Source organism: Nerophis lumbriciformis, linkage group LG27, assembly GCF_033978685.3.
Source record: "Nerophis lumbriciformis linkage group LG27, RoL_Nlum_v2.1, whole genome shotgun sequence".
NCBI lineage: Eukaryota > Metazoa > Chordata > Actinopteri > Syngnathiformes > Syngnathidae > Nerophis > Nerophis lumbriciformis.
The window spans coordinates 32,879,797-32,940,744 of NC_084574.2; the positions used below are offsets into that span (position 1 = coordinate 32,879,797).

Here is a 60,948-nt window from a genome sequence, read left to right on the forward strand (position 1 = left end):
CAAGGTTTCTCATAGTCATTCACATCGACGTCCCACTGGGGTGAGTTTTTCCTTGCCCGTATGTGGGCTTTGTACCGAGGATGTCGTTGTGGCTTGTGCAGCCCTTTGAGACACTTGTGATTTAGGGCTATATAAATAAAGATTGATTGATTGATTTAAGCAGGTGTTTTTTGTTTACATTGTTATTGCCTTATAGTCACTTTTCCACCCCTTTATATATTAGGTATAGTTGTAAGTATAAAAAAAAAGGTCAAAGACAAAGCTATTCGGTTTCTTGTGAGTATATACACTTCACTGCCGATGTGGGGGGGCGCCACCTAAAATCTTGCCTAGGGCGCCAGATTGGTTAGGGCCGGGCCTGCTGGCAAGTATGTCTGTATTTCCTTTTGTTTTCTTTCCTTGATGTTGAAAGTGCCTTGACTTTTGTGTGAATCATAAATGTATGTTTGTTGTTCAATTAACAAAAATAATAAAATAAAAAAATAAAAAATAAAAAACAGTTGCACTCAGGCGGAAAGCAGGGCACACCCTGGACATTTCACGTGACAAATGCGCACGACCGATATTCCTGGCCAGGGCCGGCCCGTGGCATAGGCCGTATAGGCAAATGCTAAGGGCGCCGTCCATCAGGGGGCGCCACGCCAGTGCCACAAATGTTGGAGAAAAAAAAAAAAAAAAAAAAGTTGGTACTATTATTTCTAAATACAAAAAATAATCCCACGTTAATTAAAATGCAAAGTAAAGCCTATTTAATAGAACTATTATTTGTTACAACATTACGACCCCCTCCCGCGCACGGTGCGCCCCCTCCCTTCCCGTATCATGACTCTTTTTGGACGTCACCACATCAAAAAATCAACACAAGATGTCAAAACGGCCAAAACTGTCAGGTGCCCAAGGAAGAAAAAAGAGAAAAGAAGAGGAGTAGAAACGAGAAAAGACAGGGGTAGCAGGTAGGTAACGTTAGCCTACATTAAATTATTTGTCTGTTACAGAATGTGATAGTAACTTGGCTTTTTAGCATTAAGCTAATGTTACATGATTCGGCAATTGCTAATCAATAAATAGCTAGTTCTGTTTTAACGTCGGGTTAATATTGTGGAGGGGGCTAAATTGTTATGGAAAATAATAATGTAACGTTAGGTAATTACAGTACTCCCACCTTACATTCCTCAGGGACATTTGTATTAGATCTTTTAAGCAGGTGTTTTTTGTTTACATTGTTATTGCCTTAGAGTCACTTTTCCACCCCTTTATATATTAGGTATAGTTGTAAGTATAAAAAAAAAGGTCAAAGACAAAGCTATTCGGTTTCTTGTGAGTATATACACTTCACTGCCGATGTGGGGGGGCGCCACCTAAAATCTTGCCTAGGGCGCCAGATTGGTTAGGGCCGGGCCTGCTGGCAAGTATGTCTGTATTTCCTTTTGTTTTCTTTCCTTGATGTTGAAAGTGCCTTGGCTTTTATGTGAATCATAAATGTATGTTTGTTGTTCAATTAACAAAAATAATAAAATAAAAAAATAAAAAACAGTTGCACTCAGGCGGAAAGCAGGGCACACCCTGGACATTTCACGTGACAAATGCGCACGACCGATATTCCTGGCCAGGGCCGGCCCGTGGCATAGGCCGTATAGGCAAATGCTAAGGGCGCCGTCCATCAGGGGGCGCCACGCCAGTGCCACAAATGTTGGAGAAAAAAAAAAAAGAAAAAAAAGTTGGTACTATTATTTCTAAATACAAAAAATTATCTCACGTTAATTAAAATGCAAAGTAAAGCCTATTTAATAGAAATATTATTTGTTACAACATTACGACCCCCTCCCGCGCACGGTGCGCCCCCTCCCTTCCCGTATCATGACTCTTTTTGGACGTCACCACATCAAAAAATCAACACAAGATGTCAAAACGGCCAAAACTGTCAGGTGCCCAAGGAAGAAAAAAGAGAAAAGAAGAGGAGTAGAAACGAGAAAAGACAGGGGTAGCAGGTAGGTAACGTTAGCCTACATTAAATTATTTGTCTGTTACAGAATGTGATAGTAACCTGGCTTTTTAGCATTAAGCTAATGTTACATGATTCGGCAATTGCTAATCAATAAATAGCTAGTTCTGTTTTAACGTCGGGTTAATATTGTGGAGGGGGCTAAATTGTTATGGAAAATAATAATGTAACGTTAGGTAATTACAGTACTCACCTTACATTCCTCAGGGACATTTGTATTAGATCTTTTAAGCAGGTGTTTTTTGTTTACATTGTTATTGCCTTCTGGTTAGCTAATGTTTGCCCTGCAGGTAATAGTCACCTGTCCACCCCTTTATATATTAGGTATAGTTGTAAGTAAAAAAAAGGTCAAAGACAAAGCTATTCGGTTTCTTGTGAGTATATACACTTCACTGACGATGTGGGGGGGGCGCCACCTAAAATCTTGCCTAGGGCGCCAGATTGGTTAGGGCCGGGCCTGTTCCTGGCGGTGTCGCCGAGGTCACGTGACAAATAGGCGTTTAAGTTTCGTTTCTGTTCAAGCGCCTTTAAAGATTCCTCCGCGGGCTCGGCGCTCACATTGCGGCGTCAACATGGAAGAAGCGGACTTCTCCCTGCTTAGTCTCGGGAGCGACCTGACCTGCTGCATCTGCCTGAGCACCTTCGACTGTCCGGTCACCATCCCCTGCGGACACAACTTCTGCCAGGCGTGTCTCCTCAAAACCTGGACGGACACGTACGACTGTCCGCAGTGTCGGACGAACTACCCCGTCAAGCCGCAGCTGAAGAAGAACACCGTCCTCAGCGCCGTGGTGGAGACTTTTAAAGAGCGCTCGAGGAATAGCGACGTGCTAAAAGAAGACAGCTGCGAAGCGGAAGTAAACAACAAGGCGGAAGTAAACAAAAAGGCGGAAGAAAGCAACAAGGCGGCCGAACACGATGGAGTCTGTTGTGATACCTGCATGGAGGCAAAGGCGAGCAAAACCTGCCTCACCTGCATGGCGTCTTTCTGCGCGGAGCACCTGCGGCCGCACCTGGACAACCCGGTGTTCCGCGTCCACCAGCTGGCGGAGCCGGTGGGTGATCTGACGGAGCGCATCTGCAAGGCGCACAACAAGCCCATGGAGCTCTACTGCCCTCAACATAGCCGCCTCGTCTGCGTCCTCTGCCTCAACCAAATGCACAAACAATGCACACTCGTCTCTCCCGACCAGCAGCTCATCAAGAAAAAGGTAATGTTGTGCGAAATTCTGTATCCCTGAAATATTTGGTATTCCTCTCCAGAGGTGGGTAGAGTAGCCAGAAATTGTACTCAAGTAAGAGTACTGTTACTTTAGAGATTTATTACTCAAGTAAAAGTAATGCGTAGTCACCCAATTATTTACTTGAGTAAAAGTAAAAAGTATGTTGTGAAAAAACTACTCAAGTACTGAGTAACTGATGAGTAACATACACACACATATCATATATATATATATATATATACATATATACACATACATTGATATATACAGTATATCATTTATATTTATTTATTTTGCCGTTTTTGTTTACATGTTAAAGGTGTTTTAATGAATATACATGCATGTTTAACACATATAGATTCCTTTCTTTCATGTTGACAAGAATATAAGTTGGTGTATTACCTGATTCTGATGACTTGCATTGATTGTAATCAGACAGCAGTGCTTAACGTCCACGTTTTCAAATGCAGGAGAAAAAAAGTTCCTCCTTTCTGTCTAATACCACATGAAAGTGGTTGGTTTTTGGTATCTTATTTGTCCAGCTTCCATATTCGTTTTCACACACTTTACAAGAAATACATTGGCGGCAAATTCCGAGGCTTGCTAGCTTGTTTGCGCTGGCTTTCGGAGACTCTTATTTTGAAAGCGCAGGCGCGATGGAGCGGCACTTTTATTGTGAAGACAGGAACTGTGCAGTCAGTCTTTAGGCTTGTGACGGGATGTACGTTTGAAATAAAAAAGTGTCTTTTTTCCTTCACACTTTTGATTGATTGATTGAAACTTGTATTAGTAGATTGCACAGTACAGTACATATTCCGTACAATTGACCACTAAATGGTAACACCCCAATAAGTTTTTCAACTTGTTTAAGTCAGGTCATGTGACCGCCTGGCTCTGTTTGATTGGTCCAACGTCACCAGTGACTGCATCTGATTGGTGGAACGGAGTCAAACGTCACTAGTGACTGCATTTTATTGGTGAAACGGAGTGAAACGTCACCAGTAACGCAGGCACTATGAAGGTCTGTCTGACAGACCAAAACAAACAAAGCGTGCATTAACAGATCGATAAAAATTAGTAGCGAGTAGCGAGCTGAATGTAGATAAAAGTAGCGGAGTAAAAGTAGCGTTTCTTCTCTATAAATATACTCAAGTAAAAGTAAAAGTAAGTTGCATTAAAACTACTCTTAGAAGTACAATTTATCCCAAAAGTTACTCAAGTAGATGTAACGGCGTAAATGTAGCGTGTTACTACCCACCTCTGTTCCTCTCCCGCGCATACTTGCCAATCTTGAAACCTCCGAATTCGGGAGGTTGGGGGGGGGGGCGGGGTTAAGGAGGAGGAGTATATTTATAGCTAGAATTCACTGAAATTAAAGTATTTCCATCCATCCATCTTCTTTCGCTTGTCCGAGGTCGGGTCGCGGGGGCAGCAGCCTAAGCAGGGAAGCCCAGACTTTCCTCTCCCCAGCCACTTCGTCCAGCTCTTCCCGGGGGATCCCGATGTGTTCCCAGGCCAGCCGGGATACATAGTCTTCCCAACGTGTCCTGGGTCTTCCCCGTGGCCCTAAACACCTCCCTAAGGAGGCGTTCGGGTGGCATCCTGACCTTCACCCCCGGTTCAAAGCTCAACTGCAGGGCGGAGGTGGATGTTATGTGAAGGGCTCGATACATCTCTAAGGTCACCGCCGCCCCCCCACCTCGCCCTCGCATCAACCACCTTCACCATGACCGGCGTTACACACCCGCTACCAGCGGTACGGTCACCCCCTCACACGTGCGGCAAACCCCCCCCGAGGGGGGGAGCGTCACGGCGGTAGGCCGACCGAGGCCGCCAGCATGAATATGCCGCTTTTACATGGATCTAGTGGGCCTGGATAACGAAAAAGGCAACGATACGGCCGCTTCCCCATCAACGACACTTGCCCAACACCATCCGGTTCTTACCAAGCCTTGTACATACCTGCCAACTACTCCGGTTTTCCCGTAATTAGTACGGTTTTCATCAACCTATTTCGGGTTACGGTTGCAGTGATAAAAAATACGGTTTTTCATTAATTAAAAAAAAATTTTTTTTTTAAATGCGCGAGGCTATTTATAGCACCGCTGCCAAGCACGAGGCCATTGTTTCCAAACGAGCGAGATGTAGCGGCTAGCTACGGGGTGTTAGCCAATGGCTTTGGCTGGGGGGCGGGACTTCCGGGGAAGTTAGGGAAGTGACGTTGTTGACAGGAAGTGTTAGTTCGAGTTTTGCCGGGAAAGAGGGGAGACGCACATTGGAGCTGTTGTGTGGTTACATTGCATTTTATTATAATAAATACGAGACAAACGAATAAGTCTATGAGCCTACGTTCCTGGGAACATTACAGAACGATCATGGAATCAGCCGGAGAAAAATCGCAAACGAGTCTTAAACCGAAAAGAAAACTGCAGTCATTCCGTGAAGAATATTCAAAAGCCTATCCGGGAATAATTATTCGTTCCAAAAAGGGTGAAAACTACGCGAATTGCACCTTGTGCAGACAAGATTTTTCGATCGGACACGGAGGAAATAGCGATGTAAAAGACCACGTTGGGACAAAAAAACACAAGTCTAATGCCGTTGCTAGCGATACAAGTGGAAAACTTTCAACGTTTTTCGGATTTTAGCCACAAAAAGGTAATGACACCAATGTTATCTTTTGGAATTGTTTAGTACTGTTATACTGTTAAAAGTGTTTATACTATTTATGCTTTCAAGTCCAAGTTGAAGAAATATTGTTAAATGTTGACAGCATAACTACCAAAATACAGAAGTATGTCCTTAATATTTTTGCAGTGCTATTTCTGTTGAAAAGTTAAAATGATTACATTAGAGATGTGATGTGCCACTTTTCAAGTGTCTGATGGCTTAAATTAATTTTCATTAATTTTTCAAATTTTGAATTCTTTTGAAAGGCTTACAAAAAAACTACATTTGAATTGTAATTCCATGCTATTGACAGGACTATTAATTTTAATGAAGTTAGCTTACCATGTTTACAGTATGATAATTGTGATAGAAATGTGAATTTTAGGCACAGAATATTTTTTACAATTGAACAAGGCAGTAGATTATACAAGCTTGGACAGAAAGTTAATAATGACACCAATTTTTTTTTTTTTTATGGAATTGTTTAGTACTGTTTTACCATTTGTTTACTGTAAAAAGTGTTTATACTGTTTATACTTTCAATTAACAAATTGAAGTCTTGTGAAAGGTTGACAGGATAACTGGCATTAACTGTCAAAATAATTTCAAACTATTGAAGTTAGCTTACAGAATAAACATGTCAATCAACCCATATGATTTTTGCTGTAATATTTTTGTTTTGAAAAGTCACTGTGACTGATAGAAAAGTGATGGTTTTAGCAACATTTTAACCTGTCTGAATGCTAATAATCATTTTGCGTCGGGGGGCGAAGCCTGAACCCCCCACCAGGACTTTGTCCTGGACCCTGGGTACTAGGTTTTTCTGATTTCAAAAGTTGGCAGGTATGCTTGTATGCCAAGCCCCGCGGGGCTCTAGCTGTTTTGGCCTCGGTGTGCGGCCCATCAGGATGCGCCGCCGTCAAGCCACGAGGACCCGCCGTCGGCGCGGAGACCGCCGTGCCACACGCGCCAAGCAGAGCAGGGGAAGCAGGCCGAAACCCGCCACCCCCACACCACAAGGCTCCGAGACCACTGTATTGACCCCGACGCATGGCCCTCCGGGACGCGCCGCCGTCAAGCCGCAATGGCCTGCCGTCGGCGCGGAACCCGTCGTGCCACACGCGCCAAGCAGAGCGGGGGGAAACAGGCCGAAACCTACCCCCCCCGCCCCACGAGGCCCTGAGACTTCTGTGTTAGCCTCGGTGCGCAGCCCGCCGGGACGCGCCGCCGTCAAGCCACAAGGACCTGCCGTCGGCGCGGAGCCCGCCGTGCCACACGCGCCAAGCAGAGCGGGGGGAGGCCGGCCGAAACCCGCCACCCCCGCACCACAAGGCTCCGAGACCACTGTGTTAACCCCGACGCATGGCCCACCGGGACGCGCCGCCGTCAAACCGCAATGGCCTGCCGTCGGCGCGGAGCCCGTCGTTCCACACGCGCCAAGCAGAGCGGGGGGAAGCAGGCCGAGACCTGCCACCCCCACACCACGAGGCCCTGAGACTTCTGTGTTAACCCCGACGTGCGGCCCGTCGGGACGCGCCGCCGTCAAGCCGCAAGGGCCTGCCGTCGGAGCGGAGCCCGCCGTGCCACACGCGCCAAATAATGGGGAACGGGCCGAGACCCGCACCCCCACCACAAGGCCCTGAGACTTCCATCATTTATTCAATTAATTCTTCTTGTATGTTATGGACACTATTGAGAATAGGCATGTTGTGTCCTTGTGGTGAGCCAAAAGGCATATTGTACTTTATAAGACACTGTCGAGAAAAGGCAGGTCGCGGGGGCAGCAGCCTAAGCAGGGAAGCCCAGACTTTCCTCTCCCCAGCCACTTCGTCCAGCTCTTCCCGGGGGATCCCGATGTGTTCCCAGTCCAGCCGGGATACATAGTCTTCCCAACGTGTCCTGGGTCTTCCCCGTGGCCCTAAACACCTCCCTAGGGAGGCGTTCGGGTGGCATCCTAACCAGATGCCCGAACCACCTCATCTGGCTCCTCTCGATGTGGAGGAGCAGCGGCTTTACTTTGAGCTCCCCCCGGATGACAGAGCTTCTCACCCTATCTCTAAGGGAGAGCCCCGCCACCCGGCGGAGGAAACTCATTTCGGCCGCTTGTACCCGTGATCTTGTCCTTTCGGTCATAACCCAAAGCTCATGACCATAGGTAAGTTTAGAGCTTATATTATTATGTATCCCCCTTTTTTGTGATTAATAAAATAAGTGTTGTACAATGCCAAGTCTACATATAATCCACATGATGTTAGTACATACTTGGGATGTACGTGGGACACATTTTCTGGCATAAAATAAGGTTTTTAATTTATTTATTTATTTTTTTTAACATGGAGTAGGCTCCAGCACCCCCCGCGACTCCAAAAGGGACAAGCAGTAGAAAATGGATGGATGGATGGAAATGAGTCTACTCCGTAGTGTTTGTTGTTGCTGGGGGACGGCGTGGCGCGGTTGGGAGAGTGGCCGTGCCAGCAACCTGAGGGTTCCTGGTTCAATCCCCACCTTCTACCAACCTCGTCACGTCCGTTGTGTCCTTGAGCAAGACACTTCACTCTTGCTCCTGATGGGTGGTGGTTAGGGCCTTGCATGGCAGCTCCCGCCATCAGTGTGTGAATGTGTGTGTGAATGGGTGAATGTGGAAATAGTGTCAAAGCGCTTTGGGTACCTTGAAGGTAGAAAAGCGTATATTGGTGTTATTTTATCATCTATTAGAAGATGAAATAAATAAACCAAATTACAGGATGTTATTAATGTAATTTGCAGAAAATAGGTAGGCTGATCATCCGCTCTGCAGCGTGACACCAAACCACGGCCCGCGGGCCAAATACGGCCCGCCAGCGTCCAAAATCCGGCCCGCGGGAAGTCTAAAGTTTTTTTTTATTTGTTCGACCGCTTCTATGTTAGCTACCTCGCTTTGTTTATAATGTCTATTTTCAGCTGGATCTACTCTCTATTTTATGCTGCCTTTTTTTTTTTTTGCTGCAGATGTTACATATATTGTAATATTGTCCAACTCATTTTAGCTTAGGGGCCGCACGTAGGGAAATATGCGCACCCGCGGGCCGGACTATTAAAACAAAAAAATAAAAACAACTTCAGATTGTTTTCTTTGTCTTACTTTGGCCAAAAATAGAACAAACACATTCTGAAAATATTACATTAAAAGTATAGAAAAAAATACCCGACAGCGGTAAGGTTTAGATCAGTATATCTACAGAATAAAACACATGATGTCATACTTGCCAACCCTCCGGAATTTTTCGGGAGACACCCGAAATTCAGCGCCTCTCCCGAAAACCTCCCGGGACAAATATTCTCCCGAAAATCTCCCGATTTTCAGCCGGAGCTGGAGGCCACGCCCCCTCCAGCTCCATGCGGACCTGAGTGAGGACAGCCTTTTTTCACGACAGGAGGACAACAGGGTGACAAGAACTAAATCATCCAGACTAGAGATAAATTGTATTATTATGTTTATCTTACCTAAAAATAAATATATTTATTAATTAAAAAAAAAAAAAAACTAAATACATTTTTACTATATTTTGCTAAAAACATCAACATTTATTGTATTTTTATTTGTATTTTTTCTGACTCCTTATAACGTCCAGCCATAGAATTATACATTAAAATAAACATATTTGAAATAATTAATTTTAAATTTTCATAATAATGCATTTAAAATGACCATATTTAATTATTAAAATAATTGCTTGTTTATCAACAACTTTAGCATTTTATTCATTACATTTTGAAGCTCTCAGAAGCCAAGTTATGTTATATTCCTTAAGATTTATTTATGCAAGTTTGAAGTATCAATTATCTAAACACAGTTTTGCTTGCATATTTTCAGGATGTAGATATATATATATATATATATATATGAAATACTTGACTTGGTGAATTCTCGCTGTCAATATACTCCTCCTCTCTTAACCACGCCCCCAACTACGCCCGGCCCCACCCCGACCACGCCCCCCACCTCCCAAAATCGGAGGTCTCAAGGTTGGCAAGTATGATATATATATAGCTAGAATTCACTGAAAGTCAAGTATTTCTTATATATATATCTTAACCACGCCCCCCACCCTCCACTCCCACCACCCACCTCCCGAAATCGGAGGTCTCAAGGTTGGCAAGTATGCATGATGTTAGTACATCAATTGAGGAATTAGGGGGGGGGAGACACATTTTATGGCAGCACAGCAATATGCTGAAGTATTATGTCTAAAATATAATTTATTACAGTTTATCGTTGCATCGCTAGTTACAATGTTACGTGGTGACACCATCGGACATCGCTGATTCTCTGAACAACTTTGTGTGAGCTCTTTGCATGGTTTAAATAGTGCGTAGGAATACACATTATTTTCTGCATATCATTTTTCTATAAATAATATTTGTGGTGACAGTTGAGGACCCATTTGTGTGCAGCAACCATTGATAAATGAGGCCCCAGGTACGCATAAGATGTGCTAAGAAGCAGAGTTACAATGCCATCTCCTGTGCAGAATTGGAACAAGTTACATTAACATTCAGTTACAATATAATGTGGGATTGGGAGTTAGGGCCAAGAGAGATACGTCTATTTGGGTCTGCCACAAATTAATGAATATATGGGAAATACTCATATTTATTTTGATGGAACATACTTAACAGGCTTTTTGTTTCTTTTACAGTCTGACATGAAAAAAATGTTGGCTTTGTTGGATAGGAAGATTGGACAAAATGAATCTGTCCTGGCTCAAGTCACAGATAGGCAGCACACCCTGAAGGTAAGCACACGCATGAAATAAAAGCATGTCCAATCAGGGGAAATTGAGCATTGGGGTTTTTTTTGTATGCACTCGCTGTACTATTGTTTGAGTAGAAGTATGGAGGTTAATTTTTATCTTAATTATGAAAGCTTTTTTTGACACTGAATGTTTTGCATTTGAATTTTGTGAACTGAATTAATTACAGGCCTACTGAAATGCGATTTTCTTATTCAAACGGGGATAGCAGGTCCATTCTATGTGTCATACTTGATCATTTCGTGATATTGCCATATTTTTGCTGAAAGGATTTAGTAGAGAACATCGACGATAAAGTTCGCAACTTTTGGTCGCTGATAAAAAAGCCTTGCCTCTACCGGAAGTAACAGACGAGTATCGTGACGTCACAGGTTGTGGAGCTCCTCACATCTGCACATTGTTTACAATCATGGCCACCAGCAGCGAGAGCGATTCGGACCGAGAAAGCGACAATTTCCCCATTAATTTGAGCGAGGATGAAAGATTCGTGGATGAGGAAAGTGAGAGTGAAGGACTAGAGGGCAGTGGGAGCGATTCAGATAGGGAAGATGCTGTGAGAGGCGGGTGGGACCTGATATTCAGCTGGGAATGACTAAAACAGTAAATAAACACAAGACATATATATACTCTATTAGCCACAACACAACCAGGCTTATATTTAATATGCCACAAATTAATCCCGCATAACAAACACCTCCCCTGTCCATATAACCCGCCAATACAACTCAAACACCTGCACAACACACTCAATCCCACAGCCCAAAGTACCGTTCACCTCCCCGAAGTTCATACAGCACATATATTTCCCCAAAGTACCCAAAGTTACGTACGTGACATGCACATAGCGGCACGCACGTTCGGGCAAGCGATCAAATGTTTGGAAGCCGCGGCTGCATGCATACTCACGGTACCGTGTCTGCGTATCCAACTCAAAGTCCTCCTGTGTCTCTGTTGTCCCAGTTCTCCACAAGCCAATGGTAAAGCTTGACTGTCATCTTCCGGGAATGTAAACAATGAAACACCGGCTGTGTTTGTGTTGCTGCAGTCGGCCGCAATACACCGCTTCCCACCTACAGCTTTCTTCTTTGCTGTCTCCATTGTTCATTGAACAAATTGCAAAAGATTCACCAACACAGATGTCCAGAATACTGTGGAATTTTGCTATGAAAACAGACGACTTAATAGCTGGCCACCATGCTGTCCCAAAATGTCCTCCACAATCCGTGACGTCACGCGCTGACGTCATCATACCGAGACGTTTTCAGCAGGATATTCCGCGCAAAATTTAAAATTGCACATTAGTAAGCTAACCCGGCCGTATTGGCATGTGTTGCAATGTTAAGATTTCATCATTGATGTATAAACTATCAGACTGCGTGGTCGGTAGTAGTGGGTTTCAGTAGGTCTTTAATTATGCTGGCAATTTCATTAAAAAAAATCAGTGTTTTCAAATTCAGTGTAAAAAAAATTCTGTGCTGAAAAATTCAGTGTCAAAAAAGTTGCTGCTTCAAAAAGCAAGTCTCACTTCCGCTAAATTAAGACTGAAGCAATCGATCCCGTCTCAGAACTGGCCAATGATGTGTCAAGTTTGAAGTCACGCGACACGGATCTTGCAAAACGGCATTAAAAAAGCAACTAACTGTGCTCCCTGGGCATAATACAACATAATTAACATTTCAATGCAGCCTGCTGGATGTTTTCAAACTATAGAAATGATCCCAATGGTTAAAATCTGCACTTTTCAGCTAAACTGACTGTGATACACAATGTGACCAGCAGGTGGTGCTGGAAAATGTTCAGGTAAACATAGGAAGAAGACATGTTTGGATTCATAGAGGAAGGAATACATGTTCACAAGACAAAGTTTGGTCATTAATAGATGGACAACACACTCCGGTGACCATAGGAACAGTAATATTATACTGAATAAGTGGATGTTTTAAAAAAAATAATTTTTCCCCTTGTTTGTTGCATTGTTTTTATGTTATATGTTGATCAAGGAGGTGGTCTGGGAAGTAGAGGAGCAACGTTAATGTATTTTAAATATTCAGTGTTTTATTGTTTCTAGTTAATATTTTACATCCCACATTCTGTATGTTCATGTACATTCAAGTGTATTTTTCAGGAAAAAAACTAAACAGACTATCTCAAAAACCCAAACTTTAATTATGTTACTGAATTATATATGACAGTCAGAATGTACATAAAATATAGAATGTGGAATTTACAATATTAACTATAAAACACTGGATATTGAGATTATGCGTTGCGCTCCTGCAGACCACTGCCTTGATCGACATCTTTTATAATCGAGCAAGAGCAACAAAGATGCAAGAAACACGGCGAAATGTAAACGCAAAGAGTAAAAAACAGCCACATATTCAATACAATATCACTGTTCTGCAAAACCTTGCTGTAGAATTCTGCCTCCGTCTGACCACTCGCTGTGGCTTTTTTGCTCTGTAAACAAGCCCCGCCCATCCTGCCCCACTTTATTTGTTCTCAGAGCTTCGTATGTGACTCAAAAGTGCAGATTCTAACCATTGGAATCATTTCTATGGTTTGAAAATATCCAATGTTAATGTTGTTGTATTATGCCCAGGTAGCCCAGTTAACTGTCTTTTTATATGCTGTTTTGCAAGACCCGTGTCACATGACTTCAAACTTGATACCTCATTGGCTGATTCTGAGACAGGATCAATTGCTTCAGTCTTAATTTAGTGGAAGTGAGTCTTGCATTTTGAAGAAGCACATTTTTCGACACTGAACGACTTGTCCAAGGTGTACCCCGCATTCCGCCCAAGTGCAGCTGGTGTAGGCTCCAGCACCCACTGTGACCCCGAGGGTAACAAGCGGTAGAAAATGGTTGGATTTTTATACACACTTTTTTTTACACTGATTTTTTTTACACACTGAATTTTTACACACTGAATTTTTATACATTGAATATTTTTAAACATTTTTATACATGAAATGTAATTGTCAGCATAATTTCATGTATAACAGTTCAGTTTGCTAAATTCAGTTTCATAAATTCAGCTTTCGTAATTAAGACACAAACTAACCTCAATATAGAAGCAAAAAAAATGTCAACTGTTCTTTTGCAGGGGCTGTGGCGTGTCAATATGACTTCATCATATAATTTGCATAATCGGTGATTATGCATATATTTTCTTTAAGGTTAAAGAACAAGTTATACATATACTGTATTTAAAAACAAATCATGCTTGTTATTGGTATTAAATATATTTTTATCTTATACAGTTTTGCTGTTTAGTTTAGTATAGTTGTTGCCGCTTATTTTATCAGTACAATGTAACACAGGCTGCACTTTGTACACTCCTGGTTTATTGACATTTTATTCTGCCCTCCCTAAATGTTGGAATTTAGTTTGCCAAAGATGTAAACAGTCTTTTAAACGAGATATTTTTATTTTGTTTATTGATAGTCTCCACATTGAAGTCACTGTAAGTAAACACACAAGGGAAAGGACATTAATATACATATGAAGGGCTCATGCATGTAGGAATCATGTTAAATCAACAATACAGGTTGGTATAAACTGGAAAAAAGCAATACAATATAATAATAATAATATAATACAATAATAACAATTAAAAAAAAAAGCAATACACACTGAACCAACTGATTGACAGGCTAACAAAAATGAGCAGAGCAATCTTTTACAAACATTTCTCAAATGAGATTTTAACGGAACAAAATTGACATAAAATAGCAAGTACATTCCTACTTACAGCCATACGTATATTCACCAAACTCTGTAGAAACAAATCCTGGTACTGACTGCCAATGTTCGTAATAACGGCGTTCACTTTTACTAATAACAAGTATTGTAATTACTTTTAGGTTCGTTATGACGCCGCTAGCGATAGCTTGACGTAACGTGGCACGCTACTTTTGATGTGGTTTTATGTAGGGGTGTAACGGTACGTGTATTTGTATTGAACAGTTTCGGTACGGGGGTTTCGGTTCGGAGGTGTACCGAACGAGTTTCCACACTAACATATTAAGTAGCTGCCTCTGTTTCTGTCAGTACTCTACACAGCACCCAGCATTGTCCCACCCACACAACCATCTGATTGGTTACAAACAGAGCGGTAACAGCCAATCAGCAGTGCGTATTCAGAGCGCATGGAGTCAGTGCTTAGCGTTTAGCAGGTAAGCATCAAGCTGCAGAGTCTCCCCAAATTATAATGAACACCTCCCAGTCAACTACTAGTAACATCACTATGAGCCCGTTGACATTCTAGAAATATAAAAGGCAACTCGGCTCGCTCGCAGTCCTGGCTTGAGGTGAAGGCTAATTCGCTTTTAGCGTAACGTTAGCTCATTTTGCGGTGTGTGTGTGTTACGGACAGCAAAGCCCTGTCTGTCTGTTATTTCACTTTACCTTTTTCTGTGTTGATTGAGCTGTGTTGAAGCAGCAAAAAAGGACATTATGTTAAATGAAGAGTTTCTGTCTCTGATAGTTGATATAATAATTACGCATTACAAACATAGCAGCTAAAATCATCGGCCTACCCACACCCAACATTTCAGACTTAAACCACAGGTCCATCACCCGACTGGCAAAAACAATAGTCCAGGATATCACTCACCCACTACACAAATACATCATCCCACTACCATCAGGGCGCAGGTACAGAACTATCAAATTCCGGAGGGCCCGCCTCAGGAAAAGCCTTATCCCTGCAGCTATAGCCGCCCTTAACAGCAGGCCCGGCCGACCCGTCTGACAAGCCTGTAAATGTGTGTTAGTCTTGTATGATGTCTTTTTGTTATTTTTTTTGTGTGTGATGTGTAATGTCTAGTGTTTAAATGTACGGCAGTGACAATGAATTTCCCCAAGGGGACCAATAAATCTAAATCTAATCTAATGTAACTGCATCATAAAGCCTACATGAACTCCATGGTGTTCAGGGATGTATAGTCTCTCCTACTGCTATTGTACCATTTTTTCAGCTATGGTTACATTAATCATTAGTTATGTAGCAGCCTAGTTTTGAATGGCAGGGTCCCTGCTATCACATGTTGATAACAATATAACATTTACATAATAAATCAACTACAGGCTTCCCAAATGCTGTAATAAATTAAGCATGATGAGTTGACTTGAAACTGTTTAATGTTGCACTTTTTATATGTAGAAGAAAAGTTTTGTCATTTTATTTAATCCGAGCAACAACCTGAGGCAGTTTAATGTTGATTAACGTGGGTAGAATTATTATAGTGTTCCCAATGTTAAAAGGATAAAGCCATTGTTTACAAATTTGTTAAATAAATAACCAAAAAATGTATATTTTGTTGTTTTCTTACTGTACCGAAAATGAACCAAATCGTGACCTCTAAACCGAGGTACGTACCGAACCGAAATTTTTGTGTACCGTTACACCCCTAGTTTTATGTCATTAACAAGACAGCATCATAAGTGCAGCAAGTTCAATGCAGGAAATGTCTTTTTACTAGTCAAAGCAACAAGCGTCAACGCACTAAAATTTACTTAGGAAGATTAGATTAGGAAGAGGAACCATTCCACTATGACACAGCAGACAACATCCGCACACGTACACAATGGGAATAATGAACAGCAAATCGATGATTGAAGTGACAAACTTGCCATCCAAACAATACACCGTTTGTTGACAAGAAGAAATGACAGCTATCGAAGCACATTCAATGTCGTTATAAACCAGAGGTAACACAATCCGGTGAAAAGATTCAAACTGCCGCTGCTAACTGCTTAAGATAACAAACACAGCTCCATTGAAACCCTCAAAGATGTCATACGTCACTCTGCAACAGAGCCTTTTCAAAGCACACACACGCACTGTGCTCTTATGAGACGTCTCTCAAATGAATATGGCAGATATTTGAAGGGTATTTCTTTTAAGTAATCTATTAATGACTTTCCTTAGTAATTAATTACATTTATAAAAAAATTATTCCGTTAGTATTTAAATTTCTTATTTGGTTAAGTAACGAGTAACTATAATGAATTACTTTTTTAAAAAGGAATTTTCAGAACACTGCTGACCGCTAACTTTGTACTGCTCCTGCAGCTGGTGATGTGCGGATTGATACTGAAATTTTGATACCGTCGATACCAGATCTTTATGCTCTAATATTGATTTCCAAATCAAAATATCGATGCATTTCATACTTTATTTACTTGATGTAATGTACATCATTAACAGGCAGACAGTGTAAAGTAACTAAATCATTGAGTCCAAATAAAATGTGATTGCTGGGAACTACTTTTTCTTCCGCCTCAGCAAATACGTAATGTGTAAGCGTCATGTTTTGCTCAGTCATTCAGTCTGTCATTTGACTAATTAGAAAAATGACTGGCAATTATGAGTCACTCAGTGTTATAAAACAGCACGTGTCCTTTTATTAGAAACTATTTGGAAACTCAACATACAGAGTTCAATATAAATAGTGCGGAATAATGCAATCATTAGTTTAACCATTGATTTTTTATATTGTTTCAGGATGATTCCTCAAGAGCAGAAACACTTAAATTACACTACTTTTTACATTTTATCACACACGAGGTATTTGCACAAAGATTGACGATACCAGCTGGAATTTTACTCGGTGTTGGATGGAATAAAATCAGTGGTATGTCACATTGTGTGCGTGCTGACTAACTATGGAAGCATGTTGCTCAAACTTCAAACTCTTACTTTTTAAAACAAATAACAGTCGATGTTTTGTGGAACATGATTGCAGGAGATGGAAGCACATAAATCAAGGTGAAGGGTTACTTCCTGTATCGCGCAATCGTTTAAAAAATATATGTATATTTTCAATGTCTACTCTTTCTATTTGTGTCTTACCGTATTTTTCGGATTATAAGGCGCACTAAAAATATTTTTTCTTCTTCTCAAAACACAGTGCGCCTTATAACCTGGTACGCGTAATGTAAGGAATAATTCTGGTTTTGCTTACCGACCTTGAAGCTATTTTATTTGGTACATGGTGTAATGATAAGTGAGACCAGTGGATGGCAGTCAGACATAAGAGATCCTATGACTCAAGTAAACAACACCAACATTTAATATGTTCCATTGAGAATATAGAACATTACACACGGTGCTCAAAAATCTATCAAAATGTTTTAGAATGACTTTGGTAAGCTATGAAGCCGCACCGCTTGATGGATTGCACTGTGCTTCAACATAGGAGTATTATTATGGTGTGTGTATACGGTAAGACATTATCTGGCGTTTTGTTACCTTACCTTCTGGTACCTGCTGATCTGTATTTGGGATCTGCATAAGCCCTGAAAAATTGCGCGCGTCTGCCTTTGTAGTCCGTGCTGACACCGTAGTAAGATAAGCTTCTTCTTTTTCGCTATCTTCTTGTTATGGCAAGCCCGGCCCTAACCAATCTGGCGCCCTAGGCAAGATTTTAGGTGGCGCCCCCCCCACATCGGCAGTGAAGTGTATATACTCACAAGAAACCGAATAGCTTTGTCTTTGACCTTTTTTTATTACTTACAACTATACCTAATATATAAAGGGGTGGAAAAGTGACTATTACCTGCAGGGCAAACATTAGCTAACCAGAAGGCAATAACAATGTAAACAAAAAACACCTGCTTAAAAGATCTAATACAAATGTCCCTGAGGAATGTAAGGTGGGAGTACTGTAATTACCTAACGTTACATTATTATTTTCCATAACAATTTAGCCCCCTCCACAATATTAACCCGACGTTAAAAAAGAACTAGCTATTTATTGATTAGCAATTGCCGAATCATGTAACATTAGCTTAATGCTAAAAAGCCAGGTTACTATCACATTCTGTAACAGACAAATAATTTCATGTAGGCTAACGTTACCTACCTGCTACCTCTGTCTTTTCTCGTTTCTCCTCCTCTTCTTTTCTCTTTTTTCTTCCCTGGGCACCTGACAGTTTTGGCCGTTTTGACATCTTGTGTTGATTTTTTGATGTGGTGACGTCCAAAAAGAGTCATGATACGGGAAGGGAGGGGGCGCACCGTGTGGGGGGGGGGTGGGATGTTGTAACAAATAATATTTCTATTAAATAGGCTTTACTTTGCATTTTAATTAACGTGGGATTATTTTTTGTATTTAGAAATAATAGTACCAACTTTTTTTCTCTTTTTTTTTTCTTCTCTCCAACATTTGTGGCACTGGCGTGGCGCCCCTGATGGACGGCGCCCTTAGCATTTGCCTATACGGCCTATGCCACGGGCCGGCCCTGTGTTATGGGACATTCATCCTCCGCTGTTGCCATTTCTCATATAAAGTAGTGTAAAGTTCTTACTTATATCTGCCATGAAAGCGCTAAAACATACCGGTGTAGTGAGTCTATATTATTCACCCAAGGAACTTTAGTTATTAGAGAGTTAGAGAGCCACGTATATAAGACCGTCCACAAAACGGCGCATCCTGAAGCGAATGTCAGAAAGCGACTTGAAGATGATCTGTAAAACATAATCTATGCAACATTTTGAACAAAGAACCACCATCACATGTTATGTAGACTACAAGAAAGAGTTTTAACATTTCGAAAAAAAAAAAATGATATGACTCCTTTAATGCGCCCTATAATCTGGTGTGCCTTATATGTGAAAAAAGATAAAAAAATAGACCATTCATTGGCAGTGCACTTTATAATTCGGTGCGCCCTATGGTCCGGAAAATACAGTACTCAATGTTAGATGTATTTAGTACAAAATGTTCCTTTCTTAAGTCCTCATCCTATTTGTTACAATGAATAATTATTTGTTAATTTGGCCATTGATTGATTGATCAGATAGATAGAAAATGCAAGACTTCTATTTACACCTTGTGTTCAGTTGCATTGACTACCTGTTCATGGATCTTCTATTCTAGGACAATGCCGACTTCATTAAGTTGAACATGGCGCTTGAGTATCAACAGATCAAAGACATGCTGGCCAATGATGAACGAGAGGCTTTTGGCCTACTGGACCAAGAGCTGGTGTCTGCTCAGAAAAAGCTCAGCAATCTGACGAAGTTGTTTAAAGACAATGTCAAGAACTTAAGCAAATCCAAAGAGGAGATCAAGAGTCTGCTACAGCAGCCACAAACAGTGGTCGTTCTGCAGGTGAGACAATGATGATTCCTATTCTAATTTCTTTGATGGTATCGATGATCAAACTTTTTCCACAACAGGTTGCGTACAGAAAAAATTTAAATTTGCTATCATTCTGAAACCAATCCAATGTAGGTCAATATATGCAAAGCTATCTGAACAAAATAAGGACATCTTAGCTTCAAGTAAAAAGTAAAAAATGTCGTGTGTTAATGCAGTGTCTCTCAAAGAGTGGGTCGGGACCCCCTGGGGGTTACGGTGATTTGCGTCTATATTCCAGTATTCATGTTAGAACGATGCACAAGCCTGCATCAGCTACAGTGGCAGCAGTGCTTAATCTAACCAACAGACTCCCTGTTTTACCCAGTAGAAGTAGTAAGTACACAGAAACATGTGTACTGATCTAACAGGCAGAGAGATAGAGAAGTTTGTGATGGGAATGAAGACAAAAAAAAGAGTCATCAGAAACAAGGAGAACAGGTGACAATAACTACAATAAAAAGACCCGAAAGTACAAAGTATAAAGTCTTTGGATTCACCATAACGACAGTTGAAAATGTGGAAAGACCGGTGTGTGTTTTATGCTATTCTACTCCCCATTGCAACATCCCATCTCTGTGAGATGGTTTCTTCTCCTATTGCTGCAATGTAAACAAGGGATTTAACTAGAAATTGTATGTATAATCTATATAGTCTCAGTGTCCGCCCTGAAACTTGAAGGTCCTGAGTTCAAACCCCGGCCGAGTCATACCAAAGACTATTAAAAATGGGACCCATTGCTTACCTGCTTGGCACTCAGCATCAAGGGTTGGAATTGGGGGTTAAAGCACCAAATGATTCCTGAGCGCGGCCACTGCTGCTGCTCACTGCTCCCCTCACCTCCCAGGGGGTGAACATGGGGATGGGTCAAATGCAGAGGGTAATTTGACCACACCTAGTTTGTGTGTGTGACTATCGTTGGGACTTTATTTTAACTTTAATAGAAGGGTTAAATACACTTCAGAGATGTATTATATTTTTACAAAAATTTTAGGTTTTTGGGTGAAAGTTTAGATCAAATTTGAATACACTATATCAAAATTAAAATAATAATAACCGAGGCAAGAGCACAGATGTTCTGGTACTTAAAACTGTACTTTTTTCTTTCCGTCTTTTTAAAGGTGCTGTTTGCAACTACCCGTCTAAATTAATAAAGTATTTTTGATTCTGATTCTTGCTCACTGTTAGATTTATTGCTGTGAAAAATGTAACAAAAACAAATATTTGTTTCAAAACTGTCTATACTTTTCAAAATGACTAAGTTTATGTAATAACATTGATTGGTGTTTACAATGGTCACTCACCCCGTCTTGTCATCACGTACGTGCGGAAGCACGTCCACACATACAAAAGCCGTCTAAGAGAAGCAACAAACAATTTGCAGTCATGTTGTTGTTATGATAGAATATACATGTAATGACAGGTAACACTAGCTATCCAAATTGCTATTATTAGCTAACAATGTGTTACGTACGTACGTCCATAATTGCGTCTCTGCGTCCTAAGACGGCGGGATATACTGCTTAAATACATTGGAAAGTCAGCGCCCTCTAGGTAGCTGTGTAAATGTTGTAAACAGCTTTAAGATTTTGTTTATCTTCTTCCTTTGCTTTTGACAGTGTTAATATCATTTATTTCTGCTAAAAAAAATACAGTGATTAGTAGTATTTAATAAAATGTTGTGACATATTGGAAGCAAATTACAGCAGCACATTAAAGGCCTACTGAAATGATTTTTTTTTATTTAAACGGGGATAGCAGATCCATTCTATGTGTCATACTTGATCATTTCGCAATATTGCCATATTTTTGCTGAAAGGATTTAGTAGAGAACAACGACGATAAAGTTCGCAACTTTTGGTTGCTGATTAAAAAAAAGTCTTGTCTGTAACGGAAGTAGCGTGACGTCACAAGTTGAAAGTCTCCTCACATTTCCCCATTGTTTACACTAGCAGCGAGAGCGATTCGGACCGAGAAAGCGACGATTACCCCATTAATTTGAGCCAGGATGAAAGATTTGTGGATGAGGAACGTGAGAGTGAAGTATTAGAGTGCAGTGCAGGACGTATCTTTTTTCGCTCTGACCGTAACTTAGGTACAAGGGCTCATTGGATTCCACACTCTCTCCTTTTTCTATTGTGGATCACGGATTTGTATTTTAAACCACCTCGGATACTATATCCTCTTGAAAATGAGAGTCGAGAACGCGAAATGGACATTCACAGTGACTTATCTCCACGACAATACATCGGTGAAGCACTTTAGCTTCGGAGCTAACGTGATAGCATCGTGCTTAAATGTAGATAGAAACAAAATAAATAAGCCCCTGACTGGAAGGATAGACAGAATTAAGATCAACAATACTACCAAACTCTGGACCTGTAACCACACGGTTAATGCTGTGCCGCTTGGCACAGCATTAACCGTCGTTAGCAATGCTGTTGCTAACGACGCCATTGAAGGTAACTTAGCTACGGGACCTCGACAGAGCTATGCTAAAAACATTAGCTCTCTACCTAGCCAGCTCTCATCTGCTCATCAACACCGGTGCTCACCTGCGTTCCAGCGATCGACGGCACGACGAAGGACTTCACCCGATCATCGATGCGGTCGGCGTAGTCACGATAGCGCGTCTGCTAGCCAACTCAAAGTCCACCTGGTTGTGTTGCTGCAGCCGCCGCTAATACACGATCCCACCTACAGGTTTGTTCTTTGCAGTCTCCATTGTTAATTGAACAAATTGCAAAAGATTCACCAACACAGATGTCCAGAATACTGTGGAATTTTGCGATGTAAACAGAGCTGTTTGTATTGGGATACAATGGTGACCGAATACTTCCGCTTCAACCCTTGACATCACGCGCATACGTCATCATACCGAGACGTTTTCAACCGGAAGTTTCCCGGGAAATTTAAAATTGCACTTTATAAGATAAGATAAGATAAGATTTCATCATTGATATATAAACTATCAGACAGTGTGGTCGGTAGTAGTGGGTTTCAGTAGGCCTTTAAGAATATTTAATATGATGAAAGGAAAACATACACAAAAAGTTTAGAACATGGTGAATGAAATAATAATAATGATACTAATTCAAACCCCGTTTCCATATGAGTTGGGAAATTGTGTTAGATATAAATATAAACAGAATACAATGATTTGCAAATCATTTTCAACCCATATTCAGTTGAATATGCTACAAAGACAACATATTTGATGTTCAAACTGATAAACATTTTTTTTTTTGCAAATAATCATTAACTTTAGAATTTGATGCCTGCAACATGTGACAAAGAAGTTGGGAAAGGTGGCAATAAATACTGATAAAGTTGAGGAATGCTCATAAAACACTTATTTGGAACATCCCACAGGTGTGCAGGCTAATTGGGAACAGGTGGGTGCCATGATTGGGTATTAAAACAGCTTCCCAAAAAATGCTCTGTCTTTCACAAGAAAGAATGGGGCGAGGTACACCCCTTTGTCAACAACTGCGTGAGCAAATAGCCAAACAGTTTAGGAACAACGTTTCTCAAAGTGCAATTGCAAGAATTTTAGGGATTTCAACATCTGCGGTCCGTAATATCATCAAAAGGTTCAGAGAATCTGGAGAACCGTGGCCTTCGATCCCTCAGACGGCACTGTATCAAAAACCGACATCAATCTCTAAAGGATATCACCACATGGGCTCAGGAACACTTCAGAAAACCACTGTCACTAAATACAGTTCGCCACTACATCTGTAAGTGCAAGTTAAAGCTCTACTTTGCAAAGCGAAAGCCATTTATCAACAACCTCCAGAAACGCCGCCGGCTTCTCTGGGCCCGAGATCATCTAAAATGGACTTATGCAAAGTGGAAAGGTGTTCTGTGGTCTGACGAGTCCACATTTCAAATAGTTTTTGTAAATATTCGACATTGTGTCATCCGGACCAAAGGAGAAGCGAACCATCCAGACTGTTATCGACACAAAGTTCAAAAGCCAGCATCTGTGATGGTATGGGGGTGTATTAGTGCCCAAGGCATGGGTAATTTACACATCTGTGAAGGCACCATTAATGCTGAAAGGTACATACAGGTTTTGTATAAACATATGCTGCCATCTAAGCGCCGTTTTTTTCATGGACGCCCCTGCTTATTTCAGCAAGACAATGCCAAGCCACTTTCAGTACGTGTTACAACGGCGTGGCTTTGTAAAAAAAGAGTGCGGGTACTTTCCTGGCCCGCCTGCAGTCCAGACCTGTCTCCCATCGAAAATGTGTGGCGCATTATGAAGTGTAAAATACGACAGCAGAGACCCCGGACCGTTGAACGACTGAAGCTCTACATAAAACAAGAATGGGAAAGAATTCCACTTTCAAAGCTTCAACAATTACTTTCCTCAGTTCCCAATCGTTTATTAAGTGTTGTGAAAAGAAAAGTTGATGTAACACAGTGGTGAACATGCCCTTTCCCAACTACGTTGGCACGTGTTACAGCCATGAAATTCTAAGTTAATTATTATTTGCAAAAAAAAAAAAAGTTTATGAGTTTGAACATCAAATATCTTGTCTTTGTAGTGCATTCAACTGAATATGGGTTGAAAATGATTTGCAAATCATTGTATTCAGTTTATATTTACATCCAACACAATTTCCCAACTCATATGGAAACGGGGTTTGTAGATTAGCGTTTCACAGAGAAGTGGGAGCCCATCATTCATTCACTCCACATTCACACCTGGTGTGCAAAACACTTTGAGTCACTTGAGAAAAGCGCTATATAAATATAATTCACTTCAAAACAACAAAATAAATTATAAAAAAACATAAGAATTTAACATAATCAGTAAAAAGCCTGATTTTCAACGGTCTCTGCAGTCCTGAGGCTCTCTGGCAAGCAGTTCCACAGTGGCTCATAGTGGCTAAATGCCGCCTCATCGTGGGTCTTTGTTCTGGTATTTGGTAAAGATAAAAGGCCAGTGCCAGAGGACCTCAGGATCCGCGAAGGTTGATACGGTAATGGTTGATACGGTAAAAGTAGGCGCAAAACCATTTAGACATTTGAAAATGAATAATATAACTTTAAAATCGACCCTGAAGTGGACGGGGAGCAAATGCAGTGACTTTAAAACTGGTGTAATGTGCTCGCGCCCTCCGGTCCTCTTTAGCAATTATCTCAAAACACTCTTGAGTCGAAGTACCACAAATGTGCTTGTTATTGGTGTGAAATACACACGCTTAAAGGGTTAATTTTTGAGGTGAAACATTTTTACGTGTTTCAAAAAATCTTGCCAAGTCAACATTTCTGGTTCTTCTGTTAGGATAAGCCAGGGGTCGGCAACCTTTACCAGTCAAAGAGCCATTTTGACCAGTTTCGCAAATTATAGATAACAATGAGAGCCGCATAATTTTTTTGAAACTTTAAATGAAATAACACTGCGTACAAATGTTTTTTTGCTTTGTGCTATGTATAAACCAGGGGTCTCCGACACGCTGCCCACACCTTTATATGGAATTTGTAAGCTGGTGCGGCACGCGGGTTTTGAATGAATGGCGCTTGTCAGCGTGATGCGTGCCGTGATGGTACAGCATATAGCACCCACTACAACCAGCGTGCCTGATCAGCCACACGTTGTACGGTGTTTCCGCTTGCTCACGTAGGTGACAGCAAGGCCTACTTGGTCAATAACCACACAGGTTACACTGACGGTGGCGGTATAAAAAAAACTATAATACTCTTACTAATAATGCGCCACACTGTGAACCCACACCAAACAAGAATGACAAACACATTTCGGGAGAACATCTGCACCGTAACACAACATAAACACAACAGGACAAATACCCAGAACCCCATGCAGCCCTAACTCTTCCGTGACACATTATACACCCCCGCTACAAAACCCCGCCCACCTCAACCGACGCACAGAGAGGGGAGGGGTTTGGGGTTGATGTGTGAGGGAGCAGGGTTGGGGTGGGGGCGGAGTTTGATGGTAGCAGGGGTGTATAATGTAGCCCAGAAGAGTCAGGGCTGCATGGGATTCTGGGTATTTGTCCTGTTTTGTTTATGTTGTGTTAAGGTGCAGATGTTCTCCCGAAATGTGTTTGTCATTCTTGTTTGGTTTTGGTTCAAAGTGTGGCGCATTATTAGTAAGAGTGTTAAAGTTGTTTTATATGGTCACCGTCAGTGTAACCTGTGTGGCTGTTGACAAAGTATGCCTTGCTGTCACGTATGTGTGCAAGCAGAAGATGTATATTGTATAACAAGTGTTGGGCTGGCACGCTGTTAATGCAGATTGTAGAGAGCGCCAAATGTTGTACCATCATGGCACGCCCTTATTGTAGCTGTAAGGGTGAAAATCGGTTAATATTAATCCCGGGAATTTGAGAGGCACTGAAATCCGGAAGTCTCACGGGAAAATTGGGAGGTTCAGCAAGTAAGCTGCTGAGCCGCATCAGAGTGATCAAAGAGCCGCATGCGGCTCCGGAGCCGCGGGTTGCCGACCCCTGGGATAAGCTGTACATTTAATGATAGCCAACATTGGTAGCTAAACTTTGCCAAATCCCCTAATGCGTGTGCGTGGGGCGTAGTTTACCTGCTCAACGTCTGAAAAGGGCAAGATGCCGTATTTCCTTGAATTAGCGCCCGGGCGGTAATTAATTTAAAACCTCTTCTCACTCCGGCGCTTACCAAAGGCATGCGGTAAATTTAGGCATGCGCTTATAAATTTGAGTGTGATGTAAGGATACCATCATGACCTCGCTTAATGCCGCAATAAAATTTAAAGCACAATGAATCATCCCGGGAGTTCTTTTTGTTTGGGTCTGAAAAGGCAATTAAAATAACATTATTACTGCCTGTTAGCAGGTTTTCTTAGCTCATGATTTGTTTCTGAAATGTTACTCGTACAACTGCATCAAAATGACTCATATTTGACACACGCAGCTATATTAATAAAACATTTTTTCAAAATAAAGCGCTTTGAAAGACGCAACTCCAACAACAAAAAGTCAGCTCTCCACCACTACAAACTAACACAATATTAATAATAATACCCGGCGGTAATTCTAGTCATACGCTAATTATTTTGCGAAACGAGTTTGACCCAGCGGTAAATCGAGGCATGCGCATACTATATACCCGGCGGCAATTGAAGGAAATACGGTATACAGTCGTGGTCAAAAGTTTACATTCACTTGTAAAGAACATAATGTCATGGGTGTCTTGAGTTTCCAATCATTTCTACAACTCAGAACTTTCCTCCAGAAGGTCTTATCTTTGTCCATGTTATGTCAGATGAAACAAAAATTGAGCTCTTTGGCCACAATACCCAGCAATATGTTTGGAGGAGAAAAGGTGAGGCTTCCAATCCCAGGACCACCATCTACCGTCAAACATGGTGGTGGTAGTATTATGCTTTGGGCCTGTTTTGCTGCTTAACAGAGAGTAAATGGGACAATGAAAAAGGAGGATTACCTCCAAATTCGTCAGGACAACGTAAAATCATCAGCCCGGAGGTTGGGTCTTGGCGCAGTTGGGTGTTCCAACAGGACAATGACCCCAAACACACGTCAAAAGTGGTAAAGGAATGGCTAAATCAGGCTAGAATTAAGGTTTTAGAAGGGCCTTCCCAAAGTCCTGACTTAAACGTGTGGACAATGCTGAAGAAACAAGTCCATGTCAGAAAACCAACACATTTAGCTGAACTGTACCAATTTTGTCAAGAGGAGTGGTCACAAATTCAAGCAGAAGCTTGTGGATGGCTACCAAAAGCGCCTTATTGCAGTGAAACTTGCCAAGGGACATGTAAGCAAATATCATACCTGCCAACTTTTGAAATCAGAAAAACCTAGTAGCCAGGGTCCAGGGGCCGCAGGCCCCGGTAGGTCCAGGACAAAGTCCTGGTGGGGGGTTCAGGCTTCGCCCCCCGACGCAAAATGATTATTAGCATTCAGACAGGTGAAAATGTTGCTAAAACCATCACTTTTCTATCAGTCACAGTGACTTTTCAAAACAAAAATATTACAGCAAAAATCATATGGGTTGATTGACATGTTTATTCTGTAAGCTAACTTCAATAGTTTGAAATTATTTTGACAGTTAATGCCAGTTATCCTGTCAACCTTTCACAAGACTTCAATTTGTTAATTGAAAGTATAAACAGTATAAACACTTTTTACAGTAAACAAATGGTAAAACAGTACTAAACAATTCCATTAAAAAAAAATTGGTGTCATTATTAACTTTCTGTCCAAGCTTGTATAATCTACTGCCTTGTTCAATTGTAAAAAATATTCTGTGCCTAAAATTCACATTTCTATCACAATTATCATACTGTAAACATGGTAAGCTAACTTCATTAAAATTAATAGTCCTGTCAATAGCATGGAATTACAATTCAAATGTAGTTTTTTTGTAAGCCTTTCAAAAGAATTCAAAATATGAAAAATTAATGAAAATTAATTTAAGCCATCAGACACTTGAAAAGTGGCACATCACATCTCTAATGTAATCATTTGAACTTTTCAACAGAAATAGCACTGCAAAAATATTAAGGACATACTTCTGTATTTTGGTAGTTATGCTGTCAACATTTAACAAGATTTCTTCAACTTGGACTTGAAAGCATAAATAGTATAAACATTTTTAACAGTATAACAGTACTAAACAATTCCAATAGATAACATTGGTGTCATTACCTTTTTGTGGCTAAAATCCGAAAAACGTTGAAAGTTTTCCACTTGTATCGCTAGCAACGGCATTAGACTTGTGTTTTTTTGTCCCAACGTGGTCTTTTACATCGCTATTTCCTCTGTGTCCGATCGAAAAATCTTGTCTGCACAAGGTGCAATTCGCGTAGTTTTCACCCTTTTTGGAACGGATAATTATTCCCGGATAGGCTTTTGAATATTCTTCACGGAATGACTGCAGTTTTCTTTTCGGTTTAAGACTCGTTTGCGATTTTTCTCCGGCTGATTCCATGATCGTTCGCTCGTTTGGAAACAATGGCAGCAGGTGCCTCGTGCTTGGCAGCGGTGCTATAAATAGCCTCGCGCATTTAAAAAAAATTTTTTTTTTAATTAATGAAAAACCGTATTTTTTATCACTGCAACCGTAACCCGGAATAGGTTGATGAAAACCGTACTAATTATGGGAAAACCGGAGTAGTTGGCAGGTATGAAATATTAACATTGCTGTATGTATACTTTTGACCCAGCAGATTTGGTCACATTTTCATAAATTCATAAACGAACCAAACTTCATGAATGTTTTTTGTGACCAACAAGTATGTGCTCCAATCACTCTATCACAAAAAAATAAGAGTTGTAGAAATGATTGGAAACTCAAGACAGCCATGACATTATGTTCTTTGCAAGTGTATGTCAACTTTTGACCACGACTGTAATGCTTGCATCGCTTTGGAAAGTTAGCGCCCTCTAGGAAGCCGCGTAAAGGCTGCAAATGTCCCCTGTAAGTCGACTGTAACCAATTTATTACAGCATACTATTTCACCTATTCAATCGTGTCTCTGTCCTCACAGGCTTCAGTTGACCTGCCCAAAGCTGCAACTTTTGATGTTTACGCCCCACAATGCCACTTGGATTCCCCAAAGCTGAAAGCAGCCCAAGAGTTTGCTGTTCGACTGAAAGAAGAAATGAGTCAGATCTTTCATCAGCCACTTGAAAACAGACCAGCACTGATTAAAAAAGGAGGTACCAGTGTCACACTATAATCAACACATAGTATAGGACATAAAGCATCCATAGATTTTCATACATTTGTATATCTTATATGTTCACATTTTGAGTTCTTGCCAAAAAAAAAACATGTTTGATAACTTTGTTCACTCATTAGAACCCAGACCTTTTTGTCATTTTTAAGTCAAAAAGATATCGCACATACCCAGTGAAACACATCAAAGACCTTTGGGATATTATTCTAAAATACTACTGATTGGCAACACTAAATGGTCCCTAGTGTGTGAATGTGAGTGTGAATGTTGTCTGTCTATCTGTGTTGGCCCTGTGATGAGGTGGCGACTTGTCCAGGGTGTACCCCGCCTTCCGCCCGATTGTAGCTGAGATAGGCTCCAGCACCCCCCGCGACCCCGAAAGGGATTAGCCAAGGGTGCTCATTACGTCGATCGCGATCTACCGGTCGATCTCGGAGGGTGTGTCAGTCGATCACCAGCCAGGCATTAAAAAAATAGTCCTAAAAATGAGCGATCATAAATCTTCACTATGACGTCACTTTCGTCACTTGATTGACATTCACGGCACCCGAGGGTCTTCTGAGAAGACGCTGGCTGCTGCCAGCTCATTAAAATTACCGACTGGAAGACGAGAAACACTTTATTTCAACAGACTCTGGCGCCGTACCTGTCGTCAAAACTCCAAAGACCGACTGCACAGTTGCACAATAAAAGCTCTGCTTCATCCTGCCTGCGCTACCAAAATAAGAGTCTCAGAAAGCTGGCGTGCACAAGCTAGCAAGCTACGGAGTTTGCCGACAATGTATTTCTTGTAAAGTGTATACAAAGGTGTACGGAAGCTGGACAAATAAGATGGCAAAAACCAACCACTTTCATGTGGTATTGGACAGAAAGGAGGACTTTTTTTCTCCTCCATTCGAAAATGCGGACGTTATCAGCACCACTGTCTGATTCCAATCAATGCAAGTCATCACAATCAGGTAATACACCAACTTATATTCTTGTCTTCATGAAAGAAAGGAATCTATATGTGTTAAACATGCTTGTATTATCTTTAACCACCTTTAAGTTGTTAACAATATTAACTATATGTGTTAAACATGCTTGTTTTATCTTTAACCACCTTTAAGTTGTTAACAAGATTAACTATTTGTGTTAAACATGCTTGTATTATTTTTAACCACCTTTAACTATATGTGTTAAACATGCTTGCATTATCATTAAACACCTTTAACTTGTTAACAAAAACATATATTTCATAAATAAGTAAATATAAATTATATACAGGTAAAAGCCAGTAAATTAGAATATTTTGAAAAACTTGATTTATTTCAGTAATTGCATTCAAAAGGTGTAACTTGTACATTATATTTATTCATTGCACACAGACTGATGCATTCAAATGTTTATTTCATTTAATTTTGATGATTTGAAGTGGCAACAAATGAAAATCCAAAATTCCGTGTGTCACAAAATTAGAATATTGTGTAAGGCTAATACAAAAAAGGGATTTTTAGAAATGTTGGCCAACTGAAAAGTATGAAAATGAAAAATATGAGCATGTACAATACTCAATACTTGGTTGGAGCTCCTTTTGCCTCAATTATTGCGTTAATGCGGCGTGGCATGGAGTCGATGAGTTTCTGGCACTGCTCAGGTGTTATGAGAGCCCAGGTTGCTCTGATAGTGGCCTTCAACTCTTCTGCATTTTTGGGTCTGGCATTCTGCATCTTCCTTTTCACAATACCCCACAGATTTTCTATGGGGCTAAGGTCAGGGGAGTTGGCGGGCCAATTTAGAACAGAAATACCTTGGTCCGTAAACCAGGCACGGGTAGATTTTGCGCTGTGTGCAGGCGCCAAGTCCTGTTGGAACTTGAAATCTCCATCTCCATAGAGCAGGTCAGCAGCAGGAAGCATGAAGTGCTCTAAAACTTGCTGGTAGACGGCTGCGTTGACCCTGGATCTCAGGAAACAGAGTGGACCGACACCAGCTGGACTGCTGCTGAGTGGTCCAAAGTCATGTTTTCTGACGAAAGCAAATTTTGCATTTCCTTTGGAAATCGAGGTCCCAGAGTCTGGAGGAAGACAGGAGAGGCACAGGATCCACGTTGCCTGAAGTCTAGTGTAAAGTTTCCACCATCAGTGATGGTTTGGGGTGCCATGTCATCTGCTGGTGTCGGTCCACTCTGTTTCCTGAGATCCAGGGTCAACGCAGCCGTCTACCAGCAAGTTTTAGAGCACTTCATGCTTCCTGCTGCTGACCTGCTCTATGGAGATGGAGATTTCAAGTTCCAACAGGACTTGGCGCCTGCACACAGCGCAAAATCTACCCGTGCCTGGTTTACGGACCATGGTATTTCTGTTCTAAATTGGCCCGCCAACTCCCCTGACCTTAGCCCCATAGAAAATCTGTGGGGTATTGTGAAAAGGAAGATGCAGAATGCCAGACCCAAAAACGCAGAAGAGTTGAAGGCCACTATCAGAGCAACCTGGGCTCTCATAACACCTGAGCAGTGCCAGAAACTCATCGACTCCATGCCACGCCGCATTAACGCAGTAATTGAGGCAAAAGGAGCTCCAACCAAGTATTGAGTATTGTACATGCTCATATTTTTCATTTTCATACTTTTCAGTTGGCCAACATTTCTAAAAATCCCTTTTTTGTATTAGCCTTACACAATATTCTAATTTTGTGACACACGTAATTTTGGATTTTCATTTGTTGCCACTTCAAATCATCAAAATTAAATGAAATAAACATTTGAATGCATCAGTCTGTGTGCAATGAATAAATATAATGTACAAGTTACACCTTTTGAATGCAATTACTGAAATAAATCAAGTTTTTCAAAATATTCTAATTTACTGGCTTTTACCTGTATATGAATGAGGTAGATCCCCACGACTTGATCAATTGAAAAGAGTAGCTCGCCTGCAGAAAAAGTGTGAGCACCCCTGGGATAAGCGGTAGAAAATGGATGGATGCATGGGTGGACTACTAATTCATTCCAAAGGTGTATGATGTTACATACTGTATGTTTAACGAGCCCTATTATGCAAAACCACCCGATGGTACCTGCTTATGTATATTTGGGATCTGGATACATCCCGAAAATGTGAAGTCAAACCGTGGAGGCACTGCGGAGATATTTGTTAAACAGTCTTGCCTTTCTTTATACTTCCTCCCAACGGTTTGTTTGGAATTTGCCCCAAGTGCGACGTCAGCGGATTATCCATAAATGGTAGAAATGTACTCAAACATCCTTTTGCGAGTCAGCCATTTTCAATTTATGTAGGATTGGTTGAACCTCAACATTTCCACGATGAAACCAAATGAAGAAAATGCTCTGTTGTTGGTTGCTTTAAGTCACTAAACAAACTGTCAGCCTCATCTGAAGTAAAACGTGCCTTACTTATAACTTAAAAGGGAACTGCACTTTTTTTGAATGTTGCCTATTGTTCACAATAATTATATATATTTTTATTGCATTCTAAATATTAAATACAATGCTTTAAAAAGTCGCTTACAATGGAGCCTATGGTAGCCGTTTAATTCTGCCTATAGAGCCCATAAAAAACATCCAAACACCATTAGGGTTTTAAATATACATGATGTAAGTATATATGTAATGTAGTAACGGGCAGTTTTATAATAACAGTTAAAGGTGCCATATGTAGTAATGTGGCCAAAATTCTGTAGTCCCCTCCCACTCTCCATGACTGAGGTTGCCAGATACGCAGCCTAATCCGAATCCTAGTGCAAGGAACTTCAAATGTAGGTTTCTCTTGTTTATGCTTCTTGCAAGATGCTTTACTAAGTAATTATGCCATATTTTACTAATGTCCATTAGCCAAATGTATTTGTAAAGTTACGCAGCAGTATATATAATTTCGTCGGGAGTCAAGACAGATTGTTGGCATTACCCTGCTAAAATGTCTAGTTTGACCGCACGGACCACCATCCAAATAATTATATATAATAATATATATTATATATGGCATAAACCTACTTTGATGCAAGCCAAGGCCAACAGTAAAATTACCGCCACATTTCATTCAGCATAGATAGAACATGTTGACAAGAGAAAGTAAGCAGATATTAACAGTAAATGAACAAGTAGATTAATAATTCATTTTCTACCACTTGTCCTTAATAATTTAGATCCAATAATAGAATGGAAAATGACACAATATGTTACTGCATATGTCAGCAGCTAAATTAGGCAAAATGTGTTTGCTTACTTACTACTGAAAGACAAGTTGTCTTGTATGTTCACTATTTTATTTAAGGACAAACTTCCAATAAGAAACATATGTTTAATGTACCCTAAGAATCTTTTGTTATAATAAAGCCAATAATGCCATTTTTTGTGGTCCCTTTTATTTAGAAAAGTATCGAAATACATTTTGGTACCAGTACCAAAATATTGGTATCGGGACAACCCTAGTGCCTACTGTGTTTGGCAGTGGACCAGTTAGTATTATAATCCGTTATTACGTTAGCAATTTAACATAGTTTACTGTATAGCCTCTATTGCAGTGGTTCTTAACCTTGTTGGAGGTACCGAACCCCACCAGTTTCATATGCGCATTCACCGAACCCTTCTTTAGTGAAAAAAAAAGAAGATATATATATATATATTAGAGATGCGCGGTCTGCGGACACAACCGCAGAGTCCGCGGATTATCTGCGGATCGGGCGGTTGAAATAAAAAAAAATTAGATTTTATCCGCGGGTCGGGTCGGGCGGTTGAAATTAAAAAAAATTGGATTTTAAATAGATTCAGGCGGGTGGCAGTTAAACCAATTGGGAAATATATATACATAGTTAAATGTTGTTACCCACATACGAAAAACGAGCAGGCACCTGCAGCATATGCCACAACAGAAGAAAAAAAGAAAAAAGAGATGGACACTTTTACGGAGCGGAGAAGGGACGCCTCGCCGGGGTCCGGGACCGAGGCCCCTTCCCCCGAGAGGGCCCCACCGGGAGCCGTAGCTGAGGCGATCCGCGAGAAAGGCCCGACGCACGTCCAGGGTCACCACCGCGCCCACCGCACCGACACCCCGCCTCGTCCGCTTTCGCCGCGGCCGGCGTCACACGCAGCAGGTAAGCAGCTTACCTGCCCGCCACCCCCGTGGCCGGGGGCTCGTGACAGGGGTCATTCCGCCCGCGCAGCTTACCTGCCCGCCACCCCTGTTGCCGGGGGCGCGTAACAGGGGTCACTCCGCGCGCAGTGCGCTCACGAAAGGGGTGGGGCTCACCCTGGTTGATATAGACAGCAGGACGGTGGCCATGGAAGTCGGAACCCGCTAAGGAGTGTGTAACAACCCACCTGCCGAATCAACTAGCCCTGAAAATGGATGGCGCTGGAGCGTCGGGCCCATACCCGGCCGTCGCCGGCAGCGAGACGCGCTTGGAGGTGCGCTCAGCGCGGCTCCCATATGATTGCGCACTGGTGTGCGTCTGGGCCGTGACAGCGTGGCACGCGAATGTCTGTGCTGCATTGGATCAGTCGCCTTTCTTTAACAGGCAAAAGCTTTATAACCTCACTAATGCCTTGCATCGTCTATATTAGATATATAACAACAGGCGGGTGCGGGCGGGTGCGGTTCTGATTAAATGTTAGATCGGGTGGATGGCGGATGGTTGACGACTTTCTGATGCGGTTGCGGATGAAATAATTGCCTATCCGCGCATCTCTAATATATATATATATATTTTTTTCAAATTCAAGACAAAGGTGCACAAAATGAACCATGCGCAAACATCACCTTGTTCAAAGAACAAAACCAACACAGTGCATGAACTCAAAACAAATTACACACCTGCAAATCAGTGTGACTTCTGCTGTTGCCGTATCCATAATATGCCGATAGGGAGAAGTTTTTATTTACACGATGAGTTATAACTGTGGACCAGCTCTATACTCTCGGCAGGGTCCTTGAGGGTGCATGGGAGTTTGCCCAACCAGTCTACATGTGTTTTGTGGACTTGGAGAAGGCATTCGACCGTGTCCCTCGGGAAGTCCTGTGGGGAGTGCTCAGAGAGTACGGGGTGTCGGACTGTCTGATTGTGGCAGTCCGCTCCCTGTATGCTCAGTGCCAGAGCTTGGTCCGGCATTGCCGGCAGTAAGTCGGACACGTTTCCAGTGAGGGTTGGACTCCGCCAAGGCTGCCCTTTGTCACCGATTCTGTTCATAACTTTTATGGACAGAATTTCTAGGCGCAGTCAAGGCGTTGAGGGGATCTGGTTTGGTGGCTGCAGGATTAGGTCTCTGCTTTTTGCAGATGATGTGGTCCTGATGGCTTCATCTGGCCAGGATCTTCAGCTCTCACTTGATCGGTTCGCAGCCGAGTGTGACGCAACTGGGATGAGAATCAGCACCTCCAAGTCCGAGTCCATGGTTCTCGCCCGGAAAAGGGTGGAGTGCCATCTCCGGGTTGGGGAGGAGATCTTGCCCCAAGTGGAGGAGTTCAAGTACCTCGGAGTCTTGTTCACGAGTGAGGGAAGAGTGGATCGTGAGATCGACAGGCGGATCGGTGCGGCGTCTTCAGTAATGCGGACGCTGTATCGATCCGTTGTGGTGAAGAAGGAGCTGAGCCGGAAGGCAAAGCTCTCAATTTACCGGTCGATCTACGTTCCCATCCTCACCTGTGGTCATGAGCTTTGGGTTATGACCGAAAGGACAAGATCACGGGTACAAGCGGCCAAAATGAGTTTCCTCTGCCGGGTGGCGGGGCTCTCCCTTAGAGATAGGGTGAGAAGCTCTGCCATCCGGGGGGAGCTCAAAGTAAAGCCGCTGCTCCTCCACATCGAGAGGAGCCAGATGAGGTGGTTCGGGCATCTGGTCAGGATGCCACCCGAACGCCTCCCTAGGGAGGTGTTTAGGGCACGTCCGACCGGTAGGAGGCCGCGGGGAAGACCCAGGACACGTTGGGAAGACTATGTCTCCCGGCTGGCCTGGGAACGCCTCGGGGTCCCACAGGAAGAGCTGGACGAAGTGGCTGGGGAGAGGGAAGTCTGGGCTTCCCTGCTTAGGCTGCTGCCCCCGCGACCCGACCTCGGATAAGCGGAAGAAGATGGATGGATGGATGGATGGATGGATGTGTCTCGCCTTCCGCGGCGGAGGGTCCGCCGAACCCCTGAGGCCGACTCACCGAACCCCTAGGGTTCGATCGAACCCAGGTTAAGAACCACTGCTCTATTGTTTACAAGGGTTTGAAGCAGTGCAGTAAAAGTCTTAACATGATATACATGGCCGTACCAAACCCCGAGAGGGACAGGTGGTATAGAATGGATGGACCATGTGTGTGGGAATGACCTCATCCATGTGGTGATCAGTTGGTATTGTGATATTAATGTGTCCATTTGTTTCTTTATTTCCACGTTCATGATGTCAATTGTGTTTGCCGTCGTCCTTATGCGCTCTCTGATGAGGGCCTTCTTGGCTTTATTGATGATGTTTTTTTGCATTTTTAGTTGCTTCTGATGTTTAAACTTGCTGGTGTTATATTTTCTTAAAATAATTTTAAGAAAATGTTGACTCCGTTTGCACAAAGTGAACGTAGCCTTATTAGCATTGTTACATCACATTGTTTTGTATGTTAAATTGTAATATTTGACAACGTTTTAAGTATTAGAATTGTCGAGAGGCTTTAAAATGAGCTTTCATTAAAAAAAATGTTGTTTGACGCCTGTCATAAACAATGATGAACAATATTATTTGTGATTTCTCTACACCATATGACCTCAGAAGAAGACACCAAGGACAATAAAGAGAAGAACACACCTAAAAGATGGCCGCCAAACAACCCCCCTTTGCTGGCAACTAAGCCCCTTCAAGTCAACGCTGACAAGAAGACACACCAAAGTAAGAAACAATTCGATTTTCTGTCAATGGACTTAAAGTCACACTTGTTATCTAATGCTGTCATTTTTTTTTTCCTTTTAGAAAAAAAGCTGACCTCAGTGCCGAAAAATGGCAAGAATGAATTAAAAAAAAAGTTTCGTTCAATGGAGAATCTCTTGGAGGTTGATGGGAAAGCAAAACTGAGCGCCCATGCTTCTGGACCGCCCCTAAAAACAGGTAGACCTTTACCTACAAACCCCGTTTCCATATGAGTTGGGAAATTGTGTTAGATGTAAATATAAACAGAATACAATGATTTGCAAATCCTTTTCAACCCATATTCAGTTGAATATGCTACAAAGACAACATATTTGATGTTCAAACTGATAAACATTTTTTTTTTTGAAAATAATCATTAACTTGATGCCAGCAACACGTGACAAAGAAGTTGGGAAAGGTGGCAATAAATACTGATAAAGTTGAGGAATGCTCATCAAACACTTATTTGGAACATCCCACAGGTGAACAGGCTAATTGGGAACAGGTGGGTGCCATGATTGGGTATAAAAGTAGATTCCATGAAAGGCTCAGTCATTCACAAACAAGGATGGACCGAGGGTCACCACTTTGTCAACAAATGCGTGAGCAAAATGTTGAACAGTTTAAGAAAAACCTTTCTCAAAGCAGCTATTGCAAGGAATTTAGGGATTTCACCATCTACGGTCCGTAATATCATCAAAGGGTTCAGAGAATCTGGAGAAATCACTGCACGTAAGCAGCTAAGCCCGTGACCTTCGATCCCTCAGGCTGTACTGCATCAACAAGCGACATCAGTGTGTAAAGGATATCACCACATGGGCTCAGGAACACTTCAGAAACCTACTGTCAGTAACTACAGTTGGTCGCTACATTTGTAAGTGCAAGTTCAATCTCTTCTATGCAAAGCGAAAACCGTTTATCAACAACACCCAGAAACGCCGTCGGCTTCGCTGGGCCTGAGCTCATCTAAGATGGACTGATACAAAGTGGAAAAGTGTTCTGTGGTCTGACGAGTCCACATTTCAAATAGTTTTTGGAAACTGTGGACGTCGTGTCCTCCGGACCAAAGAGGAAAAGAACCATTCGGATTGTTATAGGCGCAAAGTTGAAAAGCCAGCATCTGTGATGGTATGGGGGTGTATTAGTGCCCAAGACATGGGTAACTTACACACCTGTGAAGGCACCATTAATGCTGAAAGGTACATACAGGATTTGGAGCAACATATGTTACCATCCAAGCAACGTTACCATGGACGCCCCTGCTTATTTCAGCAAGACAATGCCAAGCCACGTGTTACATCAACGTGGCTTCATAGTAAGAGTGCGGGTACTAGACTGGCCTGCCTGTAGTCCAGACCTGTCTCCCATTGAAAATGGGTGGCGCATTATGAAGCCTAAATTACCACAACGGAGACCCCCGGAATGTTGAACAACTTAAGCTGTACATCAAGCAAGAATGGGAAAGAATTCCACCTGAGAAGCTTAAAAAATGTGTCTCCTCAGTTCCCAAACGAGTGTTGTTAAAAGGAAAGGCCATGTAACACAGTGGTGAACATGCCCTTTCCCAACTACTTTGGCACGTGTTGCAGCCATGAAATTCTAAGTTAATTATTATTTGCAAAAAAAAATAAAGTTTATGAGTTTGAACATCAAATATCTTGTCTTTGTAGTGCATTCAATTGAATATGGGTTGAAAAGGATTTGCAAATCATTGTATTCCGTTTATATTTACATTAACACAATTTCCCAACTCATGGAAACGGGGTTTGTAAATACGAGGGGTTATTTTTTCTATGGAACCTTCATATAACCTACATCATCTCATACGAAATAGTTGCGCAATGTTCTCATGGAAAGCCTACGTGCAATGTGTCGGAACCCAAGCGGTGAACAAGCACTATAAACAATAAATATCCAGAAAGTATTCACAGCACGGGGTGGTGGTTCCTCTCTTTAAGAAGGGGAACCGGAGGGTGTGTTCTAACTATCGTGGGATCACACTCCTCAGCCTTCCCGGTAAGGTCTATTCAGGTGTACTGGAGAGGAGGCTACTCCGGATAGTCGAACCTCGGATTCAGGAGGAACAGTGTGGTTTTCGTCCTGGTCGTGGAACTGTGGACCAGCTCTATACTCTCGGCAGGGTCCTTGAGGGTGCATGGGAGTTTGCCCAACCAGTCTACATGTGTTTTGTGGACTTGGAGAAGGCATTCGACCGTGTCCCTCGGGAAGTCCTGTGGGGAGTGCTCAGAGAGTACGGGGTATCGGACTGTCTGATTGTGGCAGTCCGCTCCCTGTATGATCAGTGCCAGAGCTTGGTCCGCATTGCCGGTAGTAAGTCGGACACGTTTCCAGTGAGGGTTGGACTCCGCCAAGGCTGCCCTTTGTCACCGATTCTGTTCATAACTTTTATGGACAGAATTTCTAGGCGCAGTCAAGGCGTTGAGGGGATCTGGTTTGGTGGCTGCAGGATTAGGTCTCTGCTTTTTGCAGATGATGTGGTCCTGATGGCTTCATCTGGCCAGGATCTTCAGCTCTCACTGGATCGGTTCGCAGCTGAGTGTGAAGCGACTGGGATGAGAATCAGCACCTCCAAGTCCGAGTCCATGGTTCTCGCCCGGAAAAGGGTGGAGTGCCATCTCCGGGTTGGGGAGGAGATCTTGCCCCAAGTGGAGGAGTTCAAGTACCTCGGAGTCTTGTTCACGAGTGGGGGAAGAGTGGATGGTGAGATCGACAGGCGGATCGGTGCGGCGTCTTCAGTAATGCGGACGCTGTATTGATCCGTTGTGGTGAAGAAGGAGCTGAGCAGGAAGGCAAAGCTCTCAATTTACCGGTCGATCTACGTTCCCATCCTCACCTATGGTCATGAGCTTTGGGTTATGACCGAAAGGACAAGATCACGGGTTGCGGGGAAATGAGTTTCCTCCGCCGGGTGGCGGGGCTCTCCCTTAGAGATAGGGTGAGAAGCTCTGCCATCCGGGGGGAGCTCAAAGTAAAGCCGCTGCTCCTCCACATCGAGAGGAGCCAGATGAGGTGGTTCGGGCATCTGGTCAGGATGCCACCCGAACGCCTCCCTAGGGAGGTGTTTAGGGCATGTCCCACCGGTAGGAGGCCGCGGGGAAGACCCAGGACACGTTGGGAAGACTATGTCTCCCGGCTGGCCTGGGAACGCCTCGGGGTCCCACAGGAAGAGCTGGACGAAGTGGCTGGGGAGAGGGAAGTCTGGGCTTCCCTGCTTAAGCTGCTGCCCCCGCGACCCGACCTCGGATAAGCGGAAGAAGATGGATGGATGGATGTATTCACAGCACTTCTTTTTCCACATTTTGTTAGCCTTATTACAAAATGGAATAAATTACTTCTGTCCTCAAAATTCTACACACAATACCCCATAATGACAATGTGAAAACTTTTTTGGGGAAATTCAAATGCATTAAAAATTATCAAACGCACATGTACATAATTATTCACTCTTAAGCTCCATCAGGTTGGATGGGAAGTGTTGGTTTTCATCCAGAATGTCTCCGTATATTGCTGCATTCATCTTAGTCTAGTCAGAGAGGTGACCAAGAACCCGATGGTCACTCTGTCAGAGCTACAGCATTCCTCTGTGGAGAGAGGAGAACCTTCCAGAAGGACAACCATCTCTGCAGCAATCCACCAATCAGGTGTGCATGGTAGAGTTGCCAGACGGAAGCCATTTCTGAGTAAAACGTTTGCCAAAAGTGCACCTGAAAGACTCTTAGACCATGAGAGACAAAAAATGATCTGGTCTGATGAGACAAAGATTGTACTCTTTGGCGGAAAACAGGCACCGCCAATACCATCCCTACAGTGAAGCATAGTGGTGGTAGCATCATGCTGTGGGGGTGTTTTTCAGCAGCAGGAACTAGAAGACGAGTCAGGATAGAGGGAAAGATGAATGCAGCAATGTACAGAAACATCCTGGATAAAAACCAACGCTTCCTATCCAACCTGATGGAGCTTGAGAGGTGCTGCAAAGAGGAATGGGTGAAACTGACCAAAGATAGGTGGCATCGTATTCAAAAGGACTTGAGGCTGTAATTGCTGCCAAAGGTGCATCAACAAAGTGTTGAGCAAAGGCTGTGAATACTTACGTACACATGATTTCTTAGTTTTTTTTATTTATCATTAATTTGCAAAATAAAAAACAACTTTTCACATTGCCATTATGGGTTATTGTCTGTAGAATGTTGAGGGTAAAATTAATTGATTCCATTTTGGAAAAAAGCTGTACCATAACAAAATGTGGAGAAAGTAAAGTGTTGTGAATACATTCCGGATGCACTGTATCACAGAGAGTGTCTTCTTACTTGTGAATGGCAGAACATTGAAGTACGGGAGCGTTTGGTGGAATTTGTTTTGCAAACTAAGCACACATTTGTAAGAATTGGTCACGTGTCAGAATGGCAGTAGATTAACACGCTGTATTCAAATAGTCAATACACTAAAACAATGCTAAAATGTCAAATAATGAGGTTCATATCTTTTTTTCCTTTTTTTTTTTATAAAGTGGGGTCGCATTGATATCAATGTGTGCAGGACTTGCTTATATGGGCATGTCCATGTACGGTAAATGATTTTAGTCTGCCATTTTAGTTCTGTGTGCGGCTCTGCTGTCTACAAAACCAGTCAAGTTGGCACGTTGTGTAAATAGTAAATAAAAACAGAATACAATGATTTGCAAATCCTTTTCAACTTACGGTATATTCAATTTAATAGACTGCAAAGACAATATACTTAATGTTGAAACTGAGAAACATTTTTTTTTTTGCAAATAATCATTAACTAAGAATTTAATGGCAGCAACACATTGCAAAAAAGTTGGCACAGGGGCATTTTTACCACTGTGCTACATGGCCTTTCCTTTTAACAACACTCAGTAAACGTTTGGGAACTGAGGAGACCAATTTTTGAAGCTTTTCAGGTGGAATTCTTTCCCATTCTTGCTTGATGTACAGCTTAAGTTGTTCACCAGTCCGGGGTCTCTGTTGTGATATTTTAGGCTTCATAATGCGCCACACATTTTCAATGGGAGGCAGGCCAGTCTAGTACCCACACTCTTTCACTATGAAGCCACGCTGTTGTAACATCTGCAGAATGTGGCTTGGCATTGTCTTGCTGAAATAAGCAGGGGCGTCTATGAAAAAGACGTTGCTTGGTTTGCAACATACTGTATGTTGCTCCAAAACCTGTATGTACCTTTCAGCATTAATGGTGCCTTCACAGATGTGTAAGTTACCCATGCCTTGGGCACTAATACACCCCCATACCATCACAGATGCTGGCTTTTCAACTTTGCCCCTATAACAATCCGGATGGCTCTTTTCCTCTTTGGTCCGGAAGACACAACGTCCACAGTTTCCAAAAACAATTTGAAATGTGGACTCGTCAGACCACAGAACACTTTTCCACTTTGCATCAGTCCATCTTAGATGAGCTCGGGCCCAGCGAAGCCGGCGGATGTTTCTGGGTGTTGTTGATAAATGGCTATCGCTTTGCATAGTAGAGTTTTAACTTGCACTTACAGATGTAGCGACAAACTGAAGTTACTGACAGTGGTTTTCTGAAGAGTGTGTGGTGATATCCTTTTCACACTGATGTCGCTTTTTGATGCAGTACCGCCTGAGGGATCAAAGGTCACGGGCATTCAATGTCGGTTTTCAGCCTTTTCTGCTTACGTGCAGTGATTTCTCTAGATTCTCTGAACCTTTTGATGATATTACGGACCGTCGATGGTGAAATAGCTGGTTGAGAAATGTTGTTCTTAAACCGTTGAACAAGATGTTGCCCAACTCAACAGAGCGTGCTATCACTGTTGCAGGCACCCCACAGTCCATCATCGAGTGTGTCAAGCAGATCAGTGTCGTCATGCTTGAGTCTCCTCCAAAGGGAGTGACCATCCCATACCGACCCAAACCCTTAGGCTCTCCTGTGATTTTTGCAGGTGGTCAGGCGTACGCTGTCCAAGGGCAGCACGCCATTCCTCAGCCTGATCTCACCAAACTTCACCAGCGGGCCATGCAGCAGAGCCCCTTCCCTATTGCACAGATAAACCAGGTCTTCCAGGCTGGGATGTACGCATCTGCACAAACTGTCTCTCTTGAGCTCACACTTTCAAACAAACTCATGGGTTGCATCATTGGCCGTCAGGGTGCAAGGATCAACGAGATTCGCCAGATGTCAGGTGCCCAGATTACGATTGCGGATCCTGTGGAGGGTTCCACTGGCAGACAGGTCACCATCACTGGTTCCCGTGCCAGCATCAACCTTGCAAAGTACCTTATCGATGTTCGGCTCTCTTCTGAAACCACTGGACTTGCAGCCAACTGACAAGAAGAACGCATCTCAATCAATGAATGTTTATTTATATAGCCCTAAATCACAAGTGTCTCAAAGGGCTGCACAAGCCACAACGACATCCTCGGTACAAAGCCCACATAAGGGCAAGGAAAAACTCACCCCAGTGCATACTTGCCAACCCTCCCGAATTTTCCGGGAGACTCCTGAAATTCAGCGCCTCTCCCGAAAACCTCCCGGGACAAATATTCTCCCGAAAAACTCCCGATTTTCAGCCGGAGCTGGAGGCCACGCCCCCTCCAGCTCCATGCGGACCTGAGTGAGGACAGCCTTTTTTCACAACGGGAGGACAACAGGGTAACAAGAACTAAATCATCCAGACAAGAGATAAATTGTATTATTATGTTTATCTTACCTAAAAATAAATATATTTATTAATTTAAAAAAAAAAAAACTAAATACATTTTTACTATATTTTGCTGAAAACATCAAAATTTATTGTATTTTTATTTGTGTTTTTTTTGACTCCTTATTACATCCAGGCATTAGAATTATACATTAAAATAAACATATTTGAAATAATTAATTTTAAATTATCATAATAGTTCTTTTAAAATTACCATATTTAATTATTAAAATAATTGCTTGTTTATCAACAACTTTAGCATTTTATTCATTACATTTTGAAGCTCTCAGAAGCCAAGTTATGTTATATTCCTTAAGATTTATTTATGCAAGTTTGAAGTATCAATTATCTAAACACAGTTTTTTTTGCATATTTTCAGGATGTAGATATACAGGTAAAAGCCAGTAAATTAGAATATTTTGAAAAACTTGATTTATTTCAGTAATTGCATTCAAAAGGTGTAACTTGTACATTATATTTATTCATTGCACACAGACTGATGCATTCAAATGTTTATTTCATTTAATTTTGATGATTTGAAGTGGCAACAAATGAAAATCCAAAATTCCGTGTGTCACAAAATTAGAATATTACTTAAGGCTAATACAAAAAAGGGATTTTTAGAAATGTTGGCCAACTGAAAAGTATGAAAATGAAAAATATGAGCATGTACAATACTCAATACTTGGTTGGAGCTCCTTTTGCCTCAATTACTGCGTTAATGCGGCGTGGCACCCCAAACCATCACCCAACCATGCAAATTTTGCATTTCCTTTGGAAATCGAGGTCCCAGAGTCTGGAGGAAGACAGGAGAGGCACAGGATCCACGTTGCCTGAAGTCTAGTGTAAAGTTTCCACCATCAGTGATGTTTTGGGGTGCCATGTCATCTGCTGGTGTCGGTCCACTCTGTTTCCTGAGATCCAGGGTCAACGCAGCCGTCTACCAGCAAGTTTTAGAGCACTTCATGCTTCCTGCTGCTGACCTGCTCTATGGAGATGGAGATTTCAAGTTCCAACAGGACTTGGCGCCTGCACACAGCGCAAAATCTACCCGTGCCTGGTTTACGGACCATGGTATTTCTGTTCTAAATTGGCCCGCCAACTCCCCTGACCTTAGCCCCATAGAAAATCTGTGGGGTATTGTGAAAAGGAAGATGCAGAATGCCAGACCCAAAAACGCAGAAGAGTTGAAGGCCACTATCAGAGCAACCTGGGCTCTCATAACACCTGAGCAGTGCCAGAAACTCATCGACTCCATGCCATGCCGCATTAACGCAGTAATTGAGGCAAAAGGAGCTCCAACCAAGTATTGAGTATTGTACATGCTCATATTTTTCATTTTCATACTTTTCAGTTGGCCAACATTTCTAAAAATCCCTTTTTTGTATTAGCCTTAAGTAATATTCTAATTTTGTGACACACGGAATTTTGGATTTTCCTTTGTTGCCACTTCAAATCATCAAAATTAAATGAAATAAACATTTGAATGCATCAGTCTGTGTGCAATGAATAAATATAATGTACAAGTTACACCTTTTGAATGCAATTACTGAAATAAATCAAGTTTTTCAAAATATTCTAATTTACTGGCTTTTACCTGTATATATGTATGAAATACTTGACTTAGTGAATTCTAGCTGTCAATATACTCCTCCCCTCTTAACCATGCCCCCAACCACGCCCTGCCCCACCCCCGACCACGCCCCTACCCCCCACCTCCCGAAATCGGAGGTCTCAAGGTTGGCAAGTATGCCCCAGTGGGACGTCGATTTGTTGACAAAGTGGTGACCCTCACCCCATCCTTGGTTGTGAATGACTGAGCATTTCATGGAAGCTGCTTTTATACCCAATCATGGCACCCACCTGTTCCCAATTATCCTGTTGATTGATTGATTGATTGAAACTTGTATTAGTAAATTGCACAGCACAGTACATATTCTGTACAATTGACCACTAAATGGTAACACCCCAATAAGTTTTTCAACTTGTTTAAGTCGGGGTCCACGAAAATCAATTCATGTGGGGTGTGTTTGATGAGCATTCCTCAACTTTCTCAGTCTTTTTGCCACTTGTGCCAGCTTTTTTGAGACATGTTGGTGGCACCAAATTCCAAATGAGCAAATATTTGCAAAAAATAAAGTTTACCAGTTCCAACATTAAATATCTTGTCTTTGCAGTCTATTCAATTGAATATGAGTTGAAAAGGATTTACAAATCATTGTATTCTGTTTTTATTTACCATTTACACAACGTGCCAACTTCACTGGTTTTGGGTTTTGTAGAAAGAATAAAGGTCATTAGAAAAAATCTTGTTTATTTCAGCTATTACCGTATTTTCCGCACCATAAGGCGCCCTGGGTTATAAGCCGCGCCTTCAATGAACGGCATATTTCAAAACTTTGTCCACCTATAAGCCGCCCCGTGTTGTAAGCCGCATCTAACTGCGCTAAAGGAATGTCAAAAAAACAGTCAGATAGGTCAGTCAAACTTTAATAATATATTAAAAACCAGCGTGATGTGGGCGCGCATGGAGTCGTATATCAACATGGACGGAGCTGCGTGAAAAAAGCCACCCGGCCTCTTCGCGTAAACTTACCTTAACCACTCGCTCATCTTTTCTTCATTCATCCATCCCTTCGAGTTAGCTTTTATGATGACGCCGGCTGGAAAGGTCTCTTTTGGCAAGGTCTTCCTTTTGAATATCACCATGGGTGGAAGTTTCTGGCCATTAGCATGGCAAGCTAGAACCACAGTGAAGGATGACTTCTCATTCCCTGTGGTGCGAATATTCACCGTACGTGCTCCCGTTGTATCCACAGTGCGGTTCACAGGAATATCAAAAGTCAGTGGAACCTCGTCCATGTTGATAATGTTCTCTGGCCGGATCTTTTTTTCAGCTATCTTGTTTTTACAATATGCACGGAAAGTAGCCAGCTTTTCTTGAAAGTCTTTAGGCAGTTGCTGTGAAATAGTAGTCCGTGTGCGGATGGAGAGATTGCGTCTTTTCATGAACCGGAAAGCTGTCGCCATTTTGTGGTCTTTACAGATGTAAACACACAAAGGAAATGAAACGTAATATCCGCGCACTTCTTCTTCTTCTACGCGGGCGGGTGGTTGCTTACAGTAGAAGAAGAAGCGCTTCCTGTTCTATGGGGGCGGGTGCTTACCTTGGCGGTTGCTTGCGTAGAAGAAGAAGCACTTCCTCTTCTACGGGGAAAAAAGATGGCGGCTGTTTACCGTAGTTGCGAGACCGAAACTTTATGAAAATGAATCTTAATATTAATCCATATATAAAGCGCACCGGATTATAAGCCGCACTGTCAGCTTTTGAGAAAATTTGTGGTTTTTAGGTGCGCCTTATAGTGCGGAAAATACGGTATCTCTAAAATACTCATGGACGCTAGAAAGTTTCTTATTTGAGTACTCAATTGGACAAATGAATAAATTACATGGGTTTTAAACAAATTGATAGCTGCAGGAAATACAAAGGAGTGATGCAGATCTACAAAGCTTTCTGTGAGGGTAATCACGTGAAGCTGAGTCCAAAATACAATCCAAAAAACCAAGAATAAATTTAATAGGTCACATTTAAAAATGAGGTATGTACCAACGCATATTTATTGTGTACTGTTACACCCTTGAGTAAAACAGTAGTGCAATAAAGGCACACATAGGTGTGAGATTGAAGTCAACACTTCCATGTCATTTTGTAGGAGTGATGGACCTTCCAACAAGTATGACATCTGCTGAGAAAAGACACAACCTTCTGAAGTGTAAGTTTTTTGGAGTCTTTGCACACTCTTAAAGGGGAACTGCCCTTTTTTATGAAAGACACGACGATGGATGTTTTTTTTTTTTGCATTCTAAATATTAAATAGCTACCCTTAAAAAAAACATTCAAACACCTCCATGAAGGCTTTATAAACATGATGTACGTTGTACAGTACAGGCCAAAATTTGGACACACCTTCTCATCTAATGCGTTGTCTTTTATTTTCATGACTATTTACATTGTAGATTGTCACTGAAGGCATCAAAACTATGAATGAACACATGTGGAGTTATGTACTTAACAAAAAAAAGGTGAAAACTGAAAACATGTTTTATATTCTAGTTTCTTCAAAATAGCCACCCTTTGCTCTGATTACTGCTTTGCACACTCTTGGCATTCTCTCGATGAGCTTCAAGCACACCTGTGAAGTGAAAATCATTTGAAGCTCATCGAGAGAATGCCAAGAGTGTGCGAAAAAGTAATCAGAGCAAAGGGTGGCTATTTTGAAGAAACTAGAATATAAAACCATGGAAAACGACTTTCGGACGGCTTCGAAGCAATTCTGGACCACCATCCACCGTCTCAGGAAGGGGAAGCAGTGCACTATCAACACCGTGTATGGCGGGGATGGTGTTCTGCTGACCTCGACTGCGGATGTTGTGGATCGGTGGAGGGAATACTTCGAAGACCTCCTCAATCCCACCAACACGTCTTCTTATGAGGAAGCAGTGCCTGGGGAGTCTGTGGTGGGCGCTCCTATTTCTGGGGCTGAGGTTGCTGAGGTAGTTAAAAAGCTCCTCGGTGGCAAGGCCCCAGGCGTAGATGAGATCCGCCCAGAGTTCCTTAAGGCTCTGGATGCTGTGGGACTGTCTTGGTTGACAAGACTCTGCAGCATCGCGTGGACATCGGGGGCGGTACCTCTGGATTGGCAGACCGGGGTGGTGGTTCCTCTCTTTAAGAAGGGGAACCGGAGGGTGTGCTCTAACTATCGTGGGATCACACTCCTCAGCCTTCCCGGTAAGGTCTATTCAGGTGTACTGGAGAGGAGGCTACGCCGGATAGTCGAACCTCGGATTCAGGAGGAACAGTGTGGTTTTCGGCCTGGTCGTGGAACTGTGGACCTACTCTCGGCAGGGTCCTTGAGGGTGCATGGGAGTTTGCCCAACCGGTCTACATGTGTTTTGTGGACTTGGAGAAGGCATTCGACCATGTCCCTCGGGAAGTCCTGTGGGGAGTGCTCAGAGAGTATGGGGTATCGGACTGTCTGATTGTGGCAGTCCGCTCCCTGTATGCTCAGTGCCAGAGCTTGGTCCGCATTGCCGGCAGTAAGTCGGACACGTTTCCAGTGAGGGTTGGACTCCGCCAAGGCTGCCCTTTGTCACCGATTCTGTTCATAACTTTTATGGACAGAATTTCTAGGCGCAGTCAAGGCGTTGAGGGGATCTGGTTTGGTGGCTGCAGGATTAGGTCTCTGCTTTTTGCAGATGATGTGGTCCAGATGGCTTCATCTGGCCAGGATCTTCAGCTGTCACTGGATCGGTTCGCAGCCGAGTGTGAAGCGACTGGGATGAGAATCAGCACCTCCAAGTCCGAGTCCATGGTTCTCGCCCGGAAAAGGGTGGAGTGCCGTCTCCGGGTTGGGGAGGAGATCTTGCCCCAAGTGGAGGAGTTCAAGTACCTCGGAGTCTTGTTCACGAGTGAGGGAAGAGTGGATGGTGAGATCGACAGGCGGATCGGTGCGGCGTCTTCAGTAATGCGGACGCTGTATCGATCCGTTGTGGTGAAGAAGGAGCTGAGCCGGAAGGCAAAGCTCTCAATTTACCGGTCGATCTACGTTCCCATCCTCACCTATGGTCATGAGCTTTGGGTTATGACCGAAAGGACAAGATCACGGGTACAAGCGGCCGAAATGAGTTTCCTCCGCCGGGTGGCGGGGCTCTCCCTTAGAGATAGGGTGAGAAGCTCTGCCATCCGGGAGGAGCTCAAAGTAAAGCCGCTGCTCCTCCACATCGAGAGGAGCCAGATGAGGTGGTCCGGGCATCTGGTCAGGATGCCACCCGAACGCCTCCCTAGGGAGGTGTTTAGGGCACGTCCGACCGGTAGGAGGCCGCGGGGAAGACCCAGGACACGTTGGGAAGACTATGTCTCCCGGCTGGCCTGGGAACGCCTCGGGGTCCCACAGGAAGAGCTAGACGAAGTGGCTGGGGAGAGGGAAGTCTGGGCTTCCCTGCTTAGGCTGCTGCCCCCGCGACCCGACCTCGGATAAGCGGAAGAAGATGGATGGATGGATGGATGGATGGATAGAATATAAAACATTTTTTCAGTTCTTTCACCTTTTTTTGTTAAGTACATAACTCCACATGTGTTCATTCATAGTTTTGATGCCTTCAGTGACAATCTACAATGTAAATAGTCATGAAAATAAAGAAAACAAATTGAATGAGAAGGTGTGTCCAAACTTTTGGCCTGTACTGTATGTAATGTAGTAACGTGCACATTTATAATAACATTTAATATTTACGTATTTTGATCATATTGAGGTTTTATAAACATGATATACCGTATTTTCCGGAGTATAAGTCGCATCTGCCGAAAATGCATAATAAAGAGAAAAAAAAACATAAGTCGCATTTTTGGGGGAAATTTGTTTGATAAAACCCAACACCAAGAATAGACATTTGAAAGGCAATTTAAAATAAATAAAGAATAGTGAACAACAGGCTGAATAAGTGTACGTTATATGAGGCATAAATAACCAACTGAGAAGGTGCCTGGTATGTTAACGTAACATATTATGGTAAGAGTCATTCAAATAACTATAACATATAGAACATGCTATACGTTTACCAAACAATCTGTCACTCCTAATCGCTAAATCCCATGAAATCTTATACGTCTAGTCCAGGGGTCGGCAACCTTTACCAGTCAAAGAGCCATTTTGACCAGTTTCACAAATTATAGAAAACAATGGGAGCCGCAAAATTTTTTGGAATTTTAAATGAAATAACACTGTATATAAAAATTGTTTTTTGCTTTGTGCTATGTATTAACCAGGGGTCCAGACACGCTGCCCACACCTTTTATATGGAATTTTTAAGCTGGTGCGGCACGCGGGTTTTGAATGAATAGCGCTAGTCAGCGTCATGCGTGCCGTGATGATACAGCGCCCTCTACAACCAGCGTGCCTGATTCAGCCACATGTTGTATGATGCTTCCGCTTGCTCACGTAGGTGACAGCAAGGCATACTTGTTCAACAACCACACAGGTTACACTGACGGAGGCGGTATAAAAAAAACTTTAACACTCTTACTAATAATGCGCCACACTGTGAACCCACACCAAACAAGAATGACAAACACATTTCGGGAGAACATCTGCACCGTAACACAACATAAACACAACAGGACAAATACCCAGAATCCCATGCAGCCCTAACTCTTCCGGGCTACATTATACACCCCCGCTACCTCAACCGACGCACAGAGAGGGGGGGTTTGGGGGGTTCATGTGTGAGGGAGCAGGCTTGGGGTGGGGGCAGGGTTTGGTGGTAGCAGGGGTGTATAATGTAGCCCGGAAAAGTCAGGGCTGCAAGGGATTCTGGGTGTTTGTTCTGTTGTGTTTATGTTGTGTTAAGGTGCAGATGTTCTCCCGAAATGTGTTTGTCATTCTTGTTTGGTTTTGGTTCAAAGTGTGGCGCATTATTAGTAAGAGTGTTAAAGTTGTTTTATATGATCACCGTCAGTGTAACCTGTGTGGCTGTTGACCAAGTATGCCTTACTGTTAAGTATGTGTGCAAGCAGAAGATGTAAATTGTATAACAAGTGTTGGGCTGGCACGCTGTCAATACATATTGTAGAGGGCGCCAAATGTTGTACCATCACGACACGCTCTTAATATAGCTTTAAGGGTGAAAATCGGTTTTCTGCTATAGGCACTGAAATCTGGAAGTCTCACGGGACAATTGGGGGGTTCAGCAAGTAAGCTGCTGAGCCGCATCAGAGTGATCAAAGAGCCGCGGGTTGCCGACCCCTGGTCTAGTCTCTTACGTGAATGAGCTAAATAATATTATTTAATATTTTACGGTAATGTGTTAATCATTTCACACATAAGTCGCTCCTGAGTATAAGTCGCACACATCCGGCCAAACTATGAAAAAAACTGCAACTTATAGTCCGAAAAATACGGTAAATAGTTACTTTTCACAGTAACGCATTACTTTTTGGTGTAAGTAACTGAGTTACTTTTGAAATAAAGTAACTAGTTACTGGTTTTCAGTAACTAACCCAACACTGATAATCATACTTGCCAACCTTGAGACCTCCGATTTCGGGAGGTGGGAGGTGGGGGGCGGGGGGCGTGGTCGGGGGGCGTGGTTGGGGGCGTGGTTAAGATATATATATATATATATATATATATATATAAGAAATAATTGACTTTCAGTAAATTCTAGCTATATATACACACATATATATATATATATATATATATATATATAAATAAATTAAATAAATACTTGAATTTCAGTGTTCATTTATTTACACATATACACACACATAACACTCCTCTACTCATTGTTGAGTTAAGGGTTGAATTGTCCATCCTTGTTCTATTCTCTGTCACTATTTGAGAACACACACATTATACAAATATACATTATAAATTCAATAAGACAACGGGAGCTCTAATTTGGGAGTCTGAATTAGGATCAGAAGTTCCTCTATAAACATTGCGCACTCACGTCGCCATTTTGTATTGATTACTGCAGCTGTGCACTGGATTCATTCACAAATACAAACTACAACTCCCAAACACTTTAGAGTTAGGCTCCACCATCAGAATGTGTACTTAAACTTATAAAGATCAAATGGATATTATTCAGTGAGTTGATTCACCAAAACTAACCTGTTATACAGGAGGAAAAAGCACACAGGACGTTTCAATTGTTCACAGACTGGTCGCGCTCATCAGAATGACAAGACACTTCCGGTCTGCAGGTGGTAGCATTCAATTGGGAAGAAACGCCCTACTGCCCCCTACTGACCAATGTGAATACTGATAAATATGGAATGACAGCTCCAAAAACGAATTCAAACCACAAAATAAACTAAATAAATCAACACAAAAATGTGACACATTATGGGTGGGTCACATGTGTATGTACAACAGGCTGTCAACACGTCACTCAGGTCCGCATGGAGCTGGAGGGGGCGTGGCCTCCAGCTCCGCCTGAATTTCGGGAGATTTTCGGGAGAAAATTTGTCCCGGGAGGTTTTCGGGAGAGGCGCTGAATTTCGGGAGTCTCCCGGAAAATCCGGGAGGGTTGGCAAGTATGCTGATAATAACAATATCACTAATACTTGGTTAATATTCAAGTCATGAAATGTTGACACTTTTTGAATGATTATTGATTGGATTTTATGGGTGAAATAGTGGAGCTCCCATTGGCTTTGCTGTAAGTGGACTTTAATTTACATTTAATATTTAGAATGCATTAAAAAAAAAAAAAATCCATCCGTCATGTCTTTCATAATGATTGTGAACAATAGGCAAAATTCCCCAAAAAGTGCAGTTCCCCTTCTAAGTTGCCTTTCTTCTGTACTTCCAGACGGCAGGGAACTCACGTTTAATTCCCAGACGGCCCACAAACGTCTCATCCTAACCGAGGGCTTCACCGTGGTGTCCGTGTCCAACCAGCCTGAACCTGCAAATATCCGCGACAACCCTCAGCGCTTCGCCATGTGCTCTCAGGTGCTCGCTAATCAGAGCTTCACCACCGGACGCCACTACTGGGAGGTCCGAATGGTTAACAACAACTTCACCGCCATCGGGTTGGCTTATAACAGCATCAACCGCAAGGGTCCCTCCAGTCGACTGGGCCGCAACAATCAGTCCTGGTGCGTGGAATGGTTTGACGTCAAACTGTCGGCTTGGCACAACGGCGACGAGGTCGTTCTCGCTAACCCTAATCCCAGACGCGTCGGGGTGTTGCTGGATTTGGACGCGGGCTCGGCTACGTTCTACAACGTGACGGATAGAGCGTACCCCTTCTACTCCTTCGTGTTCCCCTTCCGCAGCGCGCTGTTTCCGGCCTTCTGGATTTTCTCCTGTGAATCGTCGCTTTCACTCTGCAAGGTGCAGGATTAATTAATTGATCGGCAATCGCTAATTGTACTCAGGAATCAAGCCCTGAATTTGTAACAAAAATTAGCACGCAAACTTTTTCTTGTCCTAATATTTTCTCGCCACTATAAACTCTTACAAATGTTTCTTCTAATTCGTAATGTCAAATGTTTATTGTAATTCACACAGCTGAGATGACAACGATGCTAGGCTAATATTTACTTGCTGCAGACGAGCTACCGTATTTTCCGCACCATAAGGCGCCCTGGGTTATAAGCCGCGCCTTCAATGAACGGCATATTTCAAAACTTTGTCCACCTATAAGCCGCCCCGTGTTATAAGCCGCATCTAACTGCGCTAAAGGAATGTCAAAAAAACAGTCAGATAGGTCAGTCAAACTTTAATAATATATTAAAAACCAGCGTGATGTGGGCGCGCATGGAGTCGTATATCAACATGGACGGAGCTGCGTGAAAAAAGCCACCCGGCCTCTTCGCGTAAACTTACCTTAACCACTCGCTCATCTTTTCTTCATCCATCCATCCCTTCGAGTTAGCTTTTATGATGACGCCGGCTGGAAAGGTCTCTTTTGGCAAGGTCTTCCTTTTGAATATCACCATGGGTGGAAGTTTCTGGCCATTAGCATGGCAAGCTAGAACCACAGTGAAGGATGACTTCTCATTCCCTGTGGTGCGAATATTCACCGTACGTGCTCCCGTTGTATCCACAGTGCGGTTCACAGGAATATCAAAAGTCAGTGGAACCTCGTCCATGTTGATACGGTAATGTTCTCTGGCCGGATCTTTTTTTCAGCTATCTTGTTTTTACAATATGCACGGAAAGTAGCCAGCTTTTCTTAAAAGTCTTTAGGCAGTTGCTGTGAAATAGTAATCCGTGTGCGGATGGAGAGATTGCGTCTTTTCATGAACCGGAAACCTGTCGCTTAGTAGGAGCCATTTTGTGGTCTTTACAGATGTAAACACACAAAGGAAATGAAACGTAATATCCGCGCGCTTCTTCTTCTTCTACGGGGGCGGGTGGTTGCTTACAGTAGAAGAAGAAGCGCTTCCTCTTCTATGGGGGCGGGTGCTTACCTTGGCGGTTGCTTGCCGTAGAAGAAGAAGCGCTTCCTCTTCTACGGGGAAAAAAGATGGCGGCTGTTTACCGTAGTTGCGAGACCTAAACTTTATGAAAATGAATCTTAATATTAATCCATATATAAAGCGCACCGGGTTATAAGCCGCACTGTCAGCTTTTGAGTAAATTTGTGGTTTTTAGGTGCGGCTAATAGTGCGGAAAATACGGTACTTTTCAATCGTATCAATTAGAGATGTCCGATAATAACAATGCGTTAAAATGTAATATCGGAAATTATCGGTATCGTTTTTTTTATTATCGGTATCGGGTTTTTTTTTGGTTTTTTTATTAAATCAACATAAAAAACACAAGATACACTTACAATTAGTGCACCAACCCAAAAAACCTTCCTCCCCCATTCACACAAAAGGGTTGTTTCTTTCTATTATTAATATTCTGGTTCCTACATTATATATCAATATATATCAATAAAGTCTGCAAGGGATACAGTCCGTAAGTATCTTGTTTTATGAATAATTTTTTTTAAAGTACCTTATCTTCACCATACCTGGTTGTCCAAATTAGGCATAATAATTAGGGATGCCCGATAATGGCTTTTTGCCGATATCGGATATTGTCCAACTCTTTAATTACCGATACCGATATCAACCGATACCGATATCAACCGATACATGCAGTCGTGGAATTAACACATTATTATGCCTAATTTGGACAACCAGGTATGGTGAAGATATTTTTTATTAATAAAATAAGATAAATAAATTAAAAACATTTTCTTGAATAAAAAAGAAAGTAAAACAATATAAAAACAGTTACATAGAAACTAGTAATTAATGAAAATGAGTAAAATTAACTGTTAAAGGTTAGTACTATTAGTGGACCAATCATGTGTGCTTACGGACTGTATCTGTTGGAATAATTGTTTGTAAGTTATCACAAAAGAAACGTTATATTATGAATGCTGTCTTTCGAAGCCTAACAAGAGGAAGAATGCTCGTGAAACGCCACTGTGATTTCAACACGGACAGATGGCAGGATCTGCTCAACTTCCAGAGGAACTCTCTTTGAAGTGTTAAAAGAACTCTCTGAAGTATTTCACAAACTCTCTTCCAACTATTTGGTAACCGAGGTCAACGCTATTTACGACCCGCTGCCCTCTTGAAGTTGCTGTGGTCAGGAGACGGGAGGGGTTATCCATTGTCCTCCAACACCTGCCCCAGCTGGATCCAGGAAGAGCCCAAGCCCAAGAAATCCCACTTCTTGGTCTTCAAAGCGACCGAAAACAATGACTGTTTTACATACTTCCCATTCCTGCTGTGACATGTGTTGGTGCGTGAACATTGAACATCTGAATTAAAAGAGGAGACGACAACCTTCTTCGTCAGAGCGTGGTGCAGGACTGTACAGAGAGTGCAGTGGCCATGTCTCTCCTCAATATTGAGTCCAAATTGAATTCTGTCTCTGTTTGATTCCTTGCCTTTTGTCTTGTTTAATAGATGTCCTCAGTGTTTGAACGTGACTGTATCCCTTGCAGACTGTATTGATATGTATTGATATATAATGTAGGAACCAGAATATTAATAACAGAAAGAAACAACCCTCTTGTGTGAATGAGTTTGGAGGTTTTTTGGGTTGGTGTACTAATTGTAAGTGTATCTTGTGTTTTTTATTTTGATTTAATAAAAAAAACACACAAAAAAAACAATACCGATAATAAAAAAGCCGATACCGATCATTTCCGATATTACAATTTTAAAGCATTTATCGGCCGATAATATCGGCCATCTCTAATAATAATGTGTTAATTCCACGACTGTATATATCGGTTGATATCGGTATCGGTAATTAAAGAGTTGGACAATATCAGAATATCGGATATCGGCAAAAAGCCATTATCGGACATCCCTAGTATCAATGCGATGGATGCGTAACCTTCCTGTTTACGAAAAGGATCGTTATTTCCAGCTATGGCGAATTCACGGAAAGTTGACTCATTGGGAAGACTTACAGAGCAAACAGTCTCACCTGTGGTACCAACTTAATAAACGGCAAGTTAACGCGTCACTTAATTGAAGTACAACTACTATGACTACTACATCTAAACACCAACAACAACAGTATTTACAAATTACAAAACCCAAAACCAGTGAAGTTGGCACGTTGTGTAAATGGTAAATAAAAACAGAATACAATGATTTGCAAATCCTTTTCAACTTATATTCAATTGAATAGACTGCAAAGACAAGATATTTAATGTTCACACTGGGAAACTATTTTTTTGGCAAATAATCATTAACTTAGAATTTAATGGCAGCAACCCATTGCAAAAAAGTTGGCACAGGGGCATTTTTACCACTTTGTTACATGGCCTTTCCTTTTAACAACACTCAGTAAACGTTTGGGAACTGGGAAGACCAATTTTTGAAGCTTTTCAGGTGGAATTCTTTCCCATTCTTGCTTGATGTACAGCTTAAGTTGTTCAACAGTCCGGGGGTCTCCGTTGTGGTATTTTAGGCTTCATAATGCGCCACACATTTTCAATGGGAGACAGGTCTGGACTACAGGCAGGCCAGTCTAGTACCCGCACACTTTTACTACGAGGCCACGCTGTTGTAACACGTGGCTTGGCAATGTCTTGCTGAAATAAGCAGGGGCGTCCATGAAAAAGACATTGCTTGGATGGCAACATATGTTGCTCCAAAACCTGTATGTACCTTTCAGCATTAATGGCGCCTTCACAGATGTGCAAGTTACCCATGCCTTGGGCACTAATACACCCCCATACCATCACAGATGCTGGCTTTTCAGCTTTGCGCCTATAACAGTCCGGATGGTTCTTTCCCTCTTTGGTCTGGAGGACACGACGTCCATGGTTTCCAAAAACAATTTGAAATGTGGACTCGTCAGACCACAGAACACTTTTCCACTTTGCATCAGTCCATCTCGGATGAGCTCGGGCCCAGTGAAGCCGGCTGCGTTTCCGGGTGTTGTTGATAAATGCATAGTAGAGTTTTAACTTGCACTTACAGATGTAGCGACAAACCGTAGTTACTGACAGTGGTTTTCTGAAGTGTTCCTGAGCCCATGTGGTGATATCCTTTACACACTGATGTCGTTTTTTCGATGCAGTACCGCCTGAGGGATCGAAGGTCACGGGCATTCAATGTTGGTTTTCGGCCTTGCCGCTTACATGCAGTGATTTCTCCAGATTCTCTGAACCTTTTGATGATATTACAGACCGTGGATCAGTGGTCCCCAACCACCGGGCCGCGGCCCGGTACCAGTCCGTGGACCGATTGGTACCGGGCCGCACAAGAAATTAAAAAAATAAATAGATAAAATATATATATATATATATATATATTTTTTTTTTTATATTAAATCCACATAAAAAACACAATATATATATATCAATATAGTCTGTAGGGATACAGTCCGTAAGCACACATGATTGTATTTCTTTATAACAAAAAATAAATAAATAAATAAAACTTTTAAAAAATGCCGTAGATCAGGGGCGTCAAACTCAAATACAGAGTGGGCCAAAATTTAAAACTGAACAAAGCCGCGGGCCAAGGTTGAACAAATTAACCTTTTAATAGGGACCCAAACAAGTTTTGCATTGAATATTGAACAAGCAAGGCTTATATAACTTTATAGTGACATGCAAAATCGAGTTTCAAATAATAATAATAATAATTAAAAAACGTCAATGGCATATCAAATACAATTTAAATAACAATTGAATGCCTCTTTTCTATTTGCAGCATTCTGAGGTAAATATCAACATCAACTTTTTTCACAGGCTAATAAAATTTTAAATAAAATAATGAATAAACCAACCATTCAGGATTTTAACCTGCTCAGTTTGCAACACACTGATCTAATCTGATGTGCCCAAGCCAGATACCTGCCATCTTTTCTGGGATGCTAGTTCATTAATGTCGGGGCTCAGGCTTTGAGCTGAGGCAACCTTCATTATCGAACGAAGGTGTTCATCAGTCATATCTCGGGGGCGTGCCTTAAATGCACTGCCTTTAACGTATTCTACGAGCTATCGTCACGTCCGCTTTTCATCCATTCTAACATCGTTCAAACCCAGTCACAAGATATGTGCGGCTTCGGTACGCACACACGAGTGAATGCAACGCATACTTCATCAACAGCGACACAGGTTACACTGAGGGTGACAGTATAAAAAACTTTAACACTGTTAGAAATATACGCCACACTGTGAATCCACACCAAACAAGAATGACAAACACATTTTGGGAGAACATCCGCACCGTAACACAACATAAACACAACAGAACAAATACCCAGAATCCTTTGCAGCGCTAACTCTTCCGGGACGCTACATTATACACCCCCGCTACCACCAAACCTCCCCCCCCCCACACACACACCTTGTAGCGTCCCGGAAGAGTTAGTGCTGCAAAGGGTTCTGGGTATTTGTTCTGTTGTGTTTTTGTTGAGTTACGGTGCGGATGTTCTCCCGAAATGTGTTTGTCATTCTTGTTTGGTGTGGATTCACAGTGTGGCGTATATTTCTAACAGTGTTAAAGTTTTTTTATTCGGCTACCCTCAGTGTGACCTGTATCGCTGTTGATCAACTATGCGTTGCATTCAATTGTGTGTGTGTGTGCAGAAGCCGCACATGTTATGTGACTGGGCCAGCACTCGTTGGACTGGCTGAAAAGCAGACCTGACGATTTTCGGGAGGGGTGCTGAAGTTTGGAAGACTCCCGGGAGGGTTGGCAAGTATTAGAACCACCGCAATATATAATCGGCGGGCCAGCTTTAGTGTTAATTCGATATCGCTTCAAGGGCCAAGTGAAATTAAAAATCCCATCTATACTTTTAATCAGAAGGGTTTAATCTCTCTCCTGTGTTAGTTTGAAGCCGAAACGACAAACGCGCTCAGAGGAGATAGATTTTGAAGAAAGGTGACCGGTTTTTACAAAACTTTTGTTTTGAAGGGGGAATAGCAAACTTCCTGTTGATTTTTGCTGGGGGTTGTCAATTTATGAAATGTAGGTCTAAGTGAGACCTACATAGAGGTTTTTGTTTCATCTCTCTCCGACCTTCCCAGTGGGAGTTACAGGCAGTTGTGTCAGTTTTTTCATCCGAGGAGCAGTTTTTTGTGCGTTTTATTTAAAAATTGCGCTAGAGCACAATTTTGAGATTTGGGGTTAGGTTTTTTTATTAGATCACACTTTTTGCCAGTCCTGATGTGTGCATTCAGTTTGGTGAGTTTTGAAGCATGTTAAAAGGGTCAAATTACAGCTCAAAGAGGCAAAAGTGACTGTTTTTAGTACTTTTTTGTCTTGAAGGGGGGAATTACCAACTTCCTGTTGATTTTTGCCCGAGGATATACAGTTATGAAAGGTAGGTGTAAGTCAGACCTACATAGAGGTTTTTGTTTCATGTCTCTCCGACCTTCCTAGTGGGAGTTACAGGCAGTCTAGTTTTTTTTTTTCCTAGGGGGCGCTAGAGCACAATTTTTATTTTTGGGGTTTGGTTTTTTTATCAAAAGGCAATTTTCGCTGGTCCTGACGTGTGCGTCAAATATGGCATAAGGACTCCCTGTGGGAGTCCTTATGCAATGGGCCATGCGGGCCCTAATTATACGGCGGACCAGAGTTTGACACCCATGGTCTAGATGGTGAAATCCCTAAATTCCTTGCAATAGCTCATTGAGAAATGTTGTTCTTAAACTGTTGGACAATTTGCTCATGCATTTGTTGACAAAGTGGTGACCCTCGCCCCATCCTTGTTTGTGAATGACTGAGCATTTCATGGAAGCTGCTTTT

General features: G+C 42.2%; 1 protein-coding gene across 3 annotated transcripts; it reads left to right on the top strand.

The window, feature by feature from the left end:
- The first annotated feature begins 2,470 nt into the window (after positions 1–2,470).
- Positions 2,471–54,690, top strand: trim25 (tripartite motif containing 25). Of its 3 annotated transcripts, none has more exons than XM_072916428.1 (8): positions 2,471–3,213; positions 10,575–10,670; positions 19,578–19,811; positions 29,359–29,530; positions 37,292–37,405; positions 37,487–37,622; positions 47,856–47,917; positions 53,523–54,690. In XM_072916428.1, the coding sequence occupies exons 1-8, from the start codon at positions 2,575–2,577 to the stop codon at positions 54,059–54,061; spliced, it is 1,992 nt and encodes a 663-aa protein (XP_072772529.1). In that variant the 5' UTR covers positions 2,471–2,574; the 3' UTR covers positions 54,062–54,690. The 3 variants fall into 3 exon arrangements, with proteins under 3 accessions (XP_072772529.1, XP_061844030.2, XP_072772528.1); XM_072916427.1 differs by having other exon boundaries at positions 2,475–3,213; positions 37,289–37,405; XM_061988046.2 differs by lacking the exons at positions 47,856–47,917; positions 53,523–54,690 and adding an exon at positions 43,386–44,274 and having other exon boundaries at positions 2,473–3,213; positions 37,289–37,405; positions 37,487–37,621.
- Positions 54,691–60,948: the final 6,258 nt, after the last annotated feature.

What these genes read in the sequence shown, in the direction of transcription:
- trim25 (XM_072916427.1), top strand. Translation starts at nt 2,575, where the DNA reads ATGGAAGAAGCGGACTTCTCCCTGCTTAGTCTCGGGAGCGACCTGACC. An exon ending in AAACAGTGGTCGTTCTGCAG is followed by an intron (nt 19,812 to 29,358) that starts GTGAGACAATGA and finishes CTGTCCTCACAG; the next exon opens with GCTTCAGTTGACCTGCCCAA. An exon ending in AAGACACAACCTTCTGAAGT is followed by an intron (nt 47,918 to 53,522) that starts GTAAGTTTTTTG and finishes CTGTACTTCCAG; the next exon opens with ACGGCAGGGAACTCACGTTT.